We start from the raw sequence: 72,089 nt of genomic DNA on the forward strand, positions 1-72,089 counted from the left end.
GTGTTATGCTCAGTGATGGATTTTAGGTTTCTGCTGCCTCTGGGCACTGCTGGTGCTATGGCTACCCATCCCTCTTCTAGGGATGTGCAGAGCAAAATTTTATGTTCATATTTTTTATGTCCGAAAGGGGGTCCCACTTGCGGCCAATATGGACATAAAAAAAATCCAATGAGTTGGGTATATGTACATATGTGCAAAAAAAAAATTTAAACCCCCTCACCCTCCTTAATCCCCCCCCCAGACTTACCACAACTCCCTGGTGATCGAGCGAGGAGTGAGGACGTCATTTCTGCAATCCTTGGCGAGAAGCATGTGACGTCGGCGGCACGTCGAGTGACGCGGCGTCACGTGATTCCCGGCTTGTTCGCGCCGGACGGCTCCCAAGCTGGCCAAAAGTTCTTTTTGGGCCGAACGAGCCGTCCGGCGCGAACGAGCCGGGAATCACGTGACGCCGGCGTCACTCGACGTGCCGCCGATGTCACATGCTTCTCGCCAAGGATTGCAGAAATGGCGTCCTCACTCCTCGCTCCATCACCAGGGAGTTGTGGTAAGTCGGGGGGGGGGGGGGGGATTAAGGAGGGTGAGGGGGTTTATATTTTTATTTTGGCTCAACAATCGCGATTTCCCACATATCGAAAATATCTATGTTCGATATGTGGGAAATCCGATCGTTTATGTCGAATCAATTTTTTAAGTAAAAAAAAAATATGAGTTGCGTTTTACTAATGCGGTCAATCCGAATGCACACCCCTACCCTCTTCCACCTCACAGTAAAGTCAGTCAACAGGGGCAGAAGGTCTAAGACAGCCCCACAGTTTTCTGTCGCAGTTCAGAGATACATTCTGTGTCAAGAATAAGAAAATCCCAAAGCACATTGGCAAACATTTTGATCTTTTATATTATAGAAATAAAGTAGTTTTCCAGTCGTACTTGTGTCTGTATAATTTATTTGGTGATCACTGGGTAAGGAAAAGGGATCTCAAGAATCAGTACATGGAGGAGATCATGGGGATAGGGAGAGGGAGAGGAGAAGGAGAGGATGAAAGAGCCAGGCATGGGGAAAGGAGACAAAAGAATATAAAATAATTGTGTGAAAAGGTGAGAAGACTGGGGATGGCAGGAGGAGAGGGAGGATAGGGAGAGAAGACCAGAGATGGGAGAGATGGAAGATGAGGACGATTGATGTAGAGGGGGATGATACAAATCTTGGATAAGGGAAAGAGAAGGGAGAGGGAGAGAATATCTGGGATAGATGAAGGAGTAGGAGGGAGATCACAGGAGGCAGGGGATGAGGAGGAGTGCTTCAGGACGGTGAGAAATGAAAGGTAGGTAGGGAGGGAGATCCCAGATTCTTGGGACAGAATCTGAGATCAAGTAGAGGGGGGAATCATAATTGGCAGTGGAGGAGAAGGGAGGTGTCCCTATCATGCTCCAGTCCTGCTTACTCTTGCATCCCCATCCTCTCTCTCACCTCTCACTCAATCTGGCATATGCACACAACCAATCTCTTCTCTTTCACACACATAAACATTGCCCCTATTCCCCTATTTTAGTCAAACCCTCCAGCCCTCTAACCTCCCCAAAATGATCCCCCCACCCTTTACTTCTCTGCTACAGGTTTACCCCCTTCCCTATTCTCCTGTCCCTGGATTAGGGATTGATGGCTATTCTTCACTCTGATATATCTGCTCCAATCTTAGCCCCTCCCTTCCCATTCTTGAACCCTGCAAAGGAGGGAAAGGGCTGGAACAGGAAGCAGGGGGCTGTTCTCTACTGAGTGAGATTCAGTTTAGCTGGAAGGTAGAAAATTTTGAGCTGGTTTGCAGCCTCCCCTAGATTTTTGCTGCTCTAGTCATGAACCTATTAGCAAATCTGGACCTGGTCATTCTCCCTTTTTTGCCTTATTCAAATTTAGTCTAAAAACTAACCTATTTGAATCTTCTTTTAAATCTTAACCCATAAAAGCATGAGACATGCCATGATGGGTCAGAACAAGGTCCATGAAGCCCATCATCTTGTCTACAATAGTGGCCAATTCAGGTTATACTTATCTGTTAGATCCCATAAAGTAGATCTATTTCATGTTACTCACTCCCAGGGATAAAAACAGCTTTCTTTAGTCTACCTAAATAATAATGTGCTATGGAATTTTACTCCTGGAACTTGTCCACATCTCTTTTAAACCCTGTTATTCTAGTCAAATTGACCATGCTCTCTGGTAACAGATTCCACAGTTTGATTGTGAGCTGAATGAAAAGTACTTTCTACTATTTGTTTTAAATCTTCTGGATGTTAGTTTCATGAAGTGTCCCCCTTGTTTTTGAATGAGTAAATATAGGTCATTTATTTACCCATTCTACCTCATTCATGATTTTATAAACTTCTATCATGCCCTCTGTCTTAGCCATTTCTTTTTCAAGCTGAAGAGCCCTAGGCTGCATAACTTCTTATCATAGAAGAGCTATTCCATCCCCTTTATAATTTTTTCACCCTCCTCTAGTTCCTCAATGCCTTTCTCTGTTGCGGTCCTGGCCTGCGGAGGTCCACGGCTGGGCCCTCCTCCTACCTCGGGGCTGCTCTGTGTACCGCAGCGTTCCATTCGGGCCTTGCTAGGCCCTTCTTGTGGCGATCCCTCCTCGAGGGAGATTCCGCTGACGCTCTCCAGCTGGCCCTGCCCCCTAGGCGTGCACATGTGCAGAGGCTTAGAATTTAAAGGGACCAGCGCGGGAAAGATAGCACCACCCCGGGGATGACGTCAGATGCCTTAAGGGGTTTTAAACCCTGAAACCAGCTCCACTCTTGGCCTTGCAATGAGGTCCTCCTTGAGGTTAGTAGTTGCAGTCTTCTTCTTGTTCCTGCGTTGCCCTGGTCCTTGCTCCAGCCTTGTTCCTGCCTCAGCCCATCCTTGCTTGCTCCTGTTCCTGGCTCCTGACTTCGGCTTGTCTCCTGGCTCCTGACTTCGGCTCGTCCTCTGGTATCCTGCTTGCTGCCTGTCTCGACTCTGGTTTGTCTTCGGCCTCTGCCTCTGTCTTCAGCCTCTGCCCTGACTCCTGGTTTGTTCCACTTCCTGCTGCTTGATTTGATCTGAACTGCTCTGTCCAGGAGACCTCGCCTAAGTCCAAGTGGCTCGGGTCCTCACGGGCTCCTCCTGGGGGTCCTCAGGCTTCCAGTGGTGAAGTTCCGATTGGTCTCCTGGTTCCAGCCACTTCTCCGCTTCACAACTTCTGGACAACTCTTCAGGTACTCATCTTCAGGAGACCGCACATATGTCCAAGCAGCTTGGATCCTCATGGGCTCCTCCCGGGAGGATCTCAGGCTTCCAGTGGTGAAGATTCGGTGGGTCTCCTGACTTGATCTGCCTCCCGGCTACAACCTTCGCTGTGGACCTTCTCACGGCGCACTTTCATCATCGCTAGCTGGCTCAAGGGTCCACGAACACAACATTCTCAGATGGGGTGACCAGGACTACGCAAAATACTCAAGGTGCAGTCTCACCACAGTTCAATACGTTGCAGTATAATATTTTCCATTTTATTCTTCATTCCTTTCCAGATCATTGTTTTTGCTTTTATGACTGCCACTGCACACTGAGCTGAGGATTTCAATGTATTGTCCACAAGGGTAATTAATGACTTCCAATATGGATCCAGGTAAAAATAGCCAGATAACTTTTTTGGGGGATATTCAGTGGGGCATTTATCCCACTGAATGTCCAGGATAACATTGGTGCCCTATGTTCCTCCTTTATAGCCTTAGGGTGTGCTTGCCACTGTTATTGGTGCCCATTGTCTCTGTTTTAGTGCCCTGGGGTGTAATTTCCCCTATTGGTGCTGCTTTGCCCCTATCACAGTGCTTTGGGCTATTCATGTCATTTTTGGCACCTTTTTATCCCATTCTTAGTGTCATGGAATGCTTTTCCCTCTGCTGCTGATGCCTGCCTGCAAGTTTCATTAAACTTGAACAAACAAACAACATTTTAGAGCTCCAAATAGGATGTGTTGCTTCCTCCATTGACTTTAGTGGAAAATAAACAAAATAAATTAATGAAATTTTGGAACCTGAACCAAACAAAACAGATTACTGAGCCAAATGAACGAAATGAACAAACCGGACAAATTTTCTCTGCACACATCCCTATTATGTAGCTCATGATGAGATTTGGAAACATTATAGAACTCTGCATAATAAAATAGCCAGAAACATAACTTTCTGCTGTGGAAGAGGACGCTGACTAGCTCTTTATTCTGAAAATAAGAAACTTTTAAGTCCAGGAATGCATGGGACAAAAATGGATACATCTCAATTTCACCTGATGACCTGAAGCTATGATTACTCTTTGTAACTGCCAATTTAGCTTCCTGTTTCAAGGCATAGGACTAGTAGATGTTCTATTCCATGAGCTAAAGCACAGTCTTATGTACAGAATGAGGCATATATAGAAATTCTAAGTCTCAGTGTTTTTTTGTCTCTATCTCTTTCTTTCCTCTTCCTTTAATTTTTTTAAATTGTTTTGTCCCGCTCATAAACCACAATCAAATCCACAACTCAATCTAACACCAAATCACAATTTTTTTGGGGGGGGGAGTACAATCTTTTTATTGAATATCAATATTAAAAAGAAAACAACAACATGAAAAACAAAAATACAGGAGATAACCAATAATCATAATCACATACAACAGATTTTGAGTGAGAAAATTACAAGATCTTCTTTAAAAATTAAGATAATCAGACAAATGTTTCCAAATGATGTAGACTTGTTTTTTTTTGTTCAGTTTCATTGCGACTGCATTTTTATATCTATATACCATACATATAGTAGATTTTCAAAGGGGTACGTGCGTATCGAAAACTTACCCCAAACCCCCCTGCGCACGCCGAGCCTATTTTGCATAGGCTTGGCGGCGTGAGCAAGCCCCGGGGCTTGCATGGAGGGGTGTGTCGGGACTGACGCAGCGTTTCGGGGGCGTGTCTGGGGGCATGGTTCCGGCCAGGGGGCGTTCCATGGGCGTGACAGTGGCCCCTGGACCAGCCCCTGGACCGGAACATGGAGCGCGGCAGCCGGCCTGGCGTGTGCAAAGTTACGCCTGCTTCGAGCAGGCGTAACTTCGTGATAGAGGTAGGGGGGAGGTTTAGATAGGGGGGTGGGTTAGATAGGGGAAGGGAGGGCGAAGGAAAGTTCCCTCCGAGGCTGCTCCGATTTCAGAGCGGCCTCAGAGGGAACGGAGGCAGGCTGCGCGGCTCGGCGCGCGCAGGCTGCCGATTTTGGGCAGCCTTGCGTGCACCAACCCCAGATTTTAATGGATATGCGCGGCTATGCGCATATCTATTGAAATCCCACGTACTCTTGTTCGCGCCTGGTGCGCGAACAAAAGTACGTGTGTGCGCAGATTTATAAAATCTGCCCCATAGTATTGAACCAATAAGTGCCACTCAAGAGACCACTATTTTTCCAATTACTAAGTACCATTTGCAATAAATGCACAAGGAGAATGTCTACCAACTGCCTCTGATTGACAGCGAGTGTTTCATTGATAGCATGAGATCATAAAATTATTTTATATGTTATAGGTATAGAATTTGGAAAAATGTTAAAAATGTAGTCCCACCCTTGAGTCCAAAAAGGCCATATTTTAATACAGTCATATAGCATATGCTGTAAGGTGCCTTCAGTTTGTTCACAGTATCAACAATTAGTGGAATTTCACAGGTCCATTCTATGCAGTCTCACTGGGGTCCAAAAAACCAGATGGAGTAAAAAAAAAAAAAAAAAAGAGTCTGTGTGAGGCTGGCCGAGCATAAGACTCTCATATTTTGTGCCGAAAATCTTTCCCATTTGAAAGTTCCATTCTCAAATGGGAAATATTTTGGGTGATAATTCGCTTTCCCAGACTACCTCCATTCCTAAATATTTGAAAATTGAGGAGCCATGGAGCATCTTACAGAACTTGGTAGCTACATTGCTACATCCAGAATAGAGCTCCAGATTTTCAAGTAGAGAATTCAGTGTGAGGACATTCTGTACTATATAATGTCTCAAATGTATCCACTTATATATCTGAGATTGAGGCAGCTGATATGTTTTGAATTGTTATAATGTTATAATGTTATAATGTTATGATGTTATAATGTTATAATGTATAATATTATAATGTTTTGAATTGTAATAATGAGATGGGCCTATAATTCTACATCTGTAGGGGGCCTCTGCCAGGCTTTTCTAATATTGCATTTACTTTCTGCTTTTCAGCACTTCAAAGTAAATTACATTCAGGTATTATAGTTATTTCTCTGTCCCTAGAGGGCTCACAATCTAACAGGGTCATTCATCAAAATGTGTTATGGTGTTTTCACTATAATGCATGCAATAGTTATTGCAGTGCAAATTCAAATTTGTCAAATGTATTCAAATGGGCAGGACTAATGAAAATAAGTGGCATTATTGCATGCTTTTAGTGTTGGAAACTATACCTTTTTCCCTTGTGTTCAGCTGTGTGATATGCCCAAAATGGCATTTGGAGGGGGAGGGGGAGGGAGAGGTAGCCTCTAGGGTGGCACACATAGTAGTCAACTATTTATACTGCTATTGCAGGCCCCGCTAGTAAATCAAGGTGAGGTTTTGGTGGTATAGGGTTTAGGGGCCAGTTTTACATGCAGAGTGAGATGTATGAACAGCACAATAGACCTCAGTGAAGATTTGATGTCAATTGGAGTGAGAAAAGCCACACAAAAATGAGATTTCTACAATGACCTCTTGCCCTAGCTTGATGGACTGTCTACTAGGGAACTATAGTGATATAAATAGTTGACTACTATGAAGGCCTTATAAAGAGTCTCTCTCTCTCTCATTCTCACTCACTTGACAAGTAGCTAAGTAGCATGGGGTGTGAAAACTTTAATACACATTGCAATAAACTACTTATGTGAAGTGCTAACATAGCATATGGTATTCTAAAATTATCATAGTCACACCCCTTGTTCTTATCACAGGTATTATCCTTGAAAAAATTATATCATGTTAATGAATCTAGGGGTAAGTTGGTATTTAAGGCAAGGGAGGGTAGTGACTTGCCCCTAGTCATAAGGAACAACAGGGGGATTAGAATGCTGGTCTCCATGGTTCACAGCCCACTACTCTAATCACTAGGCTACTCTTGCACACAGAGCTAGGGTAACCTATAAAAAGTTTCCAGAGACTTTCCCAGTTGTAGAATAATTAGAGTAAACCATGTTTAATCTAGAAAGTAATAATATACATAAACAGAGTTCTAATATATAATTTACATATATTCCCACAACAATGGTACAAATAACTATTACAATCACGTTTATTATATTTACTACAATTCTCAAACTGATCTCTTCATCATAACATGACTGATAAACATTTTTAAACCACAGAACATACGAGATGGTCCATATGACACTTCAAATGCAAAGTTAGAAAATCTTTAACAATTACCGCCAGGAGGATTCAAAAGATCACCGCATCAAACAACTAACTGGTGCACCTCATTACTCCGGTCATTCAGAACACCACATAATTCACCATTACCTGGTTCAAAATGCACACCAACAGACCAAACAACATGGGGAAGTCCCATTTTAGAACCAGGTAGTGGCGAATTATGTGGTGTTCTGAATGACCGGAGTAATGAGGTGCACCAGTTAGTTGTTTGATGCAGGGATCATTTGAATCATCCCGGCAGTAGGGATGTGAATCATTTTTTGATGATTTAAAATATCGTCCGATATATTTTAAATCGTCAAAAAATCATTAGGGCCACGATACAATACCAATTCCCCCGATTTATCGTTAAAAAATCGTAAATCGGGGGAAGGGGGAGGGCAGGAAAACCGGCACACTAAAACCCCCTAAAACCCACCCCCGACCCTTTAAATTAAATCCCCCACCCTCCCGAACCCCCCCCCAATGCTTTAAATTACCTGGGGATCCGGCGGTGGTCCAGAACGGCGGCGGTCCGGAACGGCCCCCTCAATAGAATCGTGTTGTCTTCAGCCGGCGCCATTTTTCAAAATGGCCGCCGCAATATGGCGGCGGCCATAGACAAAAACAATTCGACGCAGGAGGTCGTTCCGGACCCCCGCTGGAATTTTGGCAAGTCTTGTGGGGGTCAGAAGGCCCCCCCAAGTTGGCCAAAATTTTCCTGGGAGTCCAGCGGGGTTCCGGGAGCGATTTCTTGCCACGAATCGTTTTCGTATGGAAAATGGCGCCGGCAGGAGATCGACTGCAGGAGGTCGTTCAGCGGGGGTTCCGGACCGCCGCTGAACGACCTCCTGCAGTCGATTCATGGCAAGAAATCGCTCCCGGAACCCCGCTGGACTCCCAGGAAAATTTTGGCCAGCTTGGGAGGGCCTCCTGACCCCCACAAGACTTGCCAAAAGTCCAGCGGGGGTCCGGAACGACCTCCTGCGTCGAATCGTTTTTGTCTATGGCCGCCGCCATTTTGCGGCGGCCATTTTGAAAAATGGCGCTGGCTGAAGACAACACGATTCTATTGAGGGGGCCGTTCTGGACCGCCGCCGTTCTAGACCACCGCCGGATCCCCAGGTAATTTAAAGCATTTGGGGGGGTTCGGGAGGGTGGGGGATTTAATTTAAAGGGTCGGGGTGGGTTTTAGGGGGGTTTAGTGTGCCGGCTCACGATTTTAACGATTTTTCACGATAGTTTACACACCCAAACGGCAACAATATGATTCCCTCCCCCTCCCAGCCGAAATCGATCGTTAAGACGATCGAGGACACGATTCACATCTCTACCCGGCAGTGATTGCTAAAGATGGTGGCGAATTATGTGATGTTCTGAATGACCAGAGTATTGAGAATGATTATGAGTTATGTTATGATGAAGAGATCAGTTTGAGAACTGAATACAGCTTCGGAGAAGAATTAAGTTTGGTGGTGTATTAGATATATCATTCAACATATTTTAAGGAAGTACTGCCTGAGGATCCCCCACTGTGGATTGTTCTTTGGAGTCACCGCTATTTATAATTTATCATTTAAATTATTTTGAATTCATGTTGAATGGACATATATTTATATTTCCCCTGAGGAAGCCCTGTCAAGGGTGAAACAAGGGTCCCTGTAGGGTCACAACATAGGAAAGATTATTATACAAAAAGGACATTATAACAGGGTTAATATATATTACAACATATTGTAAAAATCTCATGAGTGATACATAAGAAGGATATTGTATTGTAAAAGGAGAGGGTGATATTTTAAATAATGTATGAGTGTATGGGCATGTGTGTGTTGGTTTGATGAATGGATGGATTTTATAATGAGATGTGGTGATATGTAATATACAGTATTTTATTAGTTGGGGTGTACCTCAGAAAGTTTATACTGATTTTGTATTTTGTTAAATAATAAATGTAGTAAATATAATAAACGTGATTGTAATAGTTATTTTAACCATTGTTGTGGGAATATATGTAAATTATATATTAGACCTCTATGTATATTATTGCTGTTGATTTCAGAGGGAAACATACTGCTTATAATTACCTAATCTAGAAAGTAGACAGCTTTTTTAAAGTCCTATAACATTTTAGTGGAAATCCATCAGTTCCAGGAGATTTACCTGAAGGATGTGAGTCAATCGCCTGTGCAATCTCTTTCTCTTTTATTGGGGAGTCTAAGTAATCTTGGTATGCTTTTGTTAGGCAAGGAGTCCTTAATTTTGCAAGAAAAGAGTCACAGTCCACTGTTGCTTATTTTACATCCAAAATCTCTGAAGTATATAATTCTTGAAAGTATTTCAAAAATTGACATAAAATTTCAGTCTTTTATGACAGTAAAATTATCAGACATTTTAATTGCATGAATTTGAGTTCTATGCTTTTTAACAACTAAATACTGCACAAGACGTCTACCAGCCTTGTTATTTCAAGCATAATGAGATTGCCTCATAAAAATACTCTTCCCTGCTTTCAAATTAAATAGTGCATTGTAGTCATACTTCAACTTAATAAGATTTGTGAGCGTATATTTCAAATATTTTCAGCCTCTGATGTTACAATTTTTCCCTCCAAGGAAGTCAAAGCTAAATCATTTACTTTATTTTTATATGCCACATGACTAATGATCTCACCACACAACATTACCTTGAATGGTTACCACACTACTGGGCAAGGATTTGACCAGACTCATTTAGGGAATAAAATTCAGGAACAAAACAGGATAGTATGTCCTTAAAAAGTTTATCTTCGAAAAGTATTGTGTTGAGTCTCCAGGTGGCAGAATGTACTACTTCCTGCAGCATGGAGAGTATAACAGTAATAGTAGCATGGCCTGATTCTAAAATAGATAGAATGTCAGCTTTAATGATCCCTGAAAAAAGATATTTGAAGATTAAAAAGAAATCTATTAAAGAATAAATATGATGTAGGGTGTAAACAGGTACCATAGATCCACTAAGCCCAACTGATTGCATATCATGAAGCACTTGCAGGGATTTTGTCTGCCTAGGCCTACATTTGCAATGCCTAATCAATGGTTGAATAATGTATCCTCCTAAGATAATAGATAAAACCCCAAAGTCCAAGAAAAGCTGTGCAATGTCAGAAAAAAAATCAGGAGATTCCACATTGGGCATACAAATGTTGAGAAACAGAAGGCACTGGTATAACTGGTATAACCCATCTACCCCCTTATATCAGACATTTGGAATATTATTTTAACTATTAATGCTTTTTTAAATAATATGGCAATCTCATTTTTCTTTTCAGATGCAGATGAAAATATACACTCTCCAACCCCTTCCCCATGAAGCAGTGTTGATTCTTTTCTATCTAGTTGTGCCTCTTGATGAAAAGCCACATTAGATCTCCTTTTTTTTAAATATAGGCTAGAATCTTTTTCTTCTTGATAGGATGATTTAAGCAATGCACTTTTAAGATGAGTACATTTAGGTATTTATATGACCCCCATACTTCATTAGTAATATAAATCCAGTTAAGGGGTAGTGGCTCACTGGTGAAAGGTAGCAGTATATATTTAGAAACATCCATATGCATGGTACAAAAAGAACAAAATAGTGATAATTCCATTCAATTTTCACAGCTACACTCATCCAATAAAACTCTGTATTTGAAAAAAAAATATATAGGAGGCAAATAATCCTTTGAAAGAAGGACAAAACTGCAGTTGCATATCAAAGAATATCAAAAGGGCTTTCATCAAGAATAATACATCGAGGGACTCAACTAACCCCTTCATGCAACTAAATTGTTTAAAACATATCTATTTCCCAATCCATAAGAGACAGGCATCTACAACAAAACTACTATTTTTATTTTCCTTTTCCCCCACTCCCTCCATTTCCCTCCTTCCCAATTCCTTCATATCTCCTCCCTACCCCTTCCCCCTCCCTTATTCATCTCATTACTTTTCATTTCTCTCTTCTCCACTTTTCTTCCTCATTTGTTTTGCCTTCTCTCCTTACCCTATTTCTCCTCCTTCTCTCCTCCTCTTCCTCCCCCTCCCTCCCTTAAAAGGACACTAAAAGAGAAAGAGAGGATGATTTTGCAAAAAAGAAGAAGAAGAGGGGAGCAGTGTCAATCGTCACCTGATGATATTTTGTTCCAGAGACTGAACTGTGCTTTTGCCAAACTATAAAGGACACTCAGACTGCACCGAGTTTTTCCTCAGTTTCTCTCAATTGGAGTAATTTCACTTCAACGTCTCCAGCAATTTCTGCAGCTTTAACCAATACTGCTGGCAGCTTGGAGCACATTAAATTTAATTGATTCTGCTCACACTGGTGACAGTTTTACCTTGGATCACACTCTTCTTGTGTTATGAGCATAATATTCCAGTGTCTGACATTCTGTGTGAGGCAGGGGATCATTATTCTACATTAGAATCCAATGCTTGTTCTAGAATCATGCTACTGTTTTCGCCACTGTGGCCTCAGATTCAAAAACTATACAAAGTTATTTTAATATAGTATTAAAAGGCAGATGCACCAGCGATATAGAGGTCTACATTTAGCAGGGCAGTTCATGGACAAGTTATCCAGCTATCTTTAGCCCAGTATATTCAGTAGGGATGTGAATCGTGTCCTCGATCGTCTTAACGATCGATTTCGGCTGGGAGGGGGAGGGAATCGTATTGTTGCCGTTTGGGGGGGTAAAATATCGTGAAAAATCGTGAAAAATCAAAAAAACGTAAAATCGCAAAACCGGCACATTAAAACCCCCTAAAACCCACCCCCGACCCTTTAAATTAAATCCCCCACCCCCAAATGACTTAAATAACCTGCGGGTCCAGCGGCGGTCCGGAACGGCAGCGGTCCGGAACGGGCTCCTGCTACTGAATCTTGTTGTCTTCAGCCGGCGCCATTTTGGAAAATGGCGCCGGCCATAGACGAACACGATTGGACGGCAGGAGGTCCTTCCGGACCCCCGCTGGACTTTTGGCAAGTCTTGTGGGGGTCAGGAGGCCCCCCCCCCAAGCTGGCCAAAAGTTCCTGGAGGTCCAGTGGGGGTCAGGGAGCGATTTCCCGCCACGAATCGTTTTCGTACGGAAAATGGCGCCGGCAGGAGATCGACTGCAGGAGGTCGTTCAGCGAGGCGCCGGAACCCTCGCTGAACGACCTCCTGCAGTCGATCTCCTGCCGGCGCCATTTTCCGTACGAAAACGATTCGCGGCGGGAAATCGCTCCCTGACCCCCGCTGGACCTCCAGGAACTTTTGGCCAGCTTGGGGGGGGCCTCCTGACCCCCACAAGACTTGCCAAAAGTCCAGCGGGGGTCCGGAAGGACCTCCTGCTTTCCAATCGTGTTCGTCTATGGCCGCCGCCATTTTTCAGCGCCATTTTGGAAAATGGCGCCGGCTGAAGACAACAAGATTCAGTAGCAGGAGCCCGTTCCGGACCGCTGCCGTTCCGGACCGCCGCTGGACCCGCAGGTTATTTAAGTCATTGGGGGGGGGGGGGTTCGGGAGGGTGGGGGATTTAATTTAAAGGGTCGGGGGTGGGTTTTAGGGGGTTTTAGTGTGCCGGCTCATGATTCTAACGATTTATCTCTTTAATGGTATCCGGCTAAATAGTGCTGTCAAAAGGAATATTAAACAAAGAGAGTGGTCCCCTTTCCCCATCCCGGTGAATCGCAACAACATCTGGTGGACCACTCTCATTCCACCTACCTGCAAGGGTCTACTAAATAGCCAGGCCCCCGCCCCTTCCCCTGACCTTCCCGATCCCCCCATTACCTTTAATAAGATTTCCAGGAGCAATAGACCCTTTGCCCAACTCCTACCGCCTCTGCACTGCTCTAAAACAGACAATGCTGGAAGAATAAACGTACATTAAGCTTATGCTTTCAGTGCTGCTTCTAGCGCTGAAAGTGTAAGCTTAACTTAAGTTTACGATTACAGCACTGTCTGTTTTAGAGCAGCATGGAGGCACCGGGAGCAGGGCGAAGAGTCCCTTGCTCCCAACAATCTTATTAAAGATAACAGGGGGAATCAGGATGGTCAAAGGAAGGGGGTGTGGGCCTGGCTATTTAGTAGTCCCTTGCGAGTGGGAAGGGAGGGGGCCATCAGATGTTATTGCGATTACACCAGGATGGGAGGACTGGTTACAATTTTTAGGAGTGGGAGGTGAAGAAGGCATGGCTTAACAGGAACTTTAAAGATGTATGGCAGGGTGGGGGGACAATCGGCCGTGGGATGGGATGGGCCCACTCTCTTTGATTAATACTTTTTCCGTTGACAGCGCTACTTAGCTGCATAACTTTAGACTTGCTTCTGAGCAGGTCTAAATTTAGCTGGCTAACCTAGCCGAATATACCCAATATTTGGCTAGGTTAGCCAGATATCTCAGCCCCTCTCCAGAACACCCTCAAAATGATCCTTTCTTATCTAGCTAAATTCTAGCCGGGTAAGGACTGAATATAGCAGGGTATGCAATTTAGATGGATAACGATATGGTTATCCATCTAAATAGCATTTGAATACGGATCTCGTAGGGGTAGATTTTCAAAGGGTTACGTGCGTAACCCTGAAAACCTACCCCTGCGCGTGCCAAGCCTATTTTGTATAGGCTCAGCGGCGCGAGCAAGCCCCGGGACGCACGTATGTCCTAGGGCTTTGAAAAAGGGGCAGGAAGGGGGCGGAGCCGGGGGCAGAGCAGCTGGCCAGAGGCGATCCCAAGTCCACCCACACAGCGGCCGTGCCGGAGGTTCGTGTGCGGGCAGCCGGCGCGCGCAAGATACGCCTGCAAGAGGCAGGCGTAAAAATTAAAATAAGGTAGGGGAGGATTTAGGTAGGGCTGGGGGGTGGGTTAGATAGGGGAAGGGAGGGGAAGATGAGGGGGACTGAAAGGTGCACAAGTGTTATAAAATTGGGGGTACGTTTGTGTGTACTGCTATTAATTGCATCAGTAGCATGGGATCTTCTTAGTGTTTGGGTACTTGTCAGGTTCTTGTGGCCTGGTTTTGGCCTCTGATGGAAACAAGATGCTGGGCTTGATGGACCCTTGGTCTGACCCAGCATGGCAATTTCTTAGTTTCTTATGTTCTTATGCACTGGGTAGCGCGCACAAATGTACCCCGCGCGCATAGGATTAAAAATCTGCCCCATATTGAACAAGCTTATAAAATTTACTTGTGCTGCCATCATGATCTGAATGATAACGTAAGACTTCACTAACCCAAGGAAGGGACGAGATAAAGGATATGCCAATTGCTTGCAGTAGTCTTGCAGCTTCTTCTAGATGCTCTTGCCTTATAAAATAAAAGAGGAAGGCATAGCTCAGCTTCCACTAGTCATTTTCAGATGCTCTTACCATATAAACCATAAGAGAAAGAAAAAGAGGGAATCTTAACTCATTTAAGATTGATCGATCTGGGTTTTTTCTTTAGCCAGGAAGGCCTCTAGTTCCATTGGATCTTCAAAGAATTTAGTGCTGTTATTATATGTCACCCTCATGCGAGCTGGGTACTGCAGACCATACCACACCCCCAACTGATTTATTAATGCCCTTAAATTCATTGGCTGTGTATGATGGATTGAAGTTGTTTTGGCGAGATCTGGCACAAAGAAGATTTTATTTCCTTCATATAGCTCCAGCATTTTAGCTCAGACCACAGCCAAAATCTCAAGCATTTGTGGGTACTGTAACACTTTAAGGATGATTAGTCTAGGAATTTAGCTTGTGGGAGCTGCCATGAGGGAACACGATGAGTGCATTCAACTTCAAACATTAGGTGTAAGACCTGTGGCACCATACCTTTCACAAATGGGGTAATTGAAAATCTCCAGTGCACGCCAATACCAGGAGATCCGCGCATGGCCAGACTGCGTGCACGCCAAGTGCATTTTCAGAGCAGTCCAGCCACACACGTATCTCCCGGTACGTGCGGGAGTGCCAGGTTTTTAAAAAGGGGCGGAGCGGGGGACAGCTGGGACAGTGCTATTAAGCGCAGTCCTGGTGAAGCACGTGCCAGCAGCCAGCCGGCTAATGGAAATTACTTCAGCTCCTGGGAGCAAGTACGTTTCACATCAAAAAATATTAGGGTAAGTAGGTAAGTTTTAGGGGTCAGGGAGGAGAGGGGAAAAGGGAGGAAGGATAGGTGGGGGTTAGAGAAGTTCCCTCCCAGTCTGCTCATTTATTGGAGTGGACTGGGAGGGAACTGGGAAAAGGCCCGATTGTGTCGCCACACGTTTATTACAAAATCCCCCCCTTGCGCACGCACACATGTGCACGCCAATATAAAATCCAGCACACATATGCCTGTGGGTAACCAATTTTATAACATGCGTGTGGTGACACACGCATGTTATAAAATCAGCACATCCATGTGTGCGCGCCAGGAACCATGCGCATATGGACACCTGCATGCCACTTCGAAATTTTACCTCAAAGTGCACAATATTTAGACCATCTGCCCCCTTCCTGGACAGCCAGAAGGTGGATGTTATTCCTGTGATCTCAGTCGGAGAGATCCTCTATCGTTGTATGCAGAGCTGGAAGCTCTGCACAGTGATGGCATACTTTATCTGGGACTTCATCCAGATCACCGCACACTTCCCAACCACAACTTGCAGTGCAGTAAATTGATTTGTTAGATGCTCCATGTCCAATTTAATGTCCGTGACAGCCTTAAATTTTGCTCTATTAAATATTTGATCCCTTGTAGTTTCCTCAATACCACATAGTCTATAGTGGAATCCATTGTCAATGGTCTTTTTGTGTGTGTGTGTGTGGGACGGGGGGGGGGGGGGGGAAATCATGCTTGAGTTGCTTGGCTCCTGAAGAAGTTCCACAATTTAATTCATCTTTTGATCCTTTTCCAGTCATGCTGAGGTGCCAGATCTCCTTAGTTTGCCACTCCTGAGACACTCAAGGAGGTTAAAGAGCCTTATAAAGATATGCGAGAATAGAGTTAGGCATCCATCTTGTGTGGGCTCCTGTGTGTGACCACCCAAAAATCATAATTTTTCATCACAGATTACCAAAGATGGATTAACCATATAGTTTTTCTTGGTGTTCAGCAATTTCCTTCTGTTCCTGTTGGTAATCTAGCTCAATAAGAACAGGCCTAACTGGGACAACAGTGCCATGAGAAAGCCAGGGATTTTGCATTTTAAACCATTTTTTTTAGCTCAGTCATTGTAGAAACAATCTTCAACCAGGTGTCAAAGACCGAAACAAACTCTGAAACATAGTATGCATGCTTCCTGAGTATGACCAATAGATGACACTGTTGAAAGAAGGCTGTTGACTATCTCTAATTTATAGTAATCAAAAAATAATTCTCTTGTTTTCAGAAGGTAAAAAAGAACAAACCTAGCTGATACATTTCTAGCAAGTCATAGCAACAATACTTTTGTGACATCTGTGGTAACTTATGTGCAACTATATAGAGAAGCTGCACACATTTTCAAAGGGAACATACAAGTGTATGTTTGTTTTGAAATATTTTCCACCAAAAGTGCTCACATAAGTTACATCTGCTATCTATAAATTTCTCATGTAAACTTGCATTCATATTTAAAAAAAAAAAAAAAAGTACGCTTGTAAGTGAAAATTCTGCCATACCTCCAGCCCTGGGAATGCCTTAAACATGATATACATCAAGCAGACAATTTTATAAAACCCCATTTCTGCACATAAAACAATGTTTTTATACATGGAAATTCATTTGAAAAAATTATTTCCCACAAAGTCTGGAAGGTCCTCTCCTTTGCCACTTTCAAATATCTCTCTGAAACCAGCTCTCTCAATTTTGACATGCAGCTGTTTTCATCAAAACCTTGTTTTCTGCTTCTTTTCTACCCTAGTTAACCAATCATGGCCTGGTCTATACCTAATATGTCACCTTTTCTGCTCACTCAGATCGCAAATTCTTTTGTACAAAAAATGCACTCCTCTTTCACCACTACATATCGTTATGGCTTTTGCTAACCTTTAAGTTAAGCAGGGTCAAATGTTCTGTTTTATTTATGCATACAGGAAAGACTTGAAGAAAACTTCCAACTTTTGGAATGGACTTGATCAATTTGGTATTTACGTACTCATAATTTCATTCTTCCAGTTCTTGTGATCATTAAGACTAACAGAATTAGGTATCAATGTATAGGAAGGGCATTATATCATGGATGTTACGTTTTGCAGCTTGCAGAGCCTACCCGTGAGTTGTGGCACTCACCTGACACTGCCGAACAGCCAGTCACTCTCTCCTGAGGCAGGATGCCGCCATCACTGATCACCTCTGAGGCACCTCTAGGTGCATGTGCACCAGACATTCCTCCCCTTAAAGGGCTTGCTGTGGGAAAGTGCCCTAGGATGTCATCTCTTCGCCACAGCAATGGGTCACCTGCATATCCTGTGTAGTATGAGTTGCTGCCTCATCCTGCATTCCTGCTCCTGTTCCTGTGTCTGCCTTATCTCTCCAGCCCAGCCTGCCTTGTCCTTCCAGTCTCATCTTATCCTGCCTCTGTCCTCCATCCTGCCCTATCGTGTCAGCCCTTCTTGTTATCAGCTCATGTCTTTAGACTGAATACTTGATTTGACCTCAACCTGGACTGTGACCATTCTTGCCTGCCGCCCACCACTGACCATAGCCTGGACTCGGACCTTCTTGCCTGCTGCTTTCCTTTGACCTTAGCCTTGATTTACACCATTTTTGCCTGATGCCTGCCTCAGACCTTAACCTGACTCTGAACCTATGATCCCGCCACTTCCTAACAGAATCTCACCTAAGACCTGCTGGCCCCCGGAACCTGAGAGCTCAACCAAGAGGAAAGGGGTTGGTAAAGGTGAAGCTCCAGATCTGTCTCTTCCTAGCCTAGGTCAACCAGCTGTCAGTGGGGATCTACAGGGCCTTCCCTGTAGATTGAGCCAACCCATCCACAGCAACAAGGGGATACTGTCATATCTTAAATGAATAACTGTAAATATAAATATCAGATTCATGGACATTGAAAAGATTACTGATCATATTAGCAGGAGAGTAGCATTATAGAAAACAAAGAATCTCTACCTAATTTCTGAATTAGGAACAATATTCCCTGCTGGTCTAATTGGAGAAGATTTTAGCATATTACTGTATTGCATGGTATAGAATGGGTTGTTAAATAGATAATGAAAATTAATGAATATGAATATGAATGAATTTGCCATTTTGGTTTATGGTTTAATTATTTAAATGCCACCAACACACAAGGCCTAGGCAACTAACAATAAAACATACACAATTAAAATACAATTAAAAAAAGTAGAGACATAATTAATATTAATTGCTGAATATTAGTACTTTGAATTATTTTCAAATTATTTTTTTTTCTTTCTATACATGGAATACTTTTCAGGTAGCAAAATATGCATTACATAGACATTGAGTTCTCTTCCTATCTGAGGTTCCTTGCTTTACTTTTCTGTTTTTTCCTTTAATGTAACACATTGTTACGGAAAATTAAGTGGTGGTAATTGTAGGTGCTATCTGAAAGGTGGTTTTTATAATAGATGCCTTGTGAGCAGGCTCATGTGAGTACAGGATAATGGAAACTGAGCAACTACCAAAATGGAAGCCCATACACAGAGATTCAGAAACATACTTTCTGCTAATTGCTCAATGATTTTTATAATGATTTTGTAATTTATCATTTCAACAAATGATACAGACTAGCCCATGCTTTGCAATGCACCTCTTAATCCTATTTCCCTTATAGATTCCCTTTTCCTCATGGTTTGGTCCTTCCACCGCGTCCAGGGGTGAAATCTTTCAGAAATGCCTCTCCAGATCTAGGGTCCACTTCAACATCATCTGGTATCTCTGCTGTTGGTAGGCAGAGATGTGGTCAAAGAACTAGTTTGCTTCCCAAAAGCCACTTGTTTTATCGAAGATTGTCACATAGCTTGAATGTCTCTCAGTTCATTGGTAGATATTTAGGTTCTTTGGTAGATATTTTAGTTCTTTGTTGATTTCTCATGATTGGTGGGGTCTGAGTAGGGTACCTTATTGAGTGTGATGGCTGGTGTGCCCAAAGTAGGGTCTGTTATCCTAGGTCCCACAACTGCTTGATTTGGAGTCAACGGCCCCCACGATACCCATTTATCTGCAGTGCTGTAGAATGCTAGCATTTTGGAATGATATTTTATTAGCCTTTATCAGGACTTCCAGTTTACTGATCAAGCTTGATTACCACTTGTTTTTGGAAAGTCCTAAATAAAAGTATCTTCAATATTCTCCTTGAAGCCTACCCCTTTAGACTTTGGGTACAAGGAAAAACAAGCGAAATATCCTGGCCTACCTTACCCTATTCTTATATGCTAATCCCATTCTTAATCTCAGCCCTAAACTCTATCATAACAATAAGCTCTTTGATATAATCTAGTAACCCCAAACAGAATACAAATTTAATCCAGTCTGAGGGAACTGGTCATACTCCTGCAGAGGATGGGAGTCAGCCTATTTGCAAGAACTAGAGAGTAAAGAAATTTGTAGCAGGTAGTGTTTGTGAAATGACAGCTATTATTACCAAACCCAGCTCTCTTGTAGAGCTTCCAGATGCTTCAGAGGGGATTATGAACAATATTATATGAACTTCCAGGTGGAGGGATATCTGTTGTGAGTACTAAGAAGAAAGACTGAAGGGAGTTAATACTGTGAAATGACTCTTTGTAATCTATTATATCTGGAATGATGTGTATATTGAGTATAGGCTTGAGATCTTGACTAGGAAATCATTTGGATAAAACAGTGAATTAATATCAGTTTTAAATGCCAAGGAATCACCATCAATTATGTTTGTTAGTGTTAATATCTTGCCATATTCCAAATAAATTTAGTAAGCTGGAATGAGGCTCTGCTAGGCAGTTGTTGCCTACCACTTGTAGATGTCATCAGTGGGCCTCTTGGACATTATGGTTAGCCTTTCTAGCATTATGACCCACACTTCCTGCTAGCAGCCATTTTATGACTGTTTGGACTCAGTTATATTCCAGGCTAACCTTCTGCACTTTGTCAGAGCTTGGTTCTACTTTGTGGTGTTTGACATGGTCCTATGGTTCTTGTTTACTCCTAGATTGCTTTGTGTATCCTGTGTCCCTATTTTGTCTTAGTTTGCTTCATATATCTAACCTGATCTGTCCCAAAATGAGTAACAATTCTCATCATGTGACCTCTTCCAGCCTAATGTTCACTCTCCTTTTACTAAATGCATAGTCACTATCTAAAAAAAAAAAAATCCCAATGATAAATGACATACTAATAGAACTAAATTCCACTATATTCTACAATACAGAAACATGGCTGAAAGACAGTTATAATGTCCTCCTAAATCAAATTGATAACCCAATCTATGATGTCTTTCACTTCCCCAGATACAAATGGAAAGGTGGGGCCTCTTAATAATTTGCAAAAAGGAACTTAAACTTAAACCATACAAAGTAGAAATACATCTATCAATGAGATTGCTATACTAAAATCTCCACTCCTGAATATTGGTTTGATATATAGCCCACCTGGGACGCTCCAGAAAGTCTGCTCACCTCTAATTGAGGTCTTCACTAAATCATTTCCAGATCCAGAATCAACTGTAATCATAGGAGACTTTAACCTACAGGTAGATAGCATACCCAAATCTACTGCATGCAAAATCGTTCTAGATACTTTGGAAGCCATGGACTGGTAACAATTCATATCCAACCCCACCATTAGAGCAGGACTCATTCTTGACCTATTTTTCGCCAATCAAAATAACTGTATAATTAACTCTTCCCACAAAATATTGCCCTGGTCTGATCACCAGCTAATAAAAGCTAAAATAACTCTCCTCACCACACAACATACAAATCCATATAACAATCAATCATTCAGCTACAGAAAAAAGATAAAAACCAAAACACTTGAAGGCACTATAAAAATAATATAGCTGAATTTGACCACCCTAATGCTTCCTCATTTTTCAACTCCTGGGATAAAATCATCAATGAAATAGTGGATATCCTATACCCAATCCACACTAAAACATTCTGAAATGAGGGAAACACAACCAAACAAAAGAAACCTTGGTATACCGAAGAACTAAGATATACCAAACAACCCTGAGAAAATCCAAAAAGTAATGCAGGAAATGCCAATCTATGGAAACCTAGAAAAATACAAATCCTTATTAACAAAATACCATGTACAAATCAATAAAGCAAAAATGGAATACTATGCAAAACAGATTTATGATGTAATATTTAACTCAAAACTACTCTTTGAAACAGTGAAAAACCTTACCAAAGACCCATCCACCTCCATCTCAAATAACTACAACTTTACAAAAAACTCATGCAATGAATATGCTAATTTATTATTAAACAAAATCAATACACTTAAATCACAATTCTCCCACTGCTTACCAACAAAAGAGCCTAAAGAAAAACCTGATGAAGTGAAATGGAACTCATTCAACCCAATATCTAAACTCGAAGTAAACCAAATCACTAAAATGAAACCTGCTTCCCACCCACTAGACCCTAGCCTTGCAAGCAGACTGAAAAATGTAAAAAGTGTAATAACTCCAATATTCACAACAATAATAAACTACTCGCTAGCAGAAGGATTGATCCCCGATAGAGCAAAAACAAGCTGTGATTAAACAGATCCTAAAAAATAAATCTAGAAGAACAGATGACTGGGACAATTACCAACCAATCTCTAACCTAACTTTCATCCCGAAAGTTCTAGAAAAAGCAGTTTTATCACAACTAGAGAATCACCTAGAAGATAACAATATACCATACCCAATCCAATTTCCTTAGCTGACCCTATACTACAAGGCTTTAACAACAATGAATCATATATCCTGGTGCTAATTGATTTAACAGAGGCATTTGACACAGTTGACCATACGCTTCTATGCCACAAGCTAAGAAAAATTGGAATAGATGGAAATGTTAACAAATGGTTCTCATCCTTCCTAAAAGATAGGACATTCCAAGTAAAATTAGGTTATCAAATTTCAAACACCTTCCTTAACAATACAGGCATCCTCCAAGGTTCAGCACTTTTGGTCATGCTATTCAACATATACTTGCTGCCTATATGCGCATTACTAGTAAATCTAGGACTCAACGTCTTCCTATATGCAGACAACATACAATTCTATATCCCATTCAACAAAACACTAGAAAAACTGTGTTATCCCTATCAACATACATGAAGGTCATACAACAAAAATTTGCTCAACTGAAACTAACTCTAAACCCCAAAACCCTGAATAGTTTGGTTAAGGAAAGACAACACATTAATCAAACCACCAACCCTAGACCTAGGAATCACTAATATTACTCCCTCAGATCAAGTACATGATTTGGGAATACAGATCGATGAGAAAAAGCATATAAGCAAATTAATAAAAACAGGATACTCCAAGCTAAGAATATTACATCGACTGAAACCCTGTTAACAACTCAAGAATTCCGTACTGTCTTACAAACATTAATATTTTCAAACTTAGGTTACTGCAACTCTCTTTTACAAAGCCTATCATCAAATCTACTAAAACCACTATAGCTACTTCAAAATGCCTCTGCAAAATTCTTACTAGGAACAAAGAAATTTGAACACATCACCCAGCGCTGATTGCACTGCACTGGCTTCTTATACAATCCAGAATTCATTATAAAGTTTTAGCTCTAATTTTCAATATCCTCAACAACATTAGCCCAAGTTTAGTAGGAGTGACAATTCAAAACTACACCCTGCAGAGAGACCTAAAATCACAAAACAAAGGACTGCTTATGGTACCCTCAACTCGACACCTAACGCAAAGAAGAGACTGAATGTTTTCCATAGCAGGCCACAAGTTGTGGAACTCCCTTCAAGAGTCAATACATCAAATAACAGAAAGAGTTTCAAGCATGAACTGAAAACATGGCTCTTCAGAAAAGCATATGACTTAACGAAAAAGACCAATAATTTGATAACAACCACATCAGCACCAGAGATAATGTTAATAGAATGGGAATTAAGCAATGAATGATGTGATGTAAATTAATATTAATAGAACTAGCAATAAGTAATGAATGATGTGATGTACATTGTTAGTAGGATTAGTACCTATATTCCCATTAGGTTGACCATGAAAATGCACAAATATGAACTAGAATAGAAAATACAGAAACATGAACTAGAATATACAGTAAGAATATAAGAACATGCCATACTGGGTCAGACCAAGGGTCCATGAAGCCCAGCATCCTGTTTCCAACAGTGGCCAATCCAGGCCATAAGAACCTGGCAAGTTCCCAAAAACTAAGGGGGTCATTCTCTAAAGCTATTGCATGTGATAGCTAGCTCGGGGCAGAGTCGGCCCCAGAAGAGGAGGAGTTGGGGTGGCACCAGGGGCCGACGCTGCGGACACATCGCTGGCGGCGAAAGGTAAGATTCCTTATCGCCGTTAAGTTATGATGTAGTTATTCGGCGCAAAAGCCGGCAGCGATCACACCGTGGAGGTGCGATCACTGCCGGCTATCGCAGGACCACCCCCTGCTTCGCCCCCCCCGTTACCACCGGATTCTCTAAGGTCGCAGACCTTAGAGAATCCAGGCCTAAGTGTATCCCATGTTACTGCTGCTAGTAATAGCAGTGGCTATTTTGTAAGTCAACTTAATGAATAGCAGATTGTGTAATTTCCTAAAATACTTATGATTGTGAACAAGTACATGTGCACAATGCGGTGTTGGTGAATGCTACCACACAGGATGTGATCGCTGGCCATGAATATGTATGCGGACCTTGTAAACCTTTGTGATCTACAACTGGAATGACAGTGTATAAAACTCCTAAATAAATAAATAGTTCTCCTGCAGTGATCCTGCCATGCTTCTGTGAGTGTCTTCATGTCTCCAGTTTTGGGTTCTATATTGTTTTAGTGAGTGCCTTGTAATTTTCTGTTGTTCCTGTCCAGTCCTGCTGGCTGCTAGCACACAAGGGCTCAATTTGAGGGGGAAGGTGACCATCACAGGCAGAAGATGCCCTGTCCTTGCTCCATTTAGAACCTGTCTGTGTCTGCCCAGTCTTGGCTTTAGAATCACACCTCTGGCAGACTATGCCATCACACCAAGCTCTGATAAAATGGACTTTATGACCTGATTTTTCTTGACTTCAATCCATGCCTGTCCATATATTGGTCAAATCAAAATTTTGCAACTCTGAATGAATTATATCTGACTAGTAAGAATTATTTCTCTCCTGAGAGTTCTGGCTTAGGATTTCAGTTTATTAAGAAATGAGGAGAGCTGGTGTGATTTTTGCTTTGTGAGCAACACTGCTACTGTTTGTGTGGCTTTCCAGAACCCTCATTCAAATACGAGTAGTTCTATAAAAGCTGCCACTCATCCAACTGGATTTATTAGACAGTTTTGGGACTGTAAGACTGTGCTTTGTGAGAAATATGTAAACTGAAGTAAATTGTGTTGCTTGTCATACTCTGAATCTAGCTCTTGCACCAGTGAATCCAACTCCCGATGTCTTATTGCTCAAGCTCCAGTTCTAGTTCTTGTATCAGTGAATACAGCTCCACAGTCTTTAACAACTCCAGTTCCAGTTCCAATTCCAGTTTCAGCACAGATGAATCCAGCTCCAGCTGTCCATACAACTCCTGTTCTAGTTCCTGCACTGGTGAATCTAGCTCCAGTTATTTACCAGTGAATCCAGTCCTGGCTTTCTCCAGTTATTTACCAGTGAATCCTTCTCCTGCTGTTGCAGCTACTCCAGACAAAGTTGATCCTGTGGAAGCTCTATCAGACATCTAGGGCCTACATTTACATTTGACTATCCTGAAGGAACATGCCATGATTCCAAGACAAGATCTATCTATTTATTTATTTAAAACTTTTCTATACCGACATTCATGGGAATATCACATCGGTTTACATTAACTTTAGGAAGGGAGCTAGAACTGGGGGTAACTGGAACACGCTGGAACTCCATGCCCACGATGCTTCGTCTAGAATCCTGCCCAATTAAATTTAAAAAGAAACTAAAAACATGGTTGTTCCAGCAAGCCTATCCAGACTAATCCTCTTTCTCCTCTCAACCTCTGCCCCATATGCATCCCCTCTCAGATCGTCCCAGATACTTTGTAAATACTCTACTGGTGCTGTTATCCGTTCAGTACATTTCTAATTTATTACTTGTTGAATTTTTTATTATTTAGTTACTGTTAATCAGTTTTCAGACCTATATCTTCTTGCTTCCTCTGTTGCTGTTATTCCTCACCCACCCCCCTGTTATAATGTATTTTCCACTCTTTTGTTGTCATGTGAACCGGCATGATGTCCCCTACTAATGCCGGTATATAAAAGTTATGAAACAAACAAATAAACAAATAAATAAATAAATAACTGTATTATGCCTCCATCCCAACTTTAGGTTAGCTCTAGCACCAGTGATTACATTCCTGGAAACTCCAATTCTGGTTCCAGTCATCTCAGCAACTCCAGATCCCATACTGGTTTCAGTCACCTCTCTGACTCCAGTAACTGCTCATGCTATGTTTGTGACTCCAGGTCCAGGTGTCCCAGTAACAGCTGTTCAAGATACTTTAATTGCAGCTGTACATGACTTCAAGCCAGCTAAGTTAGGTCCTTATTCTGACCCATCTATATATGGACTTTGCCTCCTTGAGGTGGATCTGGGATCCTGAGGGTTCTTTGGTTGTCAGAAGTCCTCTCTTTTAGAGGGGGGGGGGGAGTAATTTTATACCATGTTCTTTCATCCCAACATTTGAGAGTCCTGGTGGGCTTCTTGGATAATCTGGTTAGTTCTAGTGGCCATCTTATTCCTGTTTGGATATAGTAAAATTGCTTACCTTGTAATAGGTGTTATCCCAGGACAGCAGGATGTAGTCTTCACATATGGGTGACATCATTGATGGAGCCCTATTGCAGAAAACTTTCTGTCAAAGTTTCTAGAAACTTTTGACTGGCCCTGTGAGGCCACTGAGCATGCTCAGCATGCCATGATATTCTCTGCCACAGGGGTCTCTCTTCAGTCTCGTATGTAGCAATAAGCTTTAGCAAAAATAAAATAATAAAACGTATTGGACCCAACTCCACGGGGTGGTGGGTGGGTTTCGTGAGGACTACATCCTGCTGTCCTGGGATAACACCTATTACAAGATAAGCAATTTTGCTTTATCCCAGGACAAGCAGGATGCTAGCCCTCACATATGGGTGATTAGCAAGCTAGAGGCTGAGTCATTTTGTAGTGAAGCAACAGTGAAGTATTGTTGTTGAAAATGAAGCAGCCGAAGATCACAGCAGATTGGATGTAGAAAGAGTTGGGATTAAACTGGAAACAGGTTCTTTAAGACAGATTGTCCATATGTCGAATCTTGTCGTCCTTGTTTGTCTAAACAGTAATGAGCTGCAAAGGTGTGAAGAGAACTCCATGTTGCTGCTTTACATATGTCAAGAATTGGCACTGAACGATATTGTGCTAGTGAGGTTGACATTGCTCTTACTGAATGCACCTTTACTCGTGCTTGAGAGGAAGGCCTGCTTTTTCATAGCAAAACTGTATGCAATCTGCTAGCCAACTGGATATAGTATGTTTACCCACTGCTTTTCCTGGTTTGTTTGGATCATAAGATACAAAAAGTTGAGTGGATTTCCTGTGGACTTCAGTATAGGGATGTGAATCGTTTTTGAACGATTACAATTATCGTCAGATAATTTTAAAATCATCCAAAATCGTTAGAGTGCACGATACAATACAAATGCCCCCGATTTATCGTCAGGGGCATTTGTATTGTATCGTTAAATAGGGCGCGGGAAAACCGGCACACCAAAAAAACCCTAAAATCCACCCCAAACCTTTAAAACAAATCCCCCACCCTCCCGAACCCCCCCCAAATGTTTTAAATTACCTGGAGTCCAGTGGGGGGGTCCCAGCATGATCTCCAGCTCTCTCTGGCCACGGCTGCGTTGAGAAATGGTGCCGGTGGCCCTTTGACCTTATCATGTGACAGGGCAAAGGTAGCACCGGCGCCATTTTGGTTCCTGGGTCCCGACGTCACGCGTGCAGGAGATCGCCCCAGGACCCCCGCTGGACCCCCAGGGACTTTTGGCCAGCTTGGGGGGCCTCCTGACCCCCACAAGACTTGTCAAAAGTCCAGCAGGGGTCCGGGAGTGACTTCCTGCACGCGGGCCGTATTGTCAATCTTCAAAATGGCGCCGGCGCTACCTTTGCCCTCACTATATCATACGGGCGACCGTAGTTTCAATGTAGTTTCAACTGTGTTTTTTAGGTCCTGCAGACTAACTATACAACCCTCCTCCTTGCCCTGCCCGTATTCGATCTTCCTTAAAGCTTTATCCTGTGTTGCAGCTGTTTCCTCTTCTCATTATTTCTCATCTACTGCTATAGATGCTGACATATCCTCTTATCTCTACACCTACTGATGCTCCTCTCTCCATGCTGCTCATCTTCAGCTGGGCCTCCTCTCTCCATGCTGCTGCATCTTTACCTGGGGCTTCTCTCTTCATGCTGCTGCATCTTCACCTGGGCCTCCTCTCTCCATGCTGCTGCATCATCATCTGACCTCCTCTCTCTATGCTGCTGCATTTTAACCTGGGCCTCCTCTCTCCATGCTGCTGCATCTTCACCTGGGCCTTTTGTCTCCATGCTGCTGCGCTCTACTGTCCTGGTCCAGCTGCCTTTATTTGAACTTTGCTGCCATGGCCCTTAGGTGTCCCCTTTAAGTGCACTCTTTCAGCATGGACTGTCTGGGGCCTTTGGCTTCAGAGCACATAGGCATGATGAATACAGCTGTAACATTAGAGCACTACTATAGTTTTAGGGGTGCCACTTTCTCTTTCCATATTCTTAGTACTAATCATGATTGTGCGTAAAGGATAACATGCAATGTCTGTATATATCATTATGGCATTTCAATCTATTAATGTACAGATGTGCACAGCATGTGCTGTTCAGGAAATGTGCAATTTTTTTTTACTATTTGCTATCTAGTCCTGGCACAATGTAATTACATAAGATATTGTCTTTATTTCAAACAGTGTCTCTACATGGGTTTGCTAATAAAGTGCTCACTGTTTTGAAAACACTTTTTTATGGTTATGTTCTTTCATTATGTGGTTTAAGTGATTATGGTACCGAAGTTTAAACATTTGCTCACCACATGACCGTGCATGCTACAAAGGCCTGCCTCATTCCAATTGCACATTGAAGGAGCAAGCAAGACTATATGGGCTATAGCAAAACATTAAGGCCCAGTCAATAAGAAGCACGTGAGAATGGGCGCTCTTTATTGAGCGCCCAATCTCCCAACACGTGCCCAGCCACCTCTCTTGGATGCTCAATCCTGTATTTAAATGAGGGGTAGCACTAAAAAGGAGACGCTAGGGACATTACACCTCACACCTCCTTTTTAGCAGAAACCCAGGAGAGGTGGCTGTCAGTGGGTTAAAATAAACTAATGTTCAATTTTCCAAGCATGGCTTTTCCAAACCCACCTACCGCCATCGATTACGAATACAGATGTCACTGAAAATGAGTGTCTGTTCTCCTAACCTGACCGGCCAACACATGTATTTAATAACATTTGTGTTTATATTTCTTTTTTTTTGGAGGGGGGTTCCTCTGACTTTGTATCACTAGGATGTAAAGTCAGAGGGTATTCAGGAAAGCTGTTTTTTCAGTTTTCTGTACACATTTTAGGGCTGCTCATAAATGTTGCCTGCCCTTGGGCAGGCATTAATTTATGAGCGTTAAATGTGCGGGCTGGCCACACATCTTACTTTAAATATCCCAGGTGAATAACTAATAGCCTCATCAACATGCATTTGCATGTGATGAGCAGTATTAGTTTCCATGTCCAGTACCTCTTACAGTATAAGGGGTACTAGACAGGCGTCTAAAACGTGCATCCAAAGACCTGGTAAACAGTGCTTTTGGCCAAGTGCACTTTACAAAATCACCCCGAATTAAAGCTGCGTGTCTGCTGGTAAGGAAGACAGGCAGAGGTAAAGAAGAAGCGCCTTACTGGGGCCCTTCACTATTGCCTCTTGTTGCCTTTACACATCATTCCATTTGGTTGTTCCAGCTTAGATGCGCCAGTATGTTACATGCTCACTACTTTCATGGCCACCGCATTGTATAATGTGCATGTATATCTTGGGTGCTGTGAAGCCAAAATTGGACTCAGCATGATATAACATTTTTTTTCTGACCAATTATTTTGGTAAGGTGTGCAAGGGTATGTGACCAGATACAATTATAGCTTACACAGTTAACCTAATATGATATGTACTTGCTGAGTGTTCATACATGAGTAGGGATGAGGAATGAGGGAATATTATCTTCTGTACAATGTCCATGACCAATCACCAGAGGGCCTAGAGGGGTGCTGCTGGTGCAGGGTACCAGGCTGACCAACACTCTATCTCATACCTGTACTGGCATAGCTTGGGGGTTTATATAAGATGAGGTTGCGCTTACAGCTAGCATCAAGATCCCAATGTCAGTCTGTGGAAGTGTGCCTGGTCCACTGCACCAGGATCACCATTGTACATCCTCAACTCTGCACCTGTGCACATTGTTTTCTGCACAATAGTCACTCAATCCTCCTTCCTACTTGTCACACAGCAGATGAAATGTTTTTGAAGAGTCATCAAGTACAGAGAGTAGTGGACGTGAACGTTTGGTTACTGTAGAAGTGAAGTTAGTACAGTGTTTAGGAAATGCTGTCTCCTCCATTTGTAGACAGATATAGGCACACCATAGCTATGTTTGCAAAGAAATATTTTGTCCTTAATATATAGACAAAAGTTGGTAGGTATACCATCCCACCATCTACCCAGCACAGACAGAGTGTAAAAAAGTAGAGGCTGGTGTAGCAACCTTATATGAACTGTGAATGATATGAGCAACAGAGAGGTGGCAAATGAGAACCTTGAGAGCAAAAAGGGACTATGTAATATGAGTTCTGCAATGCGTGTTGCACATTGCAAGCAAAGCTACATCAGCACACACACCCCCACATACACACAACCATGCACCATGTTTCTCAGCACATCATCATGCTAATCAGTCATCAGATTTGCCGCTATATGCATAGCATTACCTAGTCCTTTACACTGCCAGGTCCATGCATCACAGCATTCCCACATTTACTGGGCAGATTCTTAACCAGCGCTTCCTCTCTCCATTATTTTCCAAGCCTCTCGGACAGGCCTAAGTGTAGGTAGGCAACACATCCCATAATAAGAGACTATTCTTCCTACTACAATTAGTTGGTGCTACAACATCAGTGTGGGGGGAGATCATGGTCATAACAACAGGCAAATGTTAAGTATAACATTAAATGTTGTAAGCATACTGGATGTTTCCCCATGCCTAACTAGAACACCTCTTCCCCTCTGTGAACACTATTTGTGGAAAATTAGCTGTACAACAGTTCATGCCATTCTTACTGCTGTCCATATGCTGCCCTGTCAGAGACATACCTTTTCCAGAAGGCTAACACTTTATCAATGCAGTGCTAAACCTGTCTGTGTGCAGTTTTGGTACTCACACTGCCTGCTAAGTGGTATTGGATTGCAGGGCCTAATGAGCAACCTCCGAAAGCAACAGCACTCACTGATTGAATAAGGCACACACACACTGCATCAGTCACTGAGTCACATACTCACTTATGTTAGAAGTAGAGACTCCAAGGGACTCCAAGCTCCATTTCATGCGCCTACACATGTGCAAGGCCTATGTTCCTGTGATGTTTGTCATAAAACTACACAGCGGTGTGTACCTGCTTGCAATAACTGCTAATGACCCTGGGTGAGTCCTTCCTAAACAAACATTATGTATAGCTGGCCCCAAAAATCACTTCTGTCAGAGACATATATCACCTGTACTTAGGAAAATGGTATGACATAGGCCCCTGAAGGGCTTAAGAGGCAGTAAATGTGGCGCTGTGAAGAGAGCAACACATGAAGGCCATCACCTATCATGGCAAGCTCATGACATCTGTGGTAGGAGCAGGTCTATACATTCATGACTGTGTAGCATTTAGTAAGAAGCCAGCTTGTAGGCTCAGAACCAGATAAGCTGACCATATTTGGTCAACACTGAACGCAATTCACAGACAACTATATCGACTGTGTGGGATCCAACCTCGCCTGCTCACAACTAACTGTACAAGTCATTAACGGCACTTACTGCTGAGCTGTTCAGCTGTCCACAGACATGGGCACAGGCGTGTGCATCACCAACGCCAATGCAACCATGAAAGCAACGAAATGTGTGCAGCAATGTTGGTTACTCAATGCTATTAATTTGTAGAGATGTGATTCAGCCAAACCTTTCAGTTCAACCTTTGTTATCGGTCCGCCGCAGGAAATTTCGTTTCCTGCGGGTTCGGGCCGATTTTTTTTTGGCTGTCCAGAACCGGAAAAAACCCCAAAACACCCCAACCTAGATTTAATTAACTACAACCCCCATCCTCCCGACCCCTCCAAAATTTGCCTAAATTCCCTGGTGGTCCAGCGGGGGACCCGGGAGCAATCTCCTGCTCTCGGGCCATCAGCTGCCAGTAAACAAAATGGAGCCGGTGGACCTTTGCCATCCATTGCTCCTACCATGTGACAGGGGCCAACTAATGGCACCAATAGCCCTGTCACATGGTAATGGCAAAGGGCCGTCGGCGCCATTTTGATTAGTGGCAGCCGACGGCCCAAGAGGGGGAGATCACTATTGGGACCCTGCTGGACCACCATGGACTTTTGGTAAGTCTTGGGGGGGGGGGGGTCAGGCAAGGTTTGGTGGGTCGGGAGGGTGGGGCATTGCAATTAATTAAATTTGAAGGGTTGGGGTGGGTTTTGGGTTTTTTTTATGTGCCCTTTACCCCCCCCCAAAAAAAAATAAAAACGATAAGAAAACCACACAACATTTTGTGGGTTTTCTTATCTTTTCGGCACCCCCGAACCGTGATGAAATAGGAAATATCGTCTATATTTCCTATTTCGTCACAAACGAATGCACATCCCTATTAATTTGGACAGAAATGCTCAGCCAATGGACCATAGTGGGGATCACAGATCATTGCTGCAGTGTAAGAGATAGTTGGTATAGGCATAACGTGAAGAATGTACATATGTTCAGATAATCATGTGGTGCATATTGCTGCACCACATGATTATCTGTGATGCATAACACACTGTGACCTTGGAGCTATTTGACATGTCCACTAAGAATGAGACTATGTGTGATTCAACACTTTAAGGCAGGAATTTCATACACACATAAACCTTTAGCCTGTTTGAAGTGAATGTTTGATCCATGTGCCAGCGGTAATAGTGCTTATAAATGTTATGGTTAAGGTTTGGGTGGATTCTTGGGTACTGTGGCAGATGACCATGCCCATGGGGAGGAGCCCCGTGAGGCGCCACAGTACTGGGCTAAACGCAGATGCACAAACACAGAGTTTAGTTCTTTCATTAAACAGCTTGAAGTGTACCACCAGAGGTGGCAGTAGTGAGGTAGTCTGGATGTAGCAGTCTCAGGACCCTCAGCAGAGGGGACCCTTCTCACCCCATTGGTAAAGGGGGATTCCGGTGTAGGTTTCCCAGCAAGGCAGTACTGTGGATGAGATAGACTGAGAGTTACTCACTAGATGGTTGCTGTTGGTATGCGATTCCACCAGGTTGAAGAAGTTTGGTAGAAGCACCGAGGCAGGGAGAGCAGGCCCTCGAGAAGTGAGTACCTGATCCCTGTAAGGCACCTGAAATAAAGCAGAGGGCCCCCGAGGAGCGGGTACCCAGGTTAGCAATACCCCGAAGGGCAGAGAGAGAGCTTTCAGCAGCAGTACAGAAGCGGCAGAGTAGCTTAGAACCAGCCAAAACTAATCCTTTGCTAACTCAACAAGTTAGCAACAAAGTACAGGCTATATATCCGGATGGTGTGACGTCAGTAGAGGGGAACGCCCCCGAGGTTCGCCCCAATGCTGGAATAAAGATGTGGGTGGCGTGTGCGCGTGCACCCTAGTAGGCCCTTGGGAGGAGCATGGTGGGAGGCAGCACCATAGCCATCAGGGGACACCGGAGGGGTCGGCTTGAAGATGTGGCGGCAGCCATTTTCCCAAGGGAAATGGGAGGAGCCGTGAACAAGGTGAGGCAAACGGGGAGAAGCCGTCTAGCACCGATGGACGCAACAATAAACTATACTGTTACAGTGACATGTCTGTGGAAATTGCAAGTAAAGGCTGGACAGTATCAGATCCCCAATCCTGCCTTCATAGAGCAGGACATGCATCCTCCTGTTGGGTCTCAGAGAAGGCAATGACACCTACATGATATCACGACAGCAAGGCCCCCACTTTTTCCAATAAAATAGGACTACATTGCCTAGCTTGGTCTAGTACAGTGCATGGGTATAGGGGTGCACGCAATGGCAAAGAGGAATGCTACCTTTGAAAGAGATGTGCATATATAGAAAACTGCACCAGGTACCAAAGTTGCTTTCAGCAACGCCACAAGGGAAGTTGTGATCCAACACCTGTGTCAGGTGTGCACTATTGTTGGTACATAGCTCCAATTTTGTGGACACCAAATTCCTGTGCAGCATTTTAAGTAAGTACATGCTCTCATTTCAGCACAATTCCAAACATTTTATTTAACAAAATCCATTACTCTATAGACCTGCAACCATGGCAGTAAGACGAGGATGACATGTAGATATGCTGCAAATAGGTATGCGGTTATAAATCCTATTCTACACTGGGTATTTAACTGCTGAAGCACTGTTGTGACTTTGGTCTGGGAATGCCCATGTGACTGACGCACACTCACTGCACAGCTATTACTTCACCAGCACACCTTTAAGTACTTCTGAGTGAGTGTGAAAACATTGTTTTCTGTCACTCTAACATTAAACTGTGTACCGGTTACTTTCCATGCGTGGTTCACCTTCAATACTCTTTGAGCTTAACAGCATTAGAATAGGTGTAGCTCTGCAGGGTCGTGGTCCATGTGGGCCGCCATCACACTTATGGCACTATGTCATCCATATGTCCTGAAATATAGCGATAGTTAGGCCTTCCCAAGACCACGTGGGCTGTTTCCTTGTCGCCGCGTAGATTTGCAATTTCTGAGGGAAATCCCGGAGACAAAAAATTATATCCCTGGGTTTATTAGGTATACGGGGTCCCAGCGCCCTATGCGCTCGTTCAATCGCGACAGATGGTGGGCTTACCGCCAACTCCGGGGAAGATGCCGATGAGGCCTCCGCAAGAAAAAAAACGCAAATTTTCCGAGCCACCTCCAGGGTGTCATTGTAGACATCGGATTCGGGAATGCCTCTGATTCTTAAATTGTTCCGTCTCAAACGATTTTCTATATCTTCGAGCTTCTCGAGAATCGTCTGGTTCTCAGTTCGTAAAGCTTGATATTGCGTGCTATGGGACGCCATATTGATTGCTTGTGCTTCAACCGTCTGTTCCAGGTCATCCACCCGATTCCCTAGAGCCACCATATCTTCTCTAATATCCGCCATGGAGGCCAGAAGTTCACTTTGATGCTTGTGTAGATCTGCCCGGATCTCCATGAACCATCCACGGAGCTCATCCCGACTGATGGGTTCGGTGGTAGATAGTATCGGGCCTTGCTCCACGATCGCATCCCCGCCTTCCATGTTGATTGATGCTGCGTCATCTCTCGGCTCGCTCACTAGCGAGGTCTCCGGCGGATGTTTGTGAAATCCGTAGTGCTTGAGATCCGCTGTTTTTATCCTGGCAGCCATGGTGTGTGTATCAGGAGGCAGCAAATAACAAAAATTATGTCCTGCTGAAGGATAATGCATAAAAAATTAGGGTAGAGAGGGCCCAGCTTCAGGAGCTCAGAGCTCACACGTCCATCCACACCGCATGCGCAGCAGCGCCCCCATGTCATCCATATGTGAGCGATAGAATGCAGTCCATTGGTGAGGGCTCTCAGACAATACCATGCTAGGGTAGGCAACAAACGTTAATGCCACACAGGCCTCTTTTACTGTCATTATCAGTTAGAACAAATAGTATCTGCAACATGTCTTTCATGAAATGTTAACTTTCAGTACTGTATTTCAAGTATAGTGTACTGGTGCATTGTGAAGATGAATACTGAGTAGCCATACGTGGTTTAGGCACAGGATGACCTATCCAGCTAACAATTGACAGGAAGAAAAATGATAGCGAGGAGAGCAGCAGGTTTTGGCGAATCTGGCTGCCACTCAGTGTGCTCTCCTGGGCTCTTGCAGGGAGACATGGGGGATCCAGGGGGAGATCGGGTCATCGGCCATTGATATTCCATGGCATACAGCCAGACTATGGAATATTCAGCAGAGCAACACAATCCTTGCAACTTTGAGTGGGGCATACATTAAAGCTCTACCCGTTTTGTCCACTGTGAAAACAACTTTTCAGATGTCCAAAGGTGTGTTCTATAAGACAACGGGTAGCACATATGGCCTCATTTACCTTGTCTCTGCCAGCGTGTTGGGAATGGCAATGGGGGTGAGAAGCCAGGGCCTGCAATTATACCCTGGATCTCCTGAGCAAATGACAGAACAAACACATGAATCATAGCATTGTCTCTTGCAGATGTGGCTGCCAAACCATAGCATCCAGTAAGACTGTATAAGGTAGTCTGTACCTTTGCTGAGCCTTAAAGGGAGATTGGAATGCCCTAAACGCCTTTCATAATGTTGCCCACTATACGTGCTGGCTAGCTGTAGGCTAAAAGGGTTCATCTGTTCAAGAGTAGTAAATCTGATGTGCCTCCCAACCCAGCAAAGGCTACTACTGTGTAGCTGGCTGCCAATGTTCAGCTTGGAGAAGAGATGGCTGAGGGGGGATATGATAAAGGTCTTTGAAATCATGAGAGGTCTTGAACAAGTAGATGTGAATTGGTTATTTACACTTTCGGATAATAGAAGGACTAGGGGGCACTCCATGAAGTTAGCAAGTAGTACATTTAAGACTAATCAGAGAAAATTCTTTTTCACTCAACACACAATAAAGCTCTGGAATTTGTTGCCAGAGGATGTGGTTAGTGCAGTTAGTGTAGCTGGGTTCAAAAAAGGTTTGGATAAGTTCTTGGAGGAGAAGTTCATTAACTGCTAGAGATGTGAATCGTGTGCCAGATCGTCTTAACAATCATTTTCGGCTGGAAGGGGGGGAAAATCTGATCGTTAAGATATGTGAATTGGAAGGGGCTGATGAGTAAAGATGGCCATCCAGTGCTCCTACCATGTGACAGGGGCCGGCCAATGGCACGGATACCCTGTCACATGGTAAGGGCAAAGGGGCATCGGCGCCATTTTTTTTTAGAAAAGCTGATGTCTGGGAATGGGAAATCTCTCCTCGAGGCCCCCCTGGATCTCTCCTCTCCCCGAGGCCCCCCTGGATCTCTCCCCGAGGCCCCTCAAGGCCCCCCTGGACCACCAGGTAATTTTAAAAGGTTTTAGGGGGGTCGGGAGGGTGGGGTCGATTTAAAGGGTCGGGTGGGTTTTGTTTTTTTAGTGGCGCGGGCCTCCCTAAAAAAAAAGGGTCAGGAGGGTGGGGGAGGCTAAGGGGGGTTGATTTAAAGGGTCGGGTGGGTTTTTTTTTTTATCGGGCCATCGGCGCCATTTTAATTAGTGTCAGCTAAAATGGCGCTGATGGCCCAAGAGCGGGAGATCGCGCCATGACCCCCCCCACTGGACCACCAGGTAATTTAACATTTTGGGGGGGTTCTGGAGGGTGGGGGAGGGTAAGGAATTGGTTTTAAAGGGTCGGGGTGGGTTTAGGGGTTGTTTTAGTGTGCCGGTTTTCCCGCCCTCCCCCAAATAATTCCCGTGCCCTGTTTAACGATACAATACAAATGACCCTGACGATAAATCGGGAACATTTGTATTGTATCGTGCACTCTAACGATTTAGGACGATTTTAAAATTATCTGACGATAATTTTAATCGTTCAAAAACGATTCACATCCCTATTAACTGCTATTAATCAAGTTGACTTAGGGAATAGCCTCTGCTATTACTGGCTTCAGTAGCTTGGGATTTTCTATGTGTTTGGGTACTTGCCAGGTTCTTGTGGCCTGGTTTGGCCTCTGTTGGAAACAGGATACTGGGCTTGATGGACCCTTGGTCTGACCCAGCATGGCAATTTGTTATGTTCTTATGTTCTTAAGTAATCACAAGCATATCTAAGTTCAGGCTGAGGGCATTTTCTGCTGAACACAATAGTAAGCTGCATTGTGCATATGAAATAAGCAAAGATACAAAATTCCTTCCACGGATTCTAGCATACTGCTATAATTGCTATGAATTATGGGATTTACTTGTTTTAAAATAACTGCTTTGTTTACAGGAAAATATTATATGCTGACTTTTTTCCAGTTGTCTTCTTGCAGGTTACAGTCTTTTGAGGCAAAGGGGTGAACCCTGAGCATCCCAGCATGACTGGAGACTGGTGTTCTTGGAGTAGTAACGCGCTTAGTGAAGCAGAACGTTTTGGAGAAGCTACTCGGAGGTCTAAAACATAATTCAATTATCCAACTTAACATAGGTTGTTAAACATCCCAAGGTGGGATCAATCTCTTCTGGTCACTGTCTTCCCTGTGTATTCTTTTATTGTAGCACTTTTCTAGTATGGGCCAGTAATCAGAGCTGGTGGTGAAGCATTTGGTGTACTGCATTAGCAGCTGGGCAAAGGACTGAAAAACAGAGATAATGGGTGGCAATGGTGCTACAGGATTGTACGGAAGCCAAGAGCAGAAAAGCAGGAAAGCAGGGAGAAGTTTCAATAACTTGGCCATACCTACCCTAGAAAGTAAAGGTGCTTTGGGGGGCTAAGGACATCCTGAATGCTTTTTACTATCCACTTTTCAAATTTGGGCAGCATCATGGGCAAATTGAAGGAAGGAACACTGGCAAATGGTCATATTATGAAAATAAGAATTTGATGTCTAAACCCAGCTGTCCATAAATGGGGAATAATGATACTTTCACATTTTTCCTTTAAAATACAGGCTATAGAGTCAGCATTTTGCAGAAACATTGTTCTTTTCATCAGAAGGAAAACAATTTTAACTATTGTTTAAACAGTCTACAACAGACTGGTCTGGGGATGGCCCCTGACATGGGGGCAATACATTTACCCAGACTATGGTGAGGATGTTCTGGTTCTTTGGGGGTATTTAAGGTGGATGAGGTAATGCCAGAAACCAGGAGCACAATTCTTGGCCCAGTGCTGCCAGAAGGGAATGTGCTAGTGATTAAAGTTGCCAACTGGCTCCAAATTTTCAGGACAGGTTGATCCAGTCCTGGTTTTACCCCGTTGCACACTGGGACTGATTCTGATTTACCAATTACATTCCCTAAGAAAATCAAGACTAGAGATGTGCATCGTTTTTTGTGTTCGTGTCGTTCTTCGTTTTTCGGCCGCCATGGAAAATGTCGTTTTTTTTCGGTTTGGGTCTTTTTTTTCACGAAAAATCGATTTTTAGTTAGTGCGCGCTAACTCCCCGTTAGCACGCACTAACTCCTGTTAGTGCGCACTAACAAAAACCGTTAGATTTTGTTACTTTTTGTTAATTTTGTTAGTGCGCGCTAACTCCCGTTAGCGCGCACTAACGGGGAGTTAGCGTGCACTGACTCCCGTTAGTGCGCACTAATCAGAAAAACGAATTTTTGCGAAAAAATAGGAAAATCCTGATTTTTTTCGGGCTCCCTGAAACATGCCGAATTGGACAATTTCATTGCAATTTTCCAATTCGGCAAAAACGAATGCACTTCTCTAGTACCTATATGCAGGGGAAATAAAACCAGGGCTGGATCAACCTATCCTAAAAATCTGGAGCCAGTTGGCAACCCCACTAGTGATGGAGTAGTTTACATTCTTAAAATTGAATGATATGCATAACTTCAATATAACATAACTACAATGATAAAATCCATGTATAAACAGGCAAAAGTTTTAGCAAACGCAAGCCTAAAAAATGATTCCAGTAATGCTGATATACTTATTCAAAACCATCAACTAAAGTTGGATAGGACCAAATTCAGTTTATCAAGTCTTGTTTAAAAACAGAGCTTTAATTGCTTTGCAATCGATGCATAGGAAGAGCAAGGGGGCAGACTGGTGGGACAAAAGTGAAGGTCCCATTAAGGCAGTCACTGGGGCAGGGCAGTGGAGTTACACATTCAGCAAAGGCTACAAGGGCAGGGCTCATTTAAATAATATGAGCAATGACTGTGTATTCTTTTATCGTAGCACTTTTATATTATGGGCCAGTAATCAGAGCTGGTGGTGAAGCATTTGGTGCATTAGCAGCTGGGCAAAGGGCTGAAGAAGAGAGATAATGGGTGGCAATGGTGCTAAAGGATTGTAGGGAAGCCAAGAGCAAAAGAGGATACAGTAAGATTGGGGAAAAAAGGAAATACAAGGTAACCAAATAGGTGAGGGTGGAGGGAAGTGCATAAATGTCACACACTGAAATGGCAATCCAGTGCAAAGTTTATTTAGACCAGCAGGTGTCCATCTCACAGGCAGTACTGGTCCCTCTTGTGGCGGTGGCTCATCAGCTTGAAAAAAAGTACAGTGCTCAGGTGCCCTCAGGTGCCCTCAGGTGGTGAATGCTAGTTTACATCAGACAGCCCTGTTGGACCACGTATATCAGGTGACAGGGGAGGGTGTAAGTACAAGGTCAAGAAGAATAAAGGACCCAGGCTGGGATCTGGTTGGCCTGAAGATGAGTGAAATAATAAGTGGTAGGGACAGCAGGATGCGGCTGTCCCATTTTCCACACATGGACCTGCTTGATAAAAGAAAAAAGAAAATGTAGGGAAAACATCAGAAAGGTCTCTTCGGCGGTGCATGCTGCATTAACGTAGGTCGGTATTTACGTCTGATAAATTGGGATGGTTTTATAGAGCTTTGATTGGGTTCACTAGTCAGATGGGGGTATGGACTAGTTTACACTCTCGCTGAAAAGGCTGCAGAAGCGTTAAGGTTATGTGGAGGGTAGGGAATAAGTAGGGGTTATTGCTCCCTATGTTGGGCCCTCACCGGCATAAAGAGGGTAAGATTCATAGACTTGGAGGCCCAGGTGCCAATGGAAAAGGGAGGCCTAATGGAGGCTGGCTGAAGCCACAAGAGGGTGCCTTTACAAGGCTGCAAGATCACCTGGGGTAGGTGAGGTGGCTGCGACTGCATGGAGTGGCAGTTGCCATGCCCGTCCCTGTGGCATTCATGTAGTGAAATACAGCAGGTGATCAACTTTCACAGAGTGGAAAGTTGGAGGGCAGCCGCCTCACCTAGGTGTCAGTGATGGTTGGGCTTTATCTAAGGAGCGTGCTAGATGGTGCCAGCGGGGGTATAGGTTAACACAATGTTACGAGTCCATCATTGTTACGCATTTGGCTTTGATGTGTTTACAAATGTTATGTTTATGCTATTAAAGCTGTGGCTATTTTCATCCACTCAATAAAGTTGTATTTCTGGAATTGAAAAGAAAGACTGTTGAATTGAGGGAAGTTGGGAAAAGGGGAAAGGTACAGCATACCCCAGTTAATAAAGCGATAAAATAAAAGCTAAAATAATAAAAACAATGGTCCTTCTGCAGCATTCATAGTAGCAAAGGCTCAGAGAGTTAAGAAATGGGGAAAAAAAAACATATTTTCACCCTTTTTTTTAATGAATATTAAATACCTGATATCAAGTTGTGTAGAATTCCAAATTTCTGGGCCAATCACAGAAAACGCCCTCTTCCTATAAACCACTGTGCGAACCTCTCTGGCTGACGGAACATGCATTGAAGCCCTCTGTGCTGAGTGTAAATTTAGTTAGGGTCATAATCCCTAACACAGGGAGGCTCAACAGCCCCTTACCTTCCGTATTTGGTGCAGTTTAAAAAAAACTCCAGCTTTGCTAACATAGAAATATGAGGTTCAAAAGTAACCTCTCTGTCAAACTGCACTTCCAAATCTCTAACTCTCTGTACACAATCAATTACAGTGTCTTTAATTCTAAAACTCAATAGTACTGACAACTGCTTTCCCCCAGGGATAAAGAGCCCTTCTGTTTTACTCTCATTCAAAATCAACTTATTCTTCTCAAGGCAATTTTCAATTACATTTCATGCCTCATTAACACTGCCCAAAACCCAAACTGCAGATAAGCTGGCCCAAAGGCTGCATGAACATATTAAATAAGAAAGGGGATTCAGGGGTCCTTGTGGTTAGTGCTCTGCCCACTGGGAATTTAGATATTATAAAGAATTTTTTATTTCTTGGTAGTCTAACAGTGCCCCCACTCACAGTACCACTCTACTGTGTAGAAATGTCTGTCTCTTATACACATACAAATACACACTCAAAGAGCAGTGTCATGCCGTGCACTAGTGCTGACAGATTTCACACACAAAATATCACTGCAACCTGGTATAGACTCATTGCTTCAATCTCTGTGTATTGCTCAGTCACCTCACTGGTGTCCAGACAGAGACACAATTATAACTAGCACTGCTACAACTCTCTACAGTCTCCCATTCACACCCAGACCTTATCCCAGTGAAGAGAAAAATCAGCAGCAAGTGTCACTGCCTATTTTTCTATGATGACTGACAGTGAGTGAGTCCAGTGCACCACAGAGTACATTAGAATCTTCCAAAAAGCTTTTTCCAAAACTCAGAGAAATGAAGCACAAGTTTTCTTATGACCAAAGCTATAGAGGAAATGAGGTGCTTCTCACACATGCTCAAACATTCTGGTGGGGAATGGGTCAGCATCAATTGATCCAGATAGCAGTGATATGATTTATTCTGATTTGTTGTGTGTGTCACTTCCTTGTCAACATACCCTGATTGAGCTCTGACAAGGTGTTGAGGTCACACAGGGAAGAACTGGTTGCTATAGTTACTTGTACCTGTTGCAGAGCCATAGGCTCCAATGGGCTATAGAAATGAATGGAAACAAACAAATGGGGAGAATGATATTCTTTTAATTCATGGGAGCCCCTCCATTCATTTCATGGGGGGGAGCCACAAATGAAACAAATAAGGTCCTATGTTACATTTTACCCATTTATTTCAAATGAATGTACAGGATGGTGCATAACCTTTGCCTCCCCCCCACAACAGTGCCCCACTGGATTATCCTGCCAATATAATTTTTGTACCATTTTGTAGGCCATTCAATTTGGATTTTAACAGTACCTTACACATTACTTAAATTTATTTTTGGCCAGAAAGTATAATAGCAAAAAACAGCGTCAGATTGACTGTATTAAGTGTATTGCATTTTATGAGGCACGTGATGCTGGAGCACTCTTTATTATGAAAAAGTGGATTGCTGAAAAATTAGGTCAAAGTGAAAGCTGGGTTCAGAGGACATGGGGTAAGGACTGCCAGTAAGTGTTATATGGAATTTGATGATGGTCGACTGCTAAAATCATCTCAAGAAAGCCCTAAAATTATTGAAAATTCCAGCACCAAGCAGAAAAAAAGCTGTTACCAAGTTGCATGAATGATTTTGGGTGAAAGGAGGAAAAATGTTGATAGAGGAACAGTTTATCTTTATCAAGTCATGGCTGGTATCCAAGCATTTGATGTTATTTCAAAACCATTGAAAACTGAAACTTATATCCAAGACAGGTTCTGGCTGGTGAATTAGTTACGAAATATTTTTAATTTGGTCAATTGAAAAACAAAATTTTCAAAATGATCAAGCTTGGTCAAAAACTTTGAATGAAATTAGTGATGAGGAACATTATTGCCAAATGGTCAGAAACCCTGCTTGTACTGGTCTTTTTTTGTCATGTTTGCAGCAAAGAAAATGTTGTGAGTAATCAAAGAAAGTGGTGAATCATGGGATGGCGCCTATTTTTGGAATACAATTTTGGCTAAAAATGTTATCCCCAAAACGTTTTGGTAGTAGGAGAACAAAGAATTGTGCATAATTTTTTTTTTTTTAAGTACATGTGTTATTCACACCACACAAGTGACGCCATGCCTAGATCAGGTGTAACTTTGTGAGATTTAATTTGTTTGCCTGGTCTGCCAATTGCATGTGTTTACTTTAAAAAAGTACTTGGTAAAGTCTGCAAGGACAATATCACTATGCAAACTGTTATAGAATAGCTGTACTCTTGTAGTATGAATATGATGCAGATAAGGTTTATATATTTCTGCATTGCCTATTTTTACGTGTGGTTTTAGCTGAGAACACCTTCTTTCCTCTTATTAAACTATTTATTTTTCATTTTTGAGGCCCTTCCTTTTTCTCCCTGTTTGTGGCCTTTTTTTTTTTTTTTTAAATACTGCATGCATCGTTGTACTTTTGTTTTCGTTAGGGGTTTGCTAATTTTTATTTTTAGTAGTACAATATTAAAAATAATAATGCCATATTATGCCAGCACTTTTACCATTTTTTATTGACACAGGCCATGGCAGAAGTGAAAAAGCTCTTTCTTGTTATGCATAGAAAGAAGTAAACAATAAATAAGAAATCCCGTATAAGTTGAGTGGCGGGGATACTCAAAGAGACCTCATAATAGATGTCACCTATTTAAGCTGACATGAAAGCTTATAATGGCTCAAGCTTTTCTTTGCTTGTAATCATCGGTCTCTATGAGCATGTGATGCTCCTGCAATAGGTAGCTATCTCGCGGCACGGTCAGTCTCTATTAGTACTCTAATATAGAGTCTCTTAATATACTTAACTTGCGATTTTCGTGTCCGTAGACAAACCAGTGTAGTTAGTATAAGTGTAATCCGACGCTGTTCCGACACGGCGTGTTTCGGAGGAAACCCTCCTTCCTCAGGGGCTCGGATATCACTAAGGCCGGTTTTTCACATTGTTTGTGGAAGGCAAGTTATGCGGCTGTATTATAGCGTCTCAAATGGTTTTCCAGTGATGCTGAACTAGCATTCATGGAGCCGTGCAAGACGTCTTGCACGGCTCCATGAATGCTAGTTCAGCATCACTGGAAAACCATTTGAGACGCTATAATACAGCCGCATAACTTGCCTTCCACAAACAATGTGAAAAACCGGCCTTAGTGATATCCGAGCCCCTGAGGAAGGAGGGTTTCCTCCGAAACACGCCGTGTCGGAACAGCGTCGGATTACACTTATACTAACTACACTGGTTTGTCTACGGACACGAAAATCGCAAGTTAAGTATATTAAGAGACTCTATATTAGAGTACTAATAGAGACTGACCGTACCGCGAGATAGCTACCTATTGCAGGAGCATCACATGCTCATAGAGACCGATGATTACAAGCAAAGAAAAGCTTGAGCCATATAAGCTTTCATGTCAGCTTAAATAGGTGACATCTATTATGAGGTCTCTTTGAGCGTCCCCGCCACTCAACTTATACGGGATTTCTTATTTATTGTTGAAATCATTTGTATCCTGACCAGTGGATTCTTTTATTTTGTTGTATAGAAAGAAGTAAAGACATTTATCAGTCAAGTAAAGTTGCCAGTAGGCAAAGCATTGGATAATCTATGAGCAGCAAAATTTTTGGATTGAAAGATGTGCCAAGAAATAGTGTTGCAAAGTAAAAATGCAGTACATTGATTTCCAGTTCTCTCGCTGTGCAGTATAAGAAACTTACACTAGTGGATACAAGTCTGAAATAAGAACTTGTTGTTACTCTGTTCTTTATTGTGAGCTTTTGAACAAAAATATAGAACTGAATTAAGAAAACCTGAAAACTTCCTTTTCTATCCCCACTGGCTTTCTATTCTCAGTTTGAAGAGATCTTCAAGTCAAATAAATGGAAAAGGACTTTCAGCACTATCCGAGTATCCAAATACACAATTAATACAGAAGCACCAGAAGTAAAGGAGAGGCGGTGCAGGCTGGTCCGGCACCGCCGACTATAACACAGGGAAAAGCGCACGGCGGTGAGGTGAAAGGCCGGGGCTGGGGGAGGGGAAGGCAAGGTGCACGGGAAAAGGCCCGTGCAGGAAAAGGGCGGGAGGATGCAGCGATTCGTATTGCTGCTTCCTCATTGGCTTGCTGCGGCGCCTGACCATGAAGTGGTGGGCGGCGCGGTCATTCTGTCAAGGCGGGCAGCAGCAACGGAGGTGTTCTTGGCTCGCTATCTGTTTCAGCGGGTTGTAAGCGGGATCCTGTTTAAAGAAATTTTCAGTCAGTCGTCGGACAGCAATACCGTTGGGAGCTGGGCAAAAAGTATAAAAAAAAAAAAATACAAAACCGAGGCAGTGGAGATGGCGGGCCTACAACTTAGCACGGGACTGCTGGAGAGGTGTCGAGCGGCGACTATGCGTGGCTTCGCTGGGCTCGCGCGTGTTGGATGCCGTGCTGGAGGACGCGCTTGGAGCGAAAAAGGAACGGCTCCGGACACGCCAGGAGCTGTGTCACTGGATCAGGCAAGTTTCCCTGGCAAGCGCTCCCCCCTCACTGTGCCTGGCGGGGGTAGGGGGGAGATGGCTACCAGTGGGCCTGAGGCTCAATCTGCCCTATACGAGGCATCTGGGGTGGGTTTAGGGTAGCGTTCCTTCAGAGCCCCTTCTAGTGCAAGGGGGGGGGATTTTCGACTGGTTTCCTGCCTGCTGCGACATACCCCCTCGGTGGTGGGCCATTCGCCACAGTGTAACCTGGTGCCAGTATGGCGGCATGCCTTAATTTTTTTTTTTTTTAAATTAAAAATTAAGGTGAAACCAGGGTAACCGGCAATGGTAACAGAGGGCATTACGTGGAAGAGATGGAGGGTCTGGAGCCGGGAAGGGGGGCAAGTAGTTGTCGGTTGCGACAAAGGGCAGGGAGCCCACAAGGCAGGGGAAGTTCATGATCACCATGGCGGGGGCAGTGGGCAGGTTGCGAGAAGGATGGAGGACCAGATGGGTTTGGCAAGGGGTCAGAGTGAGCAGGCAGCGAATTCTACAGGCCACTGGGGAGAGATCAAGGGATAGTGCGGGAGGCAGCGTGGGATGCAGGACACAGGTTTAGAGCCTGGGGGGGGGGGCAGCGCCAGCAGGGGGTGGGGGCGTTGGCCTGCTTGTATACAGGGAAGCTGTGGCGGTCAGAGCTCGAGCGCCTGGTGTTGCATGGACGGAGGGAAAGGGTGGATGGGAGGGAGAGTGGAAAGAGGGGGAGGAGTCAGCTACAGGACGACGGTGAGCTGGAGTTAGGTTGGCCTAGGGCAAGGGGAGGGTTCTGCGGCTTGTGCCTGTGTTTCCACAGGAGTGGCAGAGAAGGAGTACCAGGTTCATCCAGACAGGAGGCACGGTGGGAGCAGATGCATGTACAGCCTTGACAAGCATTGAACAAAGCGGATCTGTCGCGAGGGGCGGAGAGAACGACTCCGGGGGAGGCAGTTCTCATGCGAAGTTGCACATGAGTATTTCATGAGGGGAGATGAGGGATGCGCATGGGGATAATAAGAGGAGGAGGTCAAGCACCTGTGGAGCAGGGTCGGATTTGAGTTCAGCATTGACTGCTCCAGCAACATAAAGGGAGTTTACAGTCAAGGACATTGGGGAGGGGAGGGTCTTGGATAGGATAAGGGCAACCGGCGTTATCATTGTTGATGATTTGCGGGAAGAGGGCCCGGGTCGGTGTTGAAGGAGGATTTGCAAAAGGATATACGTCCATATTTTCAATAGTGGCCAGCACAGGGGCAGGCAGGAAGAGGAGGAAGAAGGGTGAGAAGAGGAGGAAGGGGAGTACGGAGGGACCTTCAGTTTCCAAGATACGTTTCATTAGGTGGGTGGTTTCTTCGATGGGTTCAGTGGTAGGGTAGTGGCAGCACACATAGTATGGCACGTGGAGGCAGCAGGGGACAAGAATTTAGGAGGGTTTAAGTACTGCGGAGATTAGGATTGGAACAATTATGATGTGAGGTGGCGGGATAAGATAGCGGGGAATCACCATTGTCTTGGGGACGGGGAACTTCATTCTGTGTGTCTCACAGATGTCTAATAGGAGTGCGAAAGCAGGAAGAGAGCAGGGAGCGGGGCAGCGGGGGGTGGGCACAATGGCTAATGGAAGAGGGAACGGGAGCACAAGCTCCTCTCGGGGTGCAGGGATTAATAGCAAGCCGGGAACTGGTCTGCAGGGAGCAGCAGGGGTTCAGGCTGTCTGTGGGAGAGTCCTTGTGTATCTCTTCACAGCTTATAAGGGTGCACAATTACGTATTGGGGTTTTGCAATGGGGTGTTAGGATATAGTAAGGGGGTCTGAGGAGTGTGGAGAGGGAGTGTTGCGTAAAATCAGTGGATCAGTTATGGGGCGTAGTGCGGGCCGAAGGGGGCGCAGAGTGGAGAATGGGAGGGTTGCGGGGCCATGTTGCGGAGTGGCCATGGAGGTGACTGCATCTCTTGATGGTGTAGGCATCCCAAAAACAAACAAACTAAAAGAAAACAAAAGTCCTAGGTGACTATGGGCTATTTCTTCATGTGGAGCGGTAGGTAAAGTGATGAATTGCGTGGTTTAGTTCAGGAGGAAGGCAGGGCGGAAATGGACCTTGCCAGAAAGGCAGTTGTTGACAGAGTTGCATTTCACCTGCAGGGCGCGGGTGATAGGGAGGGCGTTTTTTTTGGATGATATTAGTGGCGACAGTGGGTATTGGGACGGGCAACACCCTATTGGAATTACACAAAGATTAGGGGGAATCACGAGTCCGGGAATTTTTTACTACAATTCTTCAACGGAGTCGATGATACGGGAAGGTGAGATTACTGGGGAATGGAAGTTCTTTTTGGAGACAGTGGACTCCTCAGTTCTAGGTACTCATTTTACAGGTCAATGGTGTATGAAACCACAGAGAGGGGGGCTGGGTGGTTAGCAAGTGGACAGAAAATACCACAAGAATGGTGGTGGAGGCGATTGAGGGACCAGTTAGCAAATCAAGGGATGGTACTTTGGCACGACAATTCAGGGTAGTGCAGGTGCTTCACCCAGTCGTAGACTCCTTGCTTGCAGGTCTCAGCCTTGCCCCAAGGGTTTTACAGCACAGTTTAATTAAGGAACGGTGGCATCATGAGCCAGGAGTTCCAACGGTAATAGTTGATGCTCTCCCTTGTTACAATGGAAGGTTTGCGAGCAAGGGCGGCACAGGCAATGGGGATGTAGGAGTACTTCATGGGGTACTGGGGAGCCAGGGGAGGTCGAAGAATGAAGACTGAGACATCAGCCAGCAGCTCCTGCTTCGTGAGCAAATCTATAGCTTGAGGAATGGGGACGTGTTTCTGCATGCTACGGGATGGCACAGGGGACAGTTCTGGGGGGGGGGGGGGGGTATGGCGGATCGTGTTATAGGTTACGCTTAATGGTTGTTTGGTGGCATCAGGCCGGCCACATGTTACAGGGTTTTCCTTGTCAGCAGTAGGCGGCAGGGGAACCTAATATGCAGTGGTCTGGTGCAGTGTTTTAGGAGGGTGGCAGGGGGACAGTGGAAGGGAGGGGGACAGGAGGACATCCTTCTGATGGGGATTTGATATAGTTGAAGGGGCAAGTTACAGCGGTGTGTGGGTTTGGTTCCGAGGTGTGGTAGTTGACCGGTTCTTTCATTGACGTTGGTGGGGCACCAAGACGGCAGACCTCCAAAGGAATCAGCCAGTTACAAAGCAAACCTGATCTAGACGGAAAGAACAAGTCATTGCACTCCCCCGGCAAAAAAGCATTTTGGCCTGCCCAGTACATATGACTCTGGAACAGGGTGCTGGGCAACTGCCGGTTACAGGTCTTTTATAGCGCCTGTGGACGGACGGCCGTTTACAGGATGGTGCGGGGAGTCTATGGTTCTCCTATTCAAGCAAAGGGGCTGCAAAAAAAAAAAAACGGTAAGGAAGTGAGGGGTACTGACTGACTTCTCTTATTTTGCAGAGCTATTAGTGGTCTTTCGGGTCAGAGTGCGCCTGGATTGTGGGCTGCTCAATTATTAACTGTGCGCAAAGACGGGTGATGAGAAGACCGTATGGAGACTACCAGGACCTCGAGTGATGGAACTGGAGGATTGCCAGGTTCAGCAGGAGGGGCTGGAATGGGAGGAGTTGCTACCCTTCTGACAGGAGTGGACAGATTTGCGGGGGAACCAAGAATTATACGACTCCCATAGGGGGTAATGTCGTAAAAATGTTGTGCATGGAGCTGATCACATGCAGGAAGAAGGACTTTGTGCAGATCCAAACTCCGAAGGTTGAGTGTTGCGGTGGGGGGGGGGACCAGACATTATTGTTTGCCTTTGATGCAAGTAGGGGGTGCTATGGAAATCAGGGTAAAGAAAAGGACTTGGCTCATTGGAAACTGGGTAATTAAGAAAAGAGGGTTTGGGGGTGAGCCATGCAGGGGTAAGGGATGTGGCTGTGGATTTGTTTCGTGGAAGAGAGTGCACTGATTGGAAGTTGGAAGGGATCTTTTTCACAATGCCTTGCCGGCAGCAGTAGGTCAGGGGTTGGTTATAGGGATCAGAGGCCGCAGTGGGGAAACAAGGATGACTTAAGACGTCCTTGTTTGTGGCAGAAACCCGAGCCCAAGTTATATTGGAGAAGAATGTACTGTTAAAGAGGGGTGAGGGGGGGAGCATCTTGTGAAGTTGGGGGAGCTGCTGCACAAGACGGCCATTGAGCTGTAGGGCTAAAGCTCAAGGCCAGGGCTTGACTTCGCTGGGGGCGAGGCGGGGTAAGCAAGAAAAAGAATGGCGGGTTATTGCTTTACCACTGGGACAAGGTGGTAGAGGTCTCAAGGAGGGAGGTATAAGGGGGAGGAGGAAAGAAGGGGGTGTTGTTATAAGTGATAATGTTATAAGTTTATACAATTGTAAAGGCTCGGGTTAGATTAATAAACTGTGGCCTGTTATAATGCCAAATTGTCTCATGTCTTATTGGGGGGGAGAGATGGGTGAGCCAAGAGCAGGTCTTGACTCCTGTGTTAAGGAGAGGTGGTGCAGGCTGGTCCGGCACCGCCGACTATAATACAGGGAAAAGAGCGCGGCGGCGAAGTGAAAGGCCGGGGCTGGGGGAGGGGAAGTCAAGGTGCGCGAAAGGGCCCGCGCAGGAAAAGGGCGGGAGGATGCAGTGATGCGTATTGCTGCCTCCTCATTGGCTTGCTGCGGCGCCTGACCATGAAGTGGCGGGCGGCGCGGTCATTCTGTCAAGGTGGGCAGCAGCAGCGGAGGTGTTCATGGCTCGCTGTCCCTCCCTCCCTTCCTGATGGATGTTTGCGGGGTTGCTTATTGTAAGGGCTACGTTTGTCGCAGTTGGAGGCGGAAACCCGAGCCTATTGTAATGCTAAATTGTCTCATGTCTTATTGGGGGGGGGGGAGAGATGGGCGAGCCAAGCGCAGGTCTTGACTCCTGTGTTATGTGCAAGCATCATTAGAATTACAAAGTGGAAAGACTTAGCAGAACTGTTGCATTTTTATTATTTTTCTTAAAATTTTGGAGATTTAGGGGCAAATTTTCAAAGTAATTTTCTCAGACAAAATACAGTTTTATGCATGTAAATGGCTGTTATAAAATCACCCGAGGCTCTGTGCATGTAGAATTATGTGCGTAAACCAGTTAGATGCATACGTTTATGCGACTGGAGACAGGCATTCCAGGAAGGGGGGGGGGGGGAGAATGGTGTGATGGTGTAACTTCATGTGAGTGTGGTGTGCATACCAGACTAATTACTCACAATTTTTCAAAGCCAGTATAAGTGCGTAAGTTTTCTTAGAAAATATGGGGTAAAGTCTGCATGGAAAAAAGTTTACACAGACTTTATTCAAACTTACACAGTTATAAAATGACCCACTTGGGCATACATTTCAAACAGCCTACCTAGCTGAAAACTGCATGGGTCCTTTTAACATGCGCACTTGCCTCCAAATTTAAAGAGAAACTACCTGCTTTATTTTGATTTGAAAATTAGCAATTGCAATATGCTAGTGTTAGACGTTTCCGCATGCTTTGTACCTGCTGTCTGTTAGGGTGGCTAAGCACAATAAAATAGTGTGAACAGATCTCAAAATCAAATGCCTGAGTTGTTTCTACCCATTCCCCCCCCCCCCCGACCCAAGTACCCCCACAGCATTGCCTCTTCATAATGCAGTTCAAAGTACATGCACTATGTGACCCGCATGCAAGAGCACCAGGACTCTCAAATTTGCAAATAGGTACCAGTCTAAACTGTAAAGTTAATTGTTGTGCTTACCCATGATTCGGCATTGACGCTTAACATTGCAAAGATTGAATTACAATTATCTCTATGGCCATATGGTCCATCTCCTCCATCATCTATTCCTACTGAGAATGTCTTCTTGCCGAGCCTTCCTTGTATAAAGAGCTTGGGGAGTATGGACTGACAGCAATTTATCTTTCAAGCAGCACATTTAAGTCTATATGAAATTGGGATTTTTTTTAAACTCTGCGTTCTTTGTGGCTTATACTTTCTCTTATCCATGATGATTTTCCAGATTGTGATCCAAGCCTCAATCATTCCTTTACTTAACTACTGTAATAATATTTATACAGATCTTCTTGCTTCTTCACTAAAGGCCCTACAGTTACTTCAGAATTGGGCTGTACAACTTGTTTCAGTCAATAGTAGATGAGAACATACAACCTGTTAGATGTACGTTATGCTGAACTTATGCTTATTAAGTCTGATGTAAACCTAACTTTTTATTGACTGTTTGTAATTATTTGCAATTATGGATATTTATTTATAATTTATAATAATGTAATTCTTGTTCTCTGCTCTATCTAAGTTCTAAGTTCTTACGAAGTTAGCCCGATTATTTGTACCCACTTGTTTGATGTAATTTCCAACTTTGGTTCTATGTAAACTGACGCGGTATGTACTAGTACATGAACATCGGTGTATATAAAAGCCTTTAAATAAATAAAAATAAACAACTCTTGCCCTAATCAAACTTCATTGGCTTCCTATAGAATATCAAGTACCATTTAAAGTAGCCATTATGGTACATAAAATGCTAATCTCCAATTCTCCACCTTGGGCTAATGCATTATTGTGATTATATAATCCAACACATATGCTGAGAACTTCCCAGCATGGCCTTCTTGAGATACCATTAATGAGATACACATGGTTAGTAGATACGTGTGAAAGAGCTTTTTCCATTGCTGCTTCAACATTATAGAACTCCTTCTCCGAACACATAATACTTCAGGATTGCTTTAAGGCAATCCTGAAGCAAAGATGTTTTTCTTTAACTTTGCTTATTTCTAAATCCACAATTGAAGGTTTCATTACCCACAAGGCCTATTGGCATTCTGCCACAAGCGGCTTTAGTACTTTGATTTCTAATCTTCTGCAGGTAGCATGGTGTTTTGTTTGTTTTAAATTTATTTTAATTAAGTATGTAACATTTTGTACATCACCCAGTCATTTAGGTGATTGTGAAAATTACATAAAAGATAAATAAAATAGTCAAAGCAGTGGCAGGAATTCTCCAAAGCATTGTCAGAGAAGCAACACATCAGAAAGAATGGCCAGGTCACCCAAGACTGCAAAAGAGGAGCAGCAATAACAGTGGCATGAACCCTGAAAGGGACACAGAGCTGCAAGTGTGACATCAATAGCTCACAGCACCATGAAGGAGGAACAAAGCACCAAAATAGACAGAACATTCCCCCCCCCCCCCCCCAAAGGCAGGCATAGAGGGTTAAGCAAATGAAAGAATGGCATGAAGACCCCAACGCCTCATGATAAGTTCAAAGCAGCCACCCAGTGGCAAGAACAAAGACCCCAAATAAGGGCCAGGGGGCACCAACCAAATTGGTACAAAGCCCTAGGCAGGAAAAAGCCAGTGGAAATCCCTGGAGGACGCCTGATGTCATTTCCAAAGTTGCTGGCTGTTCGAATTTGGAGACTAAAAATGCTACTGACTAGAAGCACTGAATGCTCTATAAACAATAGCTGTTATCTGTTTGGACTTATATTAAAACTTTTGGTTTTGAGAAGTATGCATATACATTTTAACAGGAGAATTGGTGTACTTCATTTTAATAGGTGTAATTTGGGCTGATAGATTTGGTTGGTGCTTTTTCAAATCAAACTTATGCACATTAGTCCGCTTTCAATATTGGTCTAACTTATGCAGGATGTTACAAAACTGCCCCCATAAACCATAGTTTAGAATGGAGATTTAGCATCAACCTTCAGATATATTTCCATTCTTGTAATCATTCAGGACCACAGATTCAGAGTCAGCACATATCAGCTTCAGTCCTCCATTTCTATGGAGCTGACTGGCTCATTGTTCATTTTGCTGGCTTTTATTCTGAGTTGATTACTCTCTAGAAGAAGGCAACTCCCTGTAATAATTAGATTTTGCTCATATAAGAAGTTCCTGATGACCATATTTGGACTTCCTACAATTTAGGTTAATGAGAATGTCCATAATAAGGTATTTCCTGTTGTTCCATTGTGTAGATCCTACAGATATCAATCAAGAGGGTCCTGTCCAGAGATACTAAATTTATTTAAACTTTGGCTTATGCTGGTTAATCCTCCTGGTAGCTAAGATCCAATAATTCTGCTTCATAGTCCAGTGGTTCCTGGTACCAGTATGTTTATTTTGGTGATGCCATTTTTCATCATAGCTTACGTTATTTTTGTAATTACTTCTAATAAAAATGAAAAATGTAACTATTGCTACAATGAAACATGAGTAATATTATAGTTTAGATAAACCACAGTACAGAATGTTATTGCCAATGTTAACTCATGAAATTCAAGAAGTGGTGCTTTTAGTGCTGTAAGCAGGGCAAAGATCAATTGCAGTGATCAATCGCAGTGATCAATCACAGTTATGCCCCTACCTTACAATAGGTATGCAAAATTATGTATGATCCTGTGTGCCACTTTTTTTTATTTCTAATATAGTGTTTAGTAGTATGCCAAGCTGTTTACCATAACAGAGCACAATAAAAGAAAAATGTAACAATAAATAGCAAAGTAAAAGGCTAGCACATTCACAAAAGACTTGAGGGCAGCGATAAGCCATATTCCCAAACAAAAAATGATATTAGCATGGTACCACATTAATATTCATTGAGTAATATGTCATGAAATATATTAATCTATTATGCTTTTCTAGTGTTAGCAAAAATTTGGCATGATGGATCTCTCCAGAAAAAAAAAAGAGACCTTTCATTACTTTCAGCCTGTTTCCAGATTTAAAAAAATCCTAATGACAATGAAAAAAAGAAAAATTTGCCTTATCTCTAAATTTGAATTCTGCAAGTCTACAATCCAGACTGTAGAATCCTAAAAGGCAACGCATATATTAAAAAGGCAGGACTGTAAAACACTACCAAGTAAGAAAAGTGGAAACAATAATTGGAACATTACCTGAATTATCCTGTGACTAAAAACTGCATCCTCAGCATGTTAAATATTAATCCTAACAGCTCATCTAGGATAGACAATGAAAATTATTTCACCTTTTACTAGCCTTGCAAGAATAAGAGACCTCAGCAGTGTTGCTTGGTATTTAAAAGACTAGGGGCATTGCCCATATGGTCTTCCTCACAGATTTTGCTAATTAAATTCCACAGACACAATCACTTCTCCCCACCCCCTGCTCCTTGAAAATGATCCTGTAAAAAAACACAAGAGACTAATGTTAACGAGTTCCTGCTGCCTTTACGGGAACAATTTTGAAAATCAGCGCCAACCACACCGGAAGACCCAAGGGGATACATTTAGATGATCAGTGATGTGCTGCCAGTTTATTTTTTGTCAGGGGGTTCTCCCCAGTTTCATACCAGTTAGTGAATCACTCCTTTTTACACAAATATTTAACCCCCTCCATATAATAAGAAATAAAATGTACATAGAGCACCTAGAGAAAGCTATCACTTTTGAGGCTCAAAGGAAAAATGTAGGGGGCAATATTCAGTAAACCGGTTAGTGAACAATTTATCCGTCTAAACTTAGCCTGATATCTTGTCCCAGATATTCAACAGGATAAACGTCCTACTGAAAATACTTTGTTACAGATAATCCGGTTATGTAGCTGATGAACTTAAAAACCTAACAGGCTATTTTGAATATAGCCTTCTGGATTTTTATGTTATCCGGCTTTGTGTGGCCACTTATCTGGATACCTTCAAAGAGTATCTGGATAAGGTAGCACTTTTTAAACATAAAAAGATCCAGCTAAGTTATCCAGCCTTGTATGGCCAGATAACTTGCTACTTATTTGGATATGTGCAAAGGATATCTGGAAAAGTAGTGCCCTTTCAAAAAAAAAAAAAAAAAAGAAAAAGATGTAAAAGGACTTGTGGCCCAATCCCCTCCTTCCCCCACAAAATTTCGCATATGGTCCCTTTGGGCCAGGCATCCACCACCCTATAATCCCCCCTAAATGAGCAAACACCATCCTGCGGCTCGCAGTTTGCCCCTCCTTCCCCTGTTGTAAAAAAACTCTAAATCCTGATGCTGTCCTCCCCCACCCTCGAATGATCCATCCACCCGCAATCCCAATGTGCTGCGCCTTCCCCGCAGACCTCTCCAACCTCCTGGAAACACCCCCCCCCCCCCTCCCAATTTGTTTAAATGCCCTGCCGGGATTGAGGTGCATGGTTGCACACTTCCTGCTTTCAGTGCTGATCGGTCAAAGGCTTTCTAGAAACATAAGTTACAGGTAAGCTTACACTTTCAGAGTAGCCTTTGACGGATCAGCGCTGGAAGCACCAGCAACATGGAAGTGTGTTCTTCACTCCCAGCAGGACTTTCAAATGTACTTGGGTGGTGAGGTCCAAAGGGGAAGAGAGCAGCACATTGGGAATGCGGGTGGGTGGGTCGTTCAGGTGCAGGGGGAGGACGGCATCAGGATTTAGATATTTTTACAACAGGGGAAGGGGGGAGGGGCAAATTGTGAGCAATGGGAATGTATTTGCGCATTTAAGGGGGATTATAGGGTGGGGGATGCATGGCCCAAAGGGACCATATGTGAAATTTTGTGGGGGAAGGAGGGGATCGGACCACAAGCCCTTTTACATTTTTATTTTTAAATGACACTACTTATCCAGATATCTTTTGAAGATATGCAAATAAGTAGCAAGTTATCTGGCCACACAAGGTCGGATAACTTAGCTGGATATAGCTGACAAATCAGCTAAGATAACTAAGCATCTCCTAAAAATGCCCCTGGAACACCTCCTTTGTGTCCAGCTACATTACAGCCTGACAATAACTTACCCAGCTATAATTTAGCCAGTTAAGTGGCTGAATATGGGAAAATGTGCCATTTAGATGGATTACTTGTGAGTTATCCATCTAAATGGCTTTGGAATATTGACCTCCTAGAGTCCTCCTTCAAATTACTCAGTACATACACACAACCAGCAGGATGGCTCTGAAATGAATTTTCCCACTTGATTCACATGTTTGGAGATTCCTAAGAACACATCACATTGTGCAAAGAAGTTCTTCCACTTTTTCAGCTCCACACTGGGACCATAGAACAAGTTAAGCTTCCACTGCTGGTCAGTCAAGCCCTCAGCCCTACTCACTTACACAATCCTCTTCAAAACTCCAGAAACATCTGAATTAAACTCATCAAGCAAGTCTGCAGACCCAACCCAGTGTTTCATGGAAGTGCCAAATATATTCTCAGATTTTGCCCATCCCTTTTGGGGGAAGAACCCTTCTGTCACCCACCTTACACACCGACACCCCATGAACCTTCCATTATTGGAAGATTTTTCATTTTAAAGAATAGTACACTCTTGTGGCCTAGCAAGGGCCATACTAGTATTAACATAAGAATATAGGAACATAAGATCAAGGATTAAAACATGGTCAATCGAGGCCAGCAGATCCAGAAAGTAGATCTAGTTCTCGTTACTCACTCCCAGAGATAGCAATTAATTTTCTTTAGTCTACTTGGCTAATAATGAGTTATGGACTTTTCCTCCGGAAGCTTGCCTAATTCTCTTTTAAACACTGCTATTCTAGTTGCCTTGATCCCAACTTCTGGCAACAGATTCCACAGCTTGATAGGATGCTGAGAGAAAAATTACTTTTCACAATTTGATTTGAATCTGCTGGCTGTTAGTTTCATGGAGGGTCCCCTTTTTTAGTATTATTTGAAAGTCTAAATATCCATTCTTTATGTACCTGTTCTATCCCACTCGTGATTTTATAAACTTCTGTCATATCCCTCCCTTCTCAGTTGTCTCTTTTCCAAGCGGAGGAGTCCTATCATGTGTAGCCCATCTCATCCTTATCCTGCTAGTTTTCCTCATCCTTTCCTTAAGCAGACAGATTTCCTGCTGTGAGGCACATTTCTAGAAAGGCCTTCATGCCACCCAGCTGATGCCCATAGACCTTTCTACCTGAGAAGCTTGGCAAAGACAGCCAACTTTTATTTTTGCATAGCCTTTGAGTATTCATGACTTAAAATTGCATTGTTTTTGTTTCTTATTTGTACCATGAGATATGTGCAAAATAATTAAAGAAGAATGACTAGATTTTCTACAAATTTGTTAGGCATGTATCATGAATATGCAGTTCTGATCTATGGAGGGACTATATATATCTTATAGGAATTGGGATTTTGAATATTTTTCTGTTTTACAATGTAGGGATTTAATTCTGAAATCCCTGCTCATACTTTACTGCACCTGCATTGCACCTACTGGTACTTTTACACCCATTGTCTTCATTGACCCTGGATTTTTAAAGGAAAACTCTGTGTACTTGCAAGCTACCTGGGCCCAGGCCCAGATTTAAGCATAGATAACATAGGCAACTGCCTCCGGTGACAAAATTTGCTATGTGCTAGAGCGTTGCTGCTGTGTCTCTATCCAGTCCTGCCTCCCAGCCACTTGTTACTTAAAGTGGCAATATCCTGATCAGGAAGGAGCAGCAACAACTTTTAAAAAAGGAATTCAGCATTGGGCCTCCAAATGCTCCATCACATGCTCAAAAATCTGCATTACCACCAAGCCCGCCACTCTGTCTCTCTTTGCCAATGCCATTATATTCAACAATGTATGAGTATTTACAGTAGAAGGTTGGTCTTTGGCAAAGCTAGTTTCATCAGATTTTACCAGGTACTCCAACATTGATTCTAAATTCATCTGAGCTACCTTTGCTAATATTTTCACATCAGCATTCAATAGAGATATTGGTTGATATGTGTCAGGATCCAGCTTATTTTTCCCTGTTTATGGATAAGCACAATAGTGGCCTCTAGTAGGCTGCTATTTGCTTCTGGGAATTGTGTAAATAAGCAAACATATTTAACAAATCAAGAATCACCTCTGGTGTGAAACCATTTATAAAAATCTAGAGAAAATCCATCAGGTCTTGGGCCTTTACCATTTGAAAGGCTGACAATTGCTTTAAAAAGTTCTTCAGAAAATGATGACATAGACTTAATTGGCATCTCAGAGACATGGTGGAAAGAGGCTAACCAATGGGGAAGTGCTATAACGGGGTACAAATTATATTGCAATGACAGAGAGGAGCATCTGGGAGGCGAGGTGGTGCTTTATGTTTGGAATGGCATAGTGTCCAACGGGATAAAGATCCTGCTTGAGACTAAATGCACAATCAAATTTTTATGGGTAGAAATCCCTTGTGCGTTGGGGGAAAGTATAGTGATAGGAGTAAACTACCATCCACCTGGCCAAGATGGTGAGACGGACAGTGACATGCTAAGAGAAATTAGGGAAGTTAACCAAATTGATAGTGCAGTAATAATGGGAGATTTCAATTACCATATATAGAAAACGTGGTATTGAAAAATTAAGCAATCACAACGCTATGAACTTTTATCTTGTATGTTTAAGGACCATCATACCACCCACAGTGAGCACTGTGGGTGGTATGATGGTCCTTAAACATACAAGATAAAAGTTCATAGCGTTGTGATTGCTTAATTTTTCAATACCACGTGTTTCTATATAGTTCATTTCAATCGTGGGATTTTTTCACTAAGAGAATTTTGTGTGTTAGATTTCAATTACCCCAATATTGACTGGGTAAATGTAATATCAGGACATGCTAGAGAGATAAAGTTCCTGGATGGAATAACTGACAGTTTTATGGATCAATTGGTTCAGGAACCGACAAGAGAGGGAGCAATTTTAGATCTAATTCTCAGTGGAGCACAGAATTTGGTGAGAGAGGTAACTGTGGTGGGGCCGCTTGGGAATAGTGATCATAATATGATCAAATTTTAATTAATGACTGGAAGGGGGACAATAAGCAAATCCACAGCTCTAGTGCTAAACTTTCAAAAGGGAAACTTTCATAAAATGAGAAAAATCATTAAAAAAAAATTGAAAGGAGCAGCTCCAAAGGTAAAAAGTGTGCAAGAGGCATGGACATTTTGTGAAATGACATCTTTGAAACACAATCTAGATGTATTCCATACATTAAGAAAGGTGGAAGAAGGCAACATGATTACCGGCATGGTTAAAAGGTGAGGTGAAAGAGGCTATTTTAGTCAAAAGATCTTCATTCAAAAATTGGAAGTAGGATCTAACAGAAGAAAATTAGATAAAGCAAAAGCATTGTCAAGTTAAATGGAAGACATTGATAAGTCAGGCTAAGAGAGAGTTTGAAAAGAAGTTGGCCGTAAAGGCAAAAACTCAAGGTAAAAACTTTAAAATATATCCGAAGCAGAAAGCCTCTGAGGAAGTCAGTTGGACCGTTAGATTATCGAGGGGGTTAAAGGAGTACTTAGAGAAGATAAGGCCATTGTGGAAAAGTTAAATTAGTTCTTTGCTTCAGTATTTACTGAAGAGGATATTGGGGAGATACCCATTCTGTTAGATGCTACAACCCAAGAAAGAGATCTAGGTGTCATAGTGGATAACACATTGAAATTGTCGGTTCAGTGTGCTGCGGCAGTCAAAAAAGCAAACAGAATGTTGGGAATTTTTAGAAAGGGAATGGTGAATAAAACGGAAAATGTCATAATGCCTCTGTATCGCTCCATGGTGAGACCGCACATTGAATACTGTGTACAATTCTGGTCGCCACATCTCAAAAAAGATATAATTGCGATGGAGAAGGTACAGAGAAGGGCTACCAAAATGATAAGGGGAATGGAACAGCTCCCCTATGAGGAAAGACTAAAGAGGTTAGGACTTTTCAGCTTGGAGAAGAGACGACTGAGGGGGGATATGATAGAAATGTTTAAAATCATGAGAGGTCTAGAATGGGTAGATGTGAATCGGTTATTTACTCTTTCGGATAGTAGAAAGACTAGGGGGCACTCCATGAAGTTAGCATGGGGCACATTTAAAACTAATCGGAGAAAAGTTCTTTTTTACTCAGCGCACAATTAAACTCTGGAATTTGTTGCCAGAGAATGTGGTTAGTGCAGTTAGTATAGCTGTGTTTAAAAAAGGATTGGATAAGTTCTTGGAGGAGAAGTCCATTACCTGCTATTAATTGAGTTGACTTAGAAAATAGCCACTGCTATTACTAGCATCGGTAACATGGAATAGACTTAGTTTTTAGGTACTTGCCAGGTTCTTATGGCCTGGATTGGCCACTGTTGGAAACAGGATGCTGGGCTTGATGGACCCTTGGTCTGACCCAGTATGGCATGTTCTTATGTTCTTCTTATGTTCTTATGTAACCCATTGCCTCTCTTGGAGATGTCACTGCAGATGTATGCCAGAGGGCTGCTGGCTTGTCACCTGACTGCTGGAAGAGGTCACAGGATCAGTTTGGGGGAAAAGTCTTTCCCTTTTCAACCCCTTTCATCTGGATTTTACTACTTTGAATAGCAGAAGTGGTCTCCAGGCTAGTACTGCCACCCTGTCCTAATGCCAGTGCTAATGGGTGCGGGTTCTGTACTATTGCTGCATATTAGCATTTTTCAGGTGCACCACTTGCTTCTGTTGAATGATAGCATTACTGAGCAAAACATGGGTCCTCCTTTACATTAAAATGCCTCCAGATCAGGTATTGTCTTCTCTCATCTCTTGTCTACATCCTTGGAAGCTGATGCTGGCACTGGAGTCGAGATTGAGGTTGGAATCTGAAGAAAAATTCCAGAAGCATCACTAACACGCTTTATCTGTGCTGCCTGCTGTTCCTAGGTATTGCTCTTAACACTGTTAATATCATTTATCTCCCCCATTACCACACTGGAGGCTAGGAAGATAACATTAAATCAACTGTGCACGAGCCCAGAATCGCACGCATATAGGTTCATGTGGTCATGCGCATGTATTTTACATCATAAGTGCACATTTGCATGCACGATATATGTAATTTTAGCATTAAAGTTCCATGTGCACATTTGCTCATTTGTGCTCAATTTTGTGCATAAACCATGCCTGTTAACGCTTCCATGCCACACAACTCCCGGTTCTTGCAGGTAGGGATTATACAAACATCCTGCAACCAGCCAAGCAGTTGAACTTCACTACAAGGGGTATCATCCACCTGGCTTCTCTAGTACTGGAGTATGAAAGAGACCTGTCCCTCATCCATGGGGTGCAGCAGAACTTGCACCAGAGCAAAGCGGCTTGGCACCTGCTTTGCTGTGTATTCAACAGTGGAGCTTCCTACCTACATTGGATAAGTAGATTGTGAGTAGTGGGGGTGGGGGAAAATTAGGGTATGCATGTTTGGCACTAGAGAGGATCTGTAGGGGTATAGGGATGAGGGTGAGAACAAGTTAGAATATGTATGGATTAGGGCACTAGTGATAACCCTACTGTGGCCTACAGGTAGAGCAAGAGTGACTAGGTAGTTGAAACAACATGTACACTTGGCAGCAAAAGAAATCAGGAGCCCTATTGTTCCTTTTTGGGAGGATTCTAATATAAAGGCAATCAGTCATAATCCCACAGATGGTAGCTTTACCCTCTTGGCTTCTCAATCAAGCACATACACCAAATATCTGAACCTGTGGGTCCTCTCGTACTGAGCAGAATTCATATTGCAGCAACACATCATTGCTAGGGTAAAACTAACCTGTCTCATCACAGGTAGGTATGAAGCAGTAAGTCCATATGGTGATATTAGGGGTATGAAAAATAGGCATGAAAAATAGGCATGCAAGTAAAAGCACGTCTAGTAGAAGGTGCCTGCAGCTTTTTTCTAAAGTAGTTGAAATAATTTATAACTCAGCACCAAAAGAAATTGGGAACCCTATCGTTCTGTTTAGGGAAGATTCTAATATACACACGGGGTAAAATACAAAAGTAATAAAAAATTGATTCAATATTTCTAAGGAGGGAGAGGTGAGGCAGTTCATACCACTCTAGTAGAATATCAGATGATATAGTTAACAAGTAGGTGACTGGGGAGGGCGAAGCAGCATATATAGGCAATGCATAATTGGCCTGATTTTCAAAAGCATTTACATGCTTAAAAATGGGTTTTATATTTGTAAATGCACTTTTCCCATGTAAGTGGGGTCTTGAAAATTGGAATCTGAAGATACAATATGTTTGAAAAATAATTGTGCAAACATGGGAGCAGAAGACACGGACTTCAGGGGAATGAAATGGGCCATTTTAGAAAATCGGTCTACCATGACCCAGATTACAGTGTGGTCCAGGGATTCTGTGAGATCAGTGATGAAATCCATGGCTACATGGGACCATGGGCAGTCTAGTAAAGGTTGAGTTGTTGAGCTTCTTGTAGGTACAACAAATTCTTATGATCCATGGTAATAGTGAACAGGTGGGTGGCCCTCTTCAGTGATTGTCTCCATTCCTCCAGGGCCAGTTTAATAGCTAAGTTCATAGGTGGGTATGAGTGTGCTGTGGCCCACCCAGTTTGTGCTCAGTCCCAGCCATTCAGAGTTGCCCTGTACCTGAGAAGAGAGACCTGTTAGAGGGCCATCATGGAGCTCATCCTGGGCAGCCCGAGAAGAGAGGTCTGACCATCGCAGGGCCATCGGGGAACTCATCCCGTGTGGCCTGAGAAAAGAGGCCTGACCATTGCAGGGCTGTCACAGAGCTTATACCGCATGGCCAAGAAGAGAGAACTGACCCTGATCTTTGCAGGGCTGTCATTGAGCTCATTCCATGCAGCCCAAGGCCTGACTTTCGAAGGCCATCATGGAGCTCATCCTGCATGGCCAGAGAAGCAAGGCCTAACCATCTCAGAGCCATTGTGGAGCTCATCCTGTGCAGCCTGAGGCCTGACCATTGCGGGGCTATCACAGAGCTCATACTGTGCAGACCGAGAAGAGAGGCCTGTCCCTGACCTTCAAAGGGCCATTGCAGAGCTCATCTGGCGGAGCCCAAGAAGAGAGACCTAACCATCACAGGGCCTTTGCAGAGCTCATCCTGCATGGCCTGTGAAGAGAGGCTTGACAGTCACAAGGCCATCATGGAGTTCATTCTGTGCAGCCTGAGAAGAGAAGCCTGACCATCGCAAGGCCGTCGTGGAGGTCATCTCACGCAGCCTGAGAAGAGAGGCCTGACAGTCACAGGGCTGTTGCAGAGCTCATACCACATAGCCAGATAAGAGGCTTTGCAGGAAGTAAGCCCGGAAGAGAGGGAGAGGCCCCGGATAGCGTATGTGTGTGTATAATGTATGAGAGATAGAGAGAGCATGGGAGTGAGAAGCATGTATGTGTATGAAAGAACATGAGAGTGAGAAGCCTATGTGTGTATATGTGTGTGTGTGTATGAAAGAAAGCATGGGAGTGAGAAGCCTGTGTGTGTGTGTGAGAGAGAGAAAACATGAGAGTGAGAAGCCTGTGTGTGTGTGTGTATGAGAGTGAGCATGGGAGTGAGACGCTGGTGTATATGTGTATGAGAGACAGCATGGGAGTGGAGAGCCCTTGTGTATGTATGAGAGAAGCATGTGGGTGTGAGAGACAGGTGGTGTGAGAGAGAGAGAGAGCATGTGGGAGTGGAAGCCTGCATGTGGGAGAGAGCATGTAAAAGTGAGAGCATGTGTGAGTGTGTGGGAGTAGCAACCTGTGAGAACCTGTGTGTGTGAGTGGGAGCCTGGGAAAAAGTGTGTGGGAGTGGGAGCTTGAGACAGAACCTATGTGTACTTAACAGGGAGAAAGCAAAGGATAGGAGGAGAGAAATGAAATAGAAATATAAACAATCCCCTGAAAAAGGAATTAGGAAAAGACAGACAAGGGGGAAAATAACTGGGACCAACTGATTAGAAAAATAAGATCAGACAACAATGGTAAAAAAAAATATTACTTTGACTCATCTATTGGAATATGCCATCTTTGGGAATGTGCATTTCTTATGTATTTGTATTTTGATTTTCCTTCAGTATTCCACTGTTCATAGAGACTGGTTTATTGGGATTTCCATTTCAATCTTATCTACATGTTTCTGTTTCTAATTTGTTATCCCTTATTCTGTATTATGTGTTCTGCATGTTGACAGAGGCGCACTATTTCGGCTGGTGTATAGCTTTTTGTAGGGATTTGTAGCAGTCCAGCTTGTTGTTTACTCAGTAGGTGGTGTATTAGTTTTCTAGGGCCTGGTGTAATGTTTTCCTTGCTGCCTTTTATAAATAAAGTTGCTGCTGTTTGAATCCTGAGAGTTACTGCTGTACATATTTGGTGTGACAAGGTTCTAGGTGGCTTTTTATTATATTTTTGTAAGGGTTTGTGTTGCTTCACAGTCTTTGGCAGTGGAGGGAGTTTATTTTACTGTTATTGAGGTGACACCAGAATTTGAATATTTGTTTTGCATGTTGGATTGTAATATGAACTGTCTTAGTTCTGTTGTGCTCCCATTACAAATCTTAAGTTCTTATGATTATTGCTGTTTTATTATAGTTATGATATACTCTGCATTTTTGGAAAGAGAATTCATAAAGGAATACATTGATATTCATTTTATTACATTTATTTATTTATTATTTTTATATACCGACATTCATCTCAATTGAGATATCACACCGGTTTACACTCAGGTACTGTAGGTATTTCTCTATCCCCAGAGGGCTTACAATCTAAGTTTTGTACCAGAGGCAATGTAGGGTAAAGTGACTTGCCCAAGGTCACAAGGAGTGACAGCAGGACTTGAACCCTGGTCTTCTGGTTCATAGTCCACTGCTCTAACCACTAGGCTATTCCTCCTCCCTCATGATTGGATCTGATGATTTTGTTAAGTGTTTTTTTTTAATTATTTCATGATATTGTGTATTTATAATCTGCAAACATAAAATAAATAAATGCAGATTAATAAGGCATATTGATTGTTGGTAAGTGCTTGAAATAAAAGAATTAAAATATTTTAAAGTGTCATTCATGATGCATGATGGCTGTTGCAGACTACATAGAAATCTATTGCCAGGTGCAATCTAAGGCATTATTTATCGATAAGACTTCAACTAATAGGGTCTAGACCTGTTTGCCTACTGCCCATCCATGTTAATCTTGGGCCCCCAAAAAAATTCAGTTCTGGCTATACCACTGTTTTAAAGAAGTTTTTTTAAAGAAAGCTTTAAATACTTTTTAATGTAAACTCGCTTTTAATGTCTAAATCAGGTGTATGATTGACTACTCGCTGCTAAGCAATTTTAATGTATGTGACTTTGTCACCATGTTTTAAAATAATTTGTGAATGTGATATTGTAACCCACCTTGAATGTAGGCACGGTGGGCTATAAATATTTCAAATAAATAAATAAATACATACATACATACATTTAGCAAGATCTGGAAGACAGCTGGGGCAATTCAGAGACCAAATGGCATAACCAGGTATTTGTAATGTCCATCTGTGGTATTAAAAAGTTGTCTTCCATTCATCTCCCTCCAGGATATGGATCAGGTTATAGGCCCTCAAGAGATCAAGTTTTGTGAATATGGTTACTCTTTGCAGATGGATGAAGAGTTCAGCGAATAAGATAGTAGGTAATTGCTTCTAACTGTGATGGCATTCAAATCTTGATAGTCTATGCATGTGTGTAGTGATCCATCATTTTTCCCAAACAAATCCTGCCCTAGCTGGGGAGGTTGAGGGCTGGATGAGTCCTCATTCCAGGTTTTCCTTAAAATAGGAGGACATCACCTGAATCTTCAGCAATGAGAGGGGATAGACCCTTCCCCTGGGTGAAATCTTCCCTGGTAGCAAATCAATGGGGCAATTCTATGGCCATTGAGGAGGCAGAGTTTCAGCTTGCCTTTTGCTGATGATGTCAGCATAAGCTGGGGGAAGACCCAATAATTGTGGGAGATTCACAGTGCCTGAACCAGAGGTGGTTGTACAACTTGGAAACACTGCTATAAACTGGAGGCATTCAAGTTGGTAATATCTCAGGAGATCCAGTTAATGGTTGGAACCAAGATGACAGGGTTGATGTATTTGGGTAGTATGTAGAAAGTCATCCGTTCTTGGTGTAGGAAGTCAATCTAAAGGATGATAGGCTCAATCATGACTTGATTGCTCCCAGTGAGGGTTTCTCCATATATGTAGTTGTTTAGAGGAGCTACTGGAATATTGTGACATTAAACTAGTGCTTCTTCAATGAAGTTGCCTCCTGCCCCGGAGTCAACAAAAGCTGCAGTGAATAACACCTTCAAACTTATTCCCAGTTGTGTATTCAGTAATATCTTGCTGAGAGGAGAGACATGAGTAGAGCCTAGGGTTGTCCCTCCAACATACCCTAGGTTCAGGAATTTCCCGACTTCACTGGGTCATTGGGTGGGTAATGACCAGAGATTGCACAATATAAACAAAGATTGAGAACTCAAATATTTACCCAATCAATATTGGAGTGATTGAAATCTCCCATTATTACTGTGCTGCTAAATGTATTAGCTTACCTAATTTCTGTTAGCATTTCATTGTGTCCATTCATTTTAGCAGGTGGATGGTTTTAAATGCCTACTGCTACACTCTTTCCCATCAGACATGGAATTTCCACTCATAAGTACTCCACTGTATTTAGTCACCTGCAAAAACTTTATCCTGTTGGATTCTGCAATTCTTAACATAAAGCACCCCGCCTGCCTATCAGAATGATCCACCCTATCATTGTGATATAATTTGTACCCTGGTATAGCAGTGTCCCATTGGTTATCCTCCATCCACCAGGTCTCTGAGATGCCAAATATGTCTACCTCTTCATTCAGTGGTACACATTCCAACTTTCCCATCTTACTTTTTAGACTTCTGGCATTAGCATGCAGACTTTTCAAAATATGTTTTTTATTGGTATTAACAATCTACTTATCATATGACAGGGGTATTTTAGAATCATTTAACGTAGGTGGTTCTTTCTTTATAGGCACGTGGGCTACTATTGCTTTTATGGGAATCTCTCTATCAGGATACCCTAACTCTTCTACTATTTTAGTATCCTTTGAAGACAGCTTCTTCTGAGCCATGAACTGCTGAGTGACTGTCAGCTTTCCCCATGTTCTAGTTTAAAAGCTGCTCTATCTCCTTTGTGAAGAACCTCAAGTACCAACAAATGTTATCAGAGACCTAGAAAACATGTCAGAAAGATAGAAAAATTATTCCAGTTATATTGAGTGCCACCAGCCTGATTAAAAAGAACTTATAGGCTTTCCTTGATATGTTAACTACACTTATTAAAATCTATGAACTCCAGAAGGAGACTTCATTTGGTTCAGTACAAGTATTAAGAAAAGCACTAGTAGTAAATTTGAGATATTCAGATTGTACCTATCATGCCCTGGCTTATGAGTGAGGTTCATTCCTGTCATGGATACACAAAACTAATTCATTTGTAGATACTAACCCCAAGAAAAACATTCCAAAATGTCATCTTCTTTTCAATGTACACAGTACTGATGCACACATTTTTTGGCCTATTTGAAATAAGTAAATTAAATTCTTTCTGAACAGCTTGTGCAACTGACTGCAAAGAGCCATATAATTCACCACAAAATGTGATCTTTCCTTCTTTCAATGAGGTCATAAATTTGCATTAATGAAAAAGAAATGTAATTTTTTATGTTGGCTCTGAGTTCTTCCTATTATTCTTGGACATTCACAACCTCACTACAGGATCCATTCAGGGCTCTTCTGTGGCCTACAGTATTTCTTACATGTTTTATTTAAAATTTTGTAATAAAGTATGTAGTGGTAAGCCTATTAAGTCAGAGTTCAATGGAGGTGAAACAATTTTCCAGTAAAATGAGCTGCTGCTTGAGTGTATTTGCATTTATATCTTTTTATCAAAAAATCTGCCTGCCGAAATAAATGTTAAAATAGCTCTTCTGGAGGGAGTTTATTTTGGGTGCATCCATGTAGAGTACTATAGTCAATTCCACTGCCTAAGTAAGAGCAATAACTAAAGCTTTTAAGGAAGATTTATCAATATGTAATGTTTCAGAGTAATTTTAAACATTTTTACCGATTAAGAAATCTTTATGGACAGCCACCATGTAATCACTGTAGGCATCTCAGTATTCTCTCTCATGTCAGCAATGCCTAAAATAAGCCTACTTCATTTGGACCAATAGATAAATTTATTCGATCAATGGTACCAATGCAGGGGAGTGCAAAAGGCACTGGAGGTATGATCTCATTCAGGTATAAGTTCATCTCACTGCCTGCTACCTTGCTTGGTTCATACATCTCTCTCCCTGTGACATCGTCTTGTTCATGTGATAATGTGTCTTCATGATGCCAAGAAGGCTTTGGATGACATAGGCCCCTTGAAGCTAGAGTGGTAGATCAAGGTAGAAGGGGATAATTTCCCCTTTTCTTGTGTGTTGGCTTGATACTGAAGTTGGAGTTTTAAATGTATGAAGCACTGGTGATGCCAAAGATAATAATCAAAGAAACATATTAACATTGTAATGTTAGCAGAAAAGGACCAGATGGCCCATCCAGTCTGCCCAGCAAGCTTCTACAGGAGCAAATATAGTTGTTGCTGGATTTTCTGAGCTCTTTGCAAACTGATAGGCCTGCTGCTTAGTCCCCGGTTAATATAACTTTTGAAATGCTGCAGGGAGTCATTTTGGATCTGAAAGAGAAGTAGTATGAAATCTATCAACTGTTTAGGATCCTGCCTGGTACTTGTGAATTGAATTGGCCACTGTTAAAAACGAGATACTGGGCTTGATGAACCTTTGGTCTGAATCAGTATGGTAAATCTTATGTTACGTTCTTAAGATGCCCTGGCCACCATTTTTAACTCTTTGTAAAATAAAGTTGATTGGTTGAAGAAGAAGGTTAGCTATCTTAAAGTTAATTAGAATACTCCTCAGAAAGTGGAGAATTTAGAACAATAGGTGAATGATTTGCAAACTTTTTTGTTTTTTAAAATAAAAATAGCCATCATTAAGGATAATTGCAGCCTGGCTAGGGCTATGGAAGGGATTCAAAATATTTTCAGAGTAAATAACTTGCATGCAATTAATTTAATTAATTTTCCAAAAGTATGTCTTCTTTCTGGATACAAATTATTTGGTTGGTTTCTTTTCAGTTGCTAGTAGTGCGAAAAAGTGGAACATGTTCGAATTGTGATAGAAGTGTGAAAAATTGCAAAAATATTTATACATTACAAATAATAAGAAAAACTTTTAGCTGCAAAAATCCAAAATGGTGCCTATATGTAAACTGAAACCCATTATAATTTTAATTAAATTGTAATATTCCTCACTACCCAAAGAAAATGGCAAATTAACATATGAACTGTGTAGAATATATTTATGGGTATACAGGCCACATTAATATTTACATTAGAACATATTTGTTATGAAATAGCACTAATATATCTGAATTGTAATTAATAGAAACATAGAAATGATGGCAGAAGAAGACCAAATGGCCCATCTAGTCTGCCCAGCAAGCTTCACACATTTTTTTCTCTCATACTTATCTTTTTCTCTTAACTCTTGGTTCTATTTCCCTTCCACCCCCACCATTAATGTAGAGAGCAGTGATGGAGCTGCATTCAAGTGAAATACCTAGCTTGATTAGTTAGGGGTAGTAGGGGTAGTAACCGCTGCAATAAGCAAGCTACACCCATGTTTATTCCCTTTACCCAGACTATGTCATACAGCCCCTATTGGTTGTTTTTCTTCTCTCCTGCCGTTGAAGCGGAGAGCCATGCTGGTTATGCATTGAAAGTGAAGTATCAGGCCCTTTTGGTTTAGGGTAGTAACCGCCGTAACAAGCCAGCTACTCCCTGCTTTGTGAGTGCGAATCTTTTTTTTTTTTTTCTTCTCCCCTGCAGTTGAAGCTATTCTGGATATGCGTGAAGCCTCAGCTTTTCTTATTCCCCTGCTGTTGAAGCAGAGTAATTAATGTTTATATTACTGTAAGGTTCAACATCAATTAGTTATGAGTATAGCTATAATATATATAACAAATTACTTAATTAGGAAACAAACTGAGAGGATTAATGAAATAAAATAAATATAATGGATAGCTTTCCAATCCAAGCATGTAGAGCTTCACACTCCAGTCTAGTGAAGACTACTTTTGATATAGTTACGCCTATCTTTTCAGGCACATGTTGTGAGTTCCTTGCAACATTTCACAACACGTTGAAATGTTGAACAGAGGAGTTTTCATGTTTCTTGTACTTTTGTCAATCTGCATTCCACTAAGGCCTGGATTCATCAAACTATTGCATGTGATAGGAAGAGGGGTGTGTTTTGTGGTACAAGGTTATTTATCGCAAAGTGTGATATCATAGTGCTTCACATAGGTATTATTGCAGAGTGTGATAACTTTTCACACTTTGCGGTAAATGCCACAACTGCTGAATAGAGAGAGAGAGAGAGATATTACCCAGGTAGAGAGTCCTTAGGCTAAGTTGAGAGAACATTGCACAAATCTCATCTTAGGGTGAGTTTCCTCACTCCGAAGATCATAAAATCTTCACAAGAGAGCATTGTTCTGTTCGTATGTCTCACTCTGAATGTCTAAGTGGCTCCTAACCTCTACACTCTGACCGAAACCTCACCTCGAGTAACTATGTGGGCCTCATATAGAGATATAAATACCTACCCAGTCCCTTTTTGCATGTGATAGCTATCTCAGGGTGGAGTTGGCCCCAGAAGAGGAGGAGTCAGGGCAGCACCAGGGGATGCTGCAGACACATCGCTGGTGGCAAAAGGTAAGATTCCTTATCACCGCCAGTTTTGTGCCAAATAACTATACCTTTTATGCATGTGAAAAAGCCCATAACACAGCTTGGAAAATAACCCCCTAAGGGGGTCATTCTCTAATGCTATCGCATGCAAAAAGTCCCTTTTCATGTGAGATAGCTAGGTCGGGGCGGCTATCGCAGGATCAGCCCCCGCTTCGCCCCACCCCCTGTTACCACCGGATTCTCTAAATTTGCTCTGTTTGGCTAACAAGCAGTTTTTTGATCCCATATCAGTCTTGAGGAAATTGCTGTTGAAACAAAAGCTAGTGAGAGCAGTACTTTGCTTTGGATAAAAACTGGGGTCTGTGTAGCTTGCTAAAGTATTTTGCCTGCTGAGAGGAATTTGATTAAGCTTTAAAGTATTTTATGTTCTGTTTGGAAGTTTGATTATGGTGTGAAATATATTTCTTATTGTTTGGGAGCTTGCTTGATTGACTTGTTTTAAAGCATAGTTCTTTCTGTTTTGGAGTGCAATACAACTGTTTCCTTATTTATTTTTTCCTACCCCCACTCATGCCTCAAACCTACACTTATAGGA

Source organism: Rhinatrema bivittatum, chromosome 2, assembly GCF_901001135.1.
Source record: "Rhinatrema bivittatum chromosome 2, aRhiBiv1.1, whole genome shotgun sequence".
Classification (NCBI taxonomy): Eukaryota; Metazoa; Chordata; class Amphibia; order Gymnophiona; family Rhinatrematidae; genus Rhinatrema; species Rhinatrema bivittatum.